A 72089-nucleotide genomic window follows, 5' to 3' on the forward strand; every position below is an offset into this window, starting at 1 on the left:
GAAACATTTTAAAGAGACACATGGAAATGCAGATGCTTGGACAACAGTTGCTTCAGAGATGACAGAGACATAGATGTTTGGAGATGCTTGGAGTGCTTGGAGAGAGAGCAGATGCCTAAACATGGGCACAGCCCAGCAGACATTACCATGTGCCTTCCCATGAGATACTAAGCAATCTAGAATCCAAAGTTGTGTCCCAGAGGAGCTAAGTAAAGACTGACCAATGCTTAGAGAGGAAACCACTGGCATCAGAAGCTGGAAGCAACAGAACTGGGGACAAGGACCAGGAGATGCCAGCCACATGCCTTCCCAGTTGACAGAGGTGTTCCAGACAGTATCAGCTTCTCTTGGGTGAAGGTAACTCTTGTTGGTGTCTTAATTTGGACATTTTCATGGCCTTAGAATTGTAAACTTGTAATGTAATAAATTCCCTTTATAAAAGCTGTTTTGGTTCTGGTTATTTGCATTCTGGCAGCTTTCGCAAACTAATACACAAGTTACAGTTCTGAGGCCATAAAAAATATCCAAATTAAGGCATCAACGGACTATAATTTCACCCTGAAGACCAGCAACTGACAATCTTCAATCTTCTGTCACATGGCCAGGCACATGGTGATGTCTGCTGGTCCTTCCCTTTTCTCTCAGGTATTGCTTCCAGCTTCAGTGGCTTCTTCTCTGTTCATCTGTATATATCCTTGTCTCTCAGCTTCTCTAGCTTTCTCTCTTTTAGCTTCTCTGTGGGTTTCTCTGTATTTCATCTCTTATCTTCTCTGGGGCCTTCTTTTCTGTGTCTTTTCTCTACCTTTTACCCTTTTATAAAGAACTCCAGCAAGAGAACTAAGATTCACCTTGAATGGTAGGTCACACCTCAGTTGAAATAACTAATCAGAAGGTGCCACCTATGATAGGTGTAAACACACAGGAATGAATTAAATTTAAGAAAATGATCTTTCTGGAGTGCATACAGCTTCAAACCATCAAAAGAATTAATCCCAATAGACTTACTCTGTGATACATACTAAACAGAATGTCAAAAGCCAAAGATAAGGGGATAGTGCAATGGTGGCCCAGTGGCAGAATTCTTGCCTGCTGTGCCAGAGACCCGGGTTTGAATCCTGGTGCCTGCCCATGTCAAAAAAAAAAAAAAAAAAAAAAAGCCAAAGGCAAAGAGACTCAAAAGCAGCACGTGAAAAGCAATTCATCACAAACAAGAGAACTGCATGGAGTTTTGTGAAAAGGTAATGATATATTTAAGGTACTGAAAGAGAAAAATTGACAGTCAAGAATTCTTATCCAGAAAAATTGTTCTTCAGAATGTGGGACAGTATAAAATATTCACAGATAAACAGAAACTGGGAAAATTCATTAACAAGAGATCTGCCCTACAAAAAATACTAAAGGGAGTTCTTTAGGCTAAAAGGAAAAAGACAGGAGAGAGAGAGGCTTGGAGAACATTGTAGAAATGAAAATTATCAGTAAGGGTAGCTAAAAGAGTAAAAAGAGAGACATATATAAGATGTGATACATAAAAACCAAAGGATAAAATGGTAGAAGTAATTATTGTCTTTACAATAATAACATTGAATGTTAATGGGTTAAATTCCTCCAGTCAATAGACACAGATTGGCAGAATGGATAAAAATATGATTCATCTATATGCTGTCTATTAGAGACTCACCTTAGACCTGAGGACACAAATAGGTTGAAGGTGAAAGGTTGGAAAAAGACAGTCCATACAAATAGTATTGAAAAAAGAGCTGAGGTAGCTATACTAATATTTGCCAAAATAGAGTTTTAATGTAAAAATGTTAGTAGAGACAAAGAAGAATACTATATATTAATAAAAGGGAAAACACACCAAGAAGAAATAACAGCCATAAATATTTATGCATCTAAACAGGATGTCCCCAAGTACATGAGGTAAACACTGGCAAAACTGAAGGGAGAAATAAATGTATCTACAATAGTTAGAGACTTCAATACACCACTTTTGATAAAACATCTAGATGGAGGATCAAAAAGGAAACAGAGAACTTAACTAAAATAATAAATGAACTAAACTTAGTAGACATATACAGAACTTTGCATCCCCAAACAGCATACATTCTTCTCAAGTGCTCATGGATCATTCTTCAGGATAGACCACATGTTGGTCACAAAACAACAATTTAAAAAGACTGAAATTATGCAAAACACTCTCTCGGATTAAGATAGAATAAGCTGAAAATCAGTAACAGGCAAAGAAATGGAAAACTCACACTATATGGATGTTAACGCACTCTTAAACAATCAGTGAGTCAAAGAAGTAAGTGTGTAAGAAATCAGTAAATATCTCAAGAGGAATGAAAACGAGAATGCAATATATCAAAACTTACGGTATGCAGCAAGGGCAGTGCTGAGAGAGAAAATTACAGCCCTAATCACCTACATTAAAAAAAGGAGAAAGAGCTAAAATCAAAGCTGTAACGACACACGTAGGGTAACTAGAAAAAGAAGAGCAAAATTATCCCAAAGCAAGCATAAGGAAAGAAATAAAGAGTAAAATAGAAATAAATGAAATTGAGAATAATAAAACAATAGAGAGAATTAACAAAACCAAAGATTGGTTCTTTGAGAGGATCAGTGAAATTGACAAATCCTTAGCTAGACTGGCAAATTAAAAAAGAGAGACAATTTACATAACTAAAATCAGAAATGAGAGGGGGGACATTACTACTGACCACACAGAAATAAGAAGGACCTTAAGAAGATACTATGAACAACTCTATGTCAACAAATTAAATAACCTAGATGAAATAGACAAATACCTAGAAACACACAAAAATCCTACAATGATTCTAGAAGAAATAGAAGAACTCAATAGATCAATTACAAATAAAGAGATTGAATCAGTCACAAAAATCTCCCAACAAAGGAAAGCCCAGGACCTGCTGGCTTCATCGCTGAATTCTAACAATCATTACAAGAAGAATTTGTACTAATCCTGCTCAAACTCTTAAAAAAAACTGAAGAGGAGGGAAAGCTACCGAACTCATTCTATGAGGCCAATATCACCCTAATACCAAAGCCAGATAAAGATATAAGAAAAGAAAATTACAGATCAAATTCTCAAATGAATATAGAAGCAAAAATCTTCAATAAAATACAAGAAAATTGAATCCAACAGCACATTAAAATAATTATACACTGTGGTCAAGTGCGTTTTTATTCCGAGTATGCAAGCATGGTTCAACACAATAAAAACAATTAATGTAATACACTACATTAAAAAATTGAAAGGGGAAAAAACCACATGATCATCTTGATTGATTGACAAAATCCAGTACACGTTCATGAAAAAAATCACTTTGAAAGACAGGAATAGAAGAAAACTTCCTCAACACGATAAAGGGCATATATGAAAAACCCACAGCTAACAATGCACTCAATGATGAAAGACTGCAAGCTTTTCCTCTAAGATCTGGAAATATAGATGCCCATTGTCACCAGTGTTCCTGAACACTGTGCTAGACGTTCTAGCCAGAGCAGTTGGGCAAGAAAAAGAAATAAAAGGCATCCAAATTAGAAAGGAAGAAGTAAAGCTTTTGCTATTTGCAGATGATGTTATCCTATATATATAAAGTCATGAAAAATCTACAACTAAGCTGTTAGAACTAATACATGAGTTCAGCAATGTGGTGGGATACATGTTCAATATGCAAAATTCAGCAGTGTTTTTATACACTAGTAATGAGCAATATGAGAAGGAAATCAAGAAAAAACCATTTACAACATAAGCTAAAAGAATCAAATATGTAGGAATAAATCTAACTAAGGATGTAAAGGACTTGTGTGCAGAAAACTACAAAACACTGGTAACAGAAATCCAAAAGATCTAAATAAATGGGAGGACATTCTGTGTTCATGGATAGGAATACTAAATAACATTAAGATGTCAATTCTACCCAAACTGATCTACAGATTCAATGCAATCCCAATAAAAATTCCAACAGTTTACATTGCTGAAATGGAAAAGTCAGTTATCAAATACATTTGGAATGATAAAGGGTTCCATATAGCTGAAAACATCTTGAAAAAGAATGAAGTTGGAGGACTCACACTTTCTGACTTTAAAGCACATCACAAAGCCATAGTATGCAAAATAGCATGGCACTAACATAAAGATAAATATATTGACTAATCAAATTGAATTGAAAGTTCAGAAATAGATCCTCACATCAATGGAAAATTGATATTTGATAAGGCTGCCAAGTTCACAAACTGGGACAGAATAATCTCTTCAATATATGGGGGCTGGGAGATCTGAATATCCATCTGCAAAAGAATGACAGAGGACCCATATCTCACACATTATATAGAAATGAATAAACAACCTAAATATAAGAGCCAGGACCATAAAACTCCTAGAAGATAATATAGGGAAGCATCTTCAAACTCTTGTGTTAGACAATGGTTTCTTGGACTTTACACTCAAAACACAAGCAAGAAGAACAACAAAATAGATATACGGGCCAACTCAAAATTAAAAACTTTTGTGCTTCAAAAGACTTTGTCAAGAAAGTGAATAGACAATCTACTCAATGGGAGAAAATATTTGGAAACCACATATCCAGTAAAGGTTTAATCGAATTGAAAGTTCAGAAATAGATCCTCACATCAATGGAAAATTGATATCTGATAAGGCTGCCAAGTTCACAAACTGGGACAGAATATATAAAGAAATCCTACAACTCAACAATAAAATGCAAAACCCAATTAAAAAATGGGCAAAATACTTGAACAGACATTTCTTCAAAGCAGAAACATAAATGGCTAAAAAGCACATGAAAAATGATCAACATCACTATTAAGGAAATGCAAATCAAAACCACAATAAAATATCATTTCACACTTACTTGAATGGCCACTATTTAAAAAATAGAAAGCTACAAGTGTTGGCGAGGATGTAGAGAAGCAGGAATACTCACTCATTGCTCGTGGGAATGTAAAACTGTGGAGGACAGTTTGGTGGTTCCTCAGGAAGTTAAGTTTGGGATTGCCATATGATCTGGCAGACCCCTAGTAGGGATATACCCAGAAGAACTGAAAGTAGAGACACGAATAGACATTTGCACACTTACGTTATTCACAACTGCCAAACAATAGAAGCAACCCAAGTGTCCATCAAATGATGAATGGATAAACAAAATGTTGTACATACATGTGATGGTATATTATTCAACTGTAAGAAGGAATGAAGTCCTGACACATGTGACAACAGGAATAAACCCTGAGGACGTCAAGTTGAGTAAAATAAGCCAGACACAAAAGGACAAATATTGCATCATCTTACTGACATGAACTAATTATAATAAGCAAATTCTTTGAGTTAGAAGCTAGAATATAGGTTACCAGTGATAGAATGGGGGTAGGGAATAGGGAGTTGATGCTTAATTTGATGCTTAATTTAGGTTGATTGTAAACATTTGGATATGGGTAGTGGTGATCAGAGCACATTATTCTGAGTGTAATTAACAGTAATGAATTATGTGTGTGAATCTGGTTGGAAGGAGAAGTTTTGGGTTGTTTATTTTGCTAGGAGGAAAGTGAGAGGAGAAAACACAGGACTGTATAACACAGCGAACCCGGCTGTGGACACTGACTGTGGTTAATCGCATAAATGCTAAGACTGCTCTTTCACGAATTACAACAAATGTATGTCACAAGGTGTTACTAATAGGATGAATATGGGAAAAATAAATCTAATGCAAACTGTGAACTGTATTAGCAGTAATATTTTAGTAGTCTTTCATCAAATACAACAAAGGTACGCACAATGCAAAGTGTCAGCATTATGGGAAAGGCATATATGAATGTATTTTTTAAATGACTTTATGTATGCCTACAACTTCTCTAATTAAAAAAGTAACTGTGATTTTTTAAAAAAACATTATTCTAAGTGAAAGAAACCAGACACAAAATACTACATATTGCATGACTCCATTTGTATGAAATGAAATATAAATAAATCTATAGGGACAGAATTAGATTAGTGGTTATGTAGGGGTATAGGTTTTTCTTTTTGGAGTAATGAAAATTCCTAAAATTGATTATGATGATGAATGTACAGCTCTGTGATTATACTAAAAGCCATTGACTGTACACTTTGGATGGATTGTATGGTATGTGAATATGTATAAAAAACTGCTCTAAAAATGTAATAAAACTACCTAAGGATATGGGACAATACTCATGATAGGCTGTTAAATAAACCAAAAAACAAATTTACAGAACAGTATGTACAGTAAACCAATTTTGTTTTAAAAATATGAATAGACATTGGAAGAAAAGGCTAAGCATCCTCATTAACAACCCTGCGAGCTAGAACAGGAAGAGGTTATTATTATTATTCCTTTGCTATTGAGAACAAACAAACAAGAACAGCAAGAACAAAATTACCTGAGACTCAGGAGAATGAAATGACTTGCCCAACATTAGACAAGTGGAAGCGGCAAAGCCTTTACTGGAACCAGATTTTAGACTCCTCATTCAGTGTTCTTCTGTGTGACCATTATAACCCACTCCTGCTCAGCCCTGTATTGTCGTCTTTGTGGCGGTGGTTATTGTTATTATCAGTTACTCTCTGGCTCCCTTATCCATCCCTCTAGTGCATATACATCTCGGAAGGGGTGTGCTACTTTGAAGTAGTCTTATTGAGGTGACCACAGAGTCATTGAGATGTCCTTAAAAAGTCCTTTTGCTCTAAGAAACAATGCAGTGATGTGCTCAACAGACTCCTCCCTGCCCCTGACTCTCGTGGGCAGTGGTGGGGGCTAGCAGCCAGGCGCTCTGTGCACGCACCCTTTGTGCATAGGCTGTGAGAGCCGGTGGGTACCTCGGGAATTGTCCAGCAGATGAAAAAAATCAAGGCGCAAAGGCAAAGCGAATTGTCCCTACCTGCAGGTGGGAATGGGCCCTCCCAAAGCAAAGGCCTCTTCCAGTTCCCATGACCTCACATTGTAGAATCTGCCCTGAAATATTGTTGGTGTCTCTTAGAGGGTAGCTCAGAGGAAAACCCAACCCCATCCTGATACTTTCTGTTAGAATTCTCAGTAATGCACCTGGGGCGGGAGGGAGGAGTGTGAATAGATGTGGATCCAGGTGAATGTGTGGAAAATGTGCTGGCTTAATGGATATAAAAGGAAGTGGGAGAAGCTGGAAGTTAAATGGACAAATAAGAAGAGTGAATAGTAGACAAAAAGGGATTTTTACTGGTGATATTCATTCATCAAATCCTCTCAACAATCTTAACAGGTATTATTACTCCTAATTACAGGATGAACTTCGTGAGACTCAGAGGGGTAAAGTGATCTGGCCAGGTCACATTGTCATACATTTTATGGAAGGAATTTAAACCTACGTCAGATTGTTCCCAAAAGACTTCCATGGTAACACTGGAGATTTTTGTTGTTACTGTTTTTTTCTGGCTGCATTGGATCACTAAAAATTCTACATCTTTAATCATTAAAGATTCATTAGTTTAGTGCTCAGTTCTCAAGATGGCATCATAAAAACTGAAGAAACAGAACCTTTTCTATTCCTTTGGGTCTGAATGTATTCTTATTTGTTGAATGAACGATTAATGTGTTCAGTACCTCTTTCGAACCTCCGTAGATCCCTACTCATTCCCATCGTGGACCATCCAGATAAAGTCGTGCTAAGGGTAGAGAGATCCTCGAGCTGGGGTAGGAAGGGGTTGGGGCCAGAAGGGAGAGGCAGCTGGAACAATGATGCAACTCATGGTTCTCCAAGGAAGAGATAAGGGGAAAAGGAAATGAATGATGGCCCTAAAGTGAACTTCCCAAAGTGTTCCTGGTCACATACATATGGAAAAGCCAGATTAAAAACAAAACAAAAAACTAAACATGTTTCCTGACTGCAGGACTTATAAAAGCTATCTTCAAGAAAAACGTAACAGAGGAGAGGTCAGAGAATTAAGAAGGCAAAAATGTCATTCTGTTAATTTTCTTGTTTTTTTTTTTCTTCTCTTCTCCTGGATCTCAAGTACAAAGTGCCCTAAGTCCTTGGCGTTCTATGATTTGGTTGGTTGATTCATCTGAGGTTAACCATGATCATCAAGGATGCTGGTGATGACTAATAATGACCAGTTTTGTTTCTTTAGAAATTTTCAGCCTGTGCTACACTGGATTCCCAATATTTTGGAAATAATAAGTACTATTGGACATTGGCTCAAGGATTATTGTTAAAAGATGCCAGCCTCTTTTGGATGCTGCTGGGTAGAATTTAGTTGGGGACTGGGACTGGCAGAAGGGCAGGAAGGAGTTGTCAGATGCAAACAAGCTCCAGGAGGAGGTGGGCGGCTGCTCTTGGTGGCTGACCCTGGAATGTATCTGTCATTAGGATGAGGTATCTCTCCTCTCTCTCTCCTTTCTTTTCCTTTGCTTTCTTTTTTAAACATTTTTTTATTGGAGTGTAACTTTCATATAACAAAGTTCACAAACCAAAAGAGTACAATGGAACAAATTTCTATGCATGTATAACACCCATGTAACCATCATCCAGATTAATACATAAAACATTTCCACGCCCCAGAAAGATCCCTCATGCCCCTCCCAGTCAGCAGAAACTATTCTGGTTTCTATTGCTTTAGATTAGTTTTTCTTGTTCTTTAACTTAGCAGAACCTCATACATGGAGAGCCTTGTCACACTGCAGATCACGACACCCTGATACAGCCATTACTCACATCCTAGCTGCCAAACGTGTTCTTTGTGGTTGACGCAACATGTTCATACACTCATGTGCATGCAGATATATACACATAGCGGCACTGAGATTGAAACGTGTCACAGGGTTTTGAATATTTTACCTTATGTGCAGAATGATGCTGAGATGGCAGAGAAAGAGAGACCAAGATCAGGAAGGCAAGTATTTTTCTGGGAGGCTACTGAAAGATCTTGCACTCAAGAGAAAACCCAGTCTACAAGGCAAGGATTCCTCTTGTATAAATCATAAACAGCTAAAGAACATTGGGATCACACAGTTTGCTTTTCTACAAATCTCGAATGTCTGAATCAGTCATCAAATGTCTCATCAACTTGGTGTCAAGATGGCATCCATCCCTTCAATCTCTAAGTGGGGGCTTTGCCATTTTAGCCTCTTCTCCTGGCCCAGTCCTGACACAGGTTTTGCACCAGTTCTCACTTCTGGCTCCAGTGAGGCAGCACTTGTACAGTCGTGGCTTAACAGATCACTCCTTTACTGAGGGCTGCCAGGCCCTGAGCTGACTCTGGGGACTCCAGTCTTGGTGACCCATGACTCTCATCCCAGTTACCCTGGTGGTGGGTTTGACTCCCTGATCCTAGGGGCTGGGTCTCCCTAATGGCAACTACCTGGTCATTTGGGCTTGTGCAATTGCAGCCCCAGCCTTGCCTGGACTCAGAAGAGGAATCAGATTTTTTTTTCCTATTGATAGGCTACATCAGCCTGCTAACCTCTACAACTGAACCATGCCACTTGTCTAGAGATCATCCAGGTCTTAAACGAGGCCAAATCCATTTCATATCTGTGCACTTGCTGATTCGCCATCATCCCTCTAGTCATTTTCTATCCCCTGAATGACTGGCTCTCCTTGCTTCCATTCTTGCTCTAAAATAATCCATTCCCACCCAACCCTACCCCCTATTTTTCACATAGTAGAGTGATCTTTCAAACTCCAATCATTTTTTTTTCTGAATTAGACTCCACACCTCACTAAGCTGCCAATTCGCCTTGCCTCTGTCTCATGTTTTTTTTTTTAATTGAGAAATCTTCACACACATGCATACTATATATGATGTACAATCCATGGCTCACAATACTGTCACATAGTTGCATATTCACTACAATGATCATTTTTTTAGAACATTTGCATCACTCAAGAAAAAGAAATAAAAAGGAAAAAAAACTTCATACATACCATACACCTCACCCCTCCCTTTTGCTGATCACTAGTATTTCCATCTACCAAATTAATTTTACCTTTTGTCCCCACTATTATTTATTTATTATCCATATATATATATATTTTACTTGTCTGCCCATACCCTGAATATAAGGAGCATCAGACACAAGGTTTTCACAATCACACAGTAACATTTTTTTTCTTTTTTTTTTAACAAGGGCAGGCACCGGGAATCGAACCCGGGTCCTCTGGCACGGCATGCAAGCATTCTTGCCTGCTGAGCCACCGTGGCCCGCCCACACAGTAACATTTTAAAAGTTATATCTTTATACAATCGTCTTCAAGAATCAAGACTACTGGAATACAGCTCAACAGTTTCAGGTACTTCCCTCCAGCCACCCCAATACACCATAAACTAAAAAGGGATATCTATATAATGCATAAGAATAACCTCCAGGATAACCTCTCAACTCTGTCTGAAATCTCTCAGCCACTGAAACTTTATTTTGTCTCATTTCTCTCTTCCCCCTTTTGGTCAAGAAGGCTTTCTCAAAATCTTTTGATGCTGGGTCCTGGCTTATTTCGGCTTTCTGTCCCACGCTGCCAAGGAGATTTACAGCCCTGGGAGTCATGTTCCATGTAGGAGGGAGGACGGTGAACTCACTTGCTGAGCTGGCTTAGAGAGAGAGGCCACAATTGAGCGAAAAAGAGGTTCTCTGGGGATGACTCTTAGGCCTAATTTCAAGTAGTCCTAGCCTATCATTTGCAAGAATAAGTTTCATAGGGATGAACCCCAAGATCGAGGGGTCAGCCTTTTGCCAATCATCTTTTTTTTTTTCTTGTACATTTTTTTTTTATTAATTAAAAAAATTAACTAACACAACAATAGAAATCAATCCATTCTACATATGCAATCAGTAATTCTTAATATCGTCACATAGGTGTATGGTCATCATTTCTCAGTACATATGCATCGATTTAGAGAAAGAAATAGCACTACAACAGAAAAAGAAATAAAGTGATAACACAGAGAGAAAACACAAATAAAAATAAAAAGTACAAAAATATATAAGAGAAAAAAAAACAAAACAAACAAACAAAAAAACTATAGATCAGATGCAGCTTCATTCAGCGTTCCAAGATAATTACATTACAATTAGGCAGTATTGTGCTGACCATTTTTTTTTTTTTTTAGACGTCATACCATTCTACATATGCAATCAGTAATTCTTAACATCATCACATAGATGCATGATCATCGTTTCTTAGTACATTTGCATCGGTTTAGAAGAACTAGCATTATAACAGAAAAAGATATAGAATGTTAATATAGAGAAAAAAAATAAAAGTAATAATAATAAGAACAAAACAAACAAAACAAAACAAAACAAAAACCTATAGCTCGGATGCAGCTTCGTTCAGTATTTTAACATGATTACTTTACAATTAGGTATTATTGTGCTGTCCATTTTTGAGTTTTTGTATCCAGTCCTATTGCACCGTCTGTATTCCATCAGCTCCGATTACCCATTATCTTACCCTGTTTCTAACTCCTGCTGAACTCTGTTACCAATGACATATTCCAAGTTTATTCTCGAGTGTCGATTCACATCATTGGGACCATACAGTATTTGTCTTTTAGCTTTTGGCTAGACTCACTCAGCATAATATTTTCTAGGTCCATCCATGTTATTACATGCTTCATAAGTTTATCCTGTCTTAACGCTGCATAATATTCCATCGTACGTATATACCACAGTTTGTTTAGCCACTCGTCTGTTGATGGACATTTTGGCTGTTTCCATCTCTTTGCAATTGTAAATAACGCTGCTATAAACATTGGTGTACAAATGTCTGTTTGAGTTTTTGCCCTTAATTCCTTTGAGTAGATTCCCAGCAATGGTATTGCTGGATCGTATGGCAATTCTATATTCAGCTTTTTGAGGAACCGCCAAACTGCTTTCCACAGTGGTTGCACCATTTGACATTCCCACCAACAGTGGATAAGTGTGCCTCTTTCTCCGCATCCTCTCCAGCACTTGTCATTTTCTGTTTTGTTGATAATGGCCATTCTGGTGGGTGTGAGATGATATTTCATTGTGGTTTTGATTTGCATTTCTCTAATGGCCAGGGACATTGAGCATCTCTTCATGTGTCTTTTGGCCATTTGTATTTCCTCCTCTGAGAGGTGTCTATTCAAGTCTTTTTCCCATTTTGTAATTGGGTTGGCTATCTTTTTGTTGTTGAGTTGAACAATCTCATTATAAATTCTGGATACTAGACCTTTATCTGATATGTCGTTTCCAAATATTGATTCCCATTGTGTAGGCTGTCTTTCTACTTTCTTGATGAAGTTCTTTGATGCACAAAAGTGTTTAATTTTGAGGAGTTCCCATTTATTTATTTCCTTCTTCAGTGCTCTTGCTTTAGGTGTAAGGTCCATAAAACCGCCTCCAATTGTAAGATTCATAAGATATCTCCCTACATTTTCCTCTAACTGTTCTATGGTCTTAGACCTAATGTTTAGATCTTTGATCCATTTTGAGTTAACTTTTGTATAGGGTGTGAGATATGGGTCTTCTTTCATTCTTTTGCATATGGATATCCAGTTCTCTAGGCACCATTTATTGAAGAGACTGTTCTGTCCCAGGTGAGTTGGCTTGACTCCCTTATCAAAGATCAAATGACCATAGATGAGAGGGTCTATATCTGAGCACTCTATTCGATTCCATTGGTCCATATATCTATCTTTATGCCAATACCATGCTGTTTTGACCACTGTGGCTTCATAATATGCCTTAAAGTCTGGCAGCGCAAGACCTCCAGCTTCGTTTTTTTTCCTCAAGATGTTTTTAGCAATTCGGGGCACCCTGCCCTTCCAGATAAATTTGCTTATTGGTTTTTCTATTTCTGAAAAATAAGTTGTTGGAATTTTGATTGGTATTGCATTGAATCTGTAAATCAATTTAGGTAGGATTGACATCTTAACTATATTTAGTCTTCCAATCCATGAACACGGTATGCCCTTCCATCTGTTTAGGTCTTCTGTGATTTCTTTTAGCAGTTTTTTGTAGTTTTCTTTGTATAGGTCTTTTGTCTCTTTAGTTAAATTTATTCCTAGGTATTTTATTCTTTTAGTTGCAATTGTAAATGGGATTCGTTTCTTGATTTCCCCCTCCGCTTGTTCATTGCTAGTGTATAGAAATGCTACAGATTTTTGAATGTTGATCTTGTAACCTGCTACTTTGCTGTACTCATTTATTAGCTCTAGTAGTTTTGTTGTGGATTTTTCCAGGTTTTCGACGTATAGTATCATATCGTCTGCAAACAGTGATAGTTTTACTTCTTCCTTTCCAATTTTGATGCCTTGTATTTCTTTTTCTTGTCTAATTGCTCTGGCTAGAACCTCCAACACAATGTTGAATAATAGTGGTGATAGTGGACATCCTTGTCTTGTTCCTGATCTTAGGGGGAACGTTTTCAATTTTTCCCCATTAAGGATGATATTAGCTGTGGGTTTTTCATATATTCCCTCTATCATTTTAAGGAAGTTCCCTTGTATTCCTATCCTTTGAAGTGTTTTCAACAGGAAAGGATGTTGAATCTTGTCAAATGCCTTCTCTGCATCAATTGAGATGATCATGTGATTTTTCTGCTTTAATTTGTTGATATGGTGTATTACATTAATTGATTTTCTTATGTTGAACCATCCTTGCATACCTGGGATGAATCCTACTTGGTCATGATGAATAATTCTTTTAATGTGTTGTTGGATACGATTTGCTAGAATTTTATTGAGGATTTTTGCATCAATATTCATTAGAGAGATCGGCCTGTAGTTTTCTTTTCTTGTAATATCTTTGCCTGGTTTTGGTATGAGGGTAATGTTGGCTTCATAGAATGAGTTAGGTAGTTTTCCCTCCACTTCGGTTTTTTTGAAGAGTTTGAGGAGAGTTGGTACTAATTCTTTCTGGAATGTTTGATAGAATTCACATGTGAAGCCGTCTGGTCCTGGACTTTTCTTTTTAGGAAGCTTTTGAATGACTGCTTCGATTTCTTTACTTGTGATTGGTTTGTTGAGATCATCTATCTCTTCTTGAGTCAAAGTTGGTTGTTCATGTCTTTCCAGGAACCCGTCCATTTCCTCTAAATTGTTGTATTTATTAGCGTAAAGTTGTTCATAGTATCCTGTTATTACCTCCTTTATTTCTGTGAGGTCAGTAGTTATGTCTCCTCTTCCATTTCTGATCTTATTTATTTGCATCCTCTCTCTTCTTCTTTTTGTCAATCTTGCTAAGGGCCCATCAATCTTATTGATTTTCTCATAGAACCAACTTCTGGCCTTATTGATTTTCTCTATTGTTTTCATGTTTTCAATTTCATTTATTTGTGCTCTAATCTTTGTTATTTCTTTCCTTTTGCTTGCTTTGGGGTTAGCTTGCTGTTCTTTCTCCAGTTCTTCCAAATGGATAGTTAATTCCTGAATTTTTGCCTTTTCTTCTTTTCTGATATAGGCATTTAGAGCAATAAATTTCCCTCTTAGCACTGCCTTTGCTGCGTCCCATAAGTTTTGATATGTTGTGTTTTCATTTTCATTCGCCTCGAGGTATTTGCTAATTTCTCTAGCAATTTCTGCTTTGACCCACTCGTTGTTTAGGAGTGTGTTGTTGAGCCTCCACGTATTTGTGAATTTTCTGGCACTCTGCCTATTATTGATTTCCAACATCATTCCTTTATGGTCCGAGAAAGTGTTGTGTAAGATTTCAATCTTTTTAAATTTGTTAAGACTTGCTTTGTGACCCAGCATATGGTCTATTTTTGAGAATGATCCATGAGCACTTGAGAAAAAGGTGTATCCTGCTGTTGTGGGATGTAATGTCCTATAAATGTCTATTAAGTCTAGTCCATTTATAGTAATATTCAGATTCTCTATTTCTTTGTTGATCTTCTGTCTAGATGTTCTGTCCCTTGATGAGAGTGGTGAGTTGAAGTCTCCAACTATTATAGTATATGAGTCTATTTCCCTTTTCAGTGTTTGCAGTGTATTCCTCACGTATTTTGGGGCATTCTGGTTCGGTGCGTAAATATTTATGATTGTTATGTCTTCTTGTTTAATTGTTCCTTTTATTAGTATATAGTGTCCTTCTTTGTCTCTTTTAACTGTTTTACATTTGAAGTCTAATTTGTTGGATATTAGTATAGCCACTCCTGCTCTTTTCTGGTTGTTATTTGCATGAAATATCTTTTCCCAACCTTTCACTTTCAACCTATGTTTATCTTTGGGTCTAAGATATGTTTCCTGTAGACAGCATATAGAAGGATCCTGTTTTTTAATCCATTCTGCCAATCTATGTCTTTTGATTGGGGAATTCAGTCCATTGACATTTAGTGTTATTACTGTTTGGATAATATTTTCCTCTAACATTTTGCCTTTTGTATTATATATATCATATCTGATTTTCCTTCTTTCTACACTCTTTTCCATATCTCTCTCTTCTGTCTTTTTGTATCTGACTCTAATGCTCCCTTTAGTATTTCTTGCAGAGCTGGTCTCTTGGTCACGAATTCTTTCAGTGACTTTTTGTCTGAGAATGTTTTAATTTCTCCCTCATTTTTGAAGGATAATTTTGCTGGATATAGGAGTCTTGGTTGGCAGTTTTTCTCTTTTAGTATTTTAAATATATCATCCCACTGTCTTCTAGCTTCCATGGTTTCTGCTGAGAAATCTACACATAGTCTTATTGGGTTTCCCTTGTATGTGATGGATTGTTTTTCTCTTGCTGCTTTCAAGATCCTCTCTTTCTCATTGACCTCTGACATTCTAACTAGTAAGTGTCTTGGAGAACGCCTATTTGGGTCTAATCTCTTTGGGGTGCGCTGCACTTCTTGGATCTGTAAATTTAGGTCTTTCATAAGAGTTGGGAAATTTTCAGTGAAAATTTCTTCCATTAGTTTTTCTCCTCCTTTTCCCTTCTCTTCTCCTTCTGGGACACCCACAACACGTATATTTGTGCGGTTCATATTGTCCTTGAGTTCCCTGATACCCTGTTCAAATTTCTCCATTCTTTTCCCTATAGTTTCTGTTTCTTTTTGGAATTCAGATGTTCCATCCTCCAAATCACTAATTCTATCTTCTGTCTCTTTAAATCTATCATTGTAACTATCCATTATTTTTTCTATGTTTGCTACTTTATCCTTCACTTCCATAAGTTCTGCGATTTGTTTTTTCAGTTTTTCTATTTCTTCTTTATGTTCAGCCCATGTCCTCTTCATGTCCTCCCTCAATTTATCGGTTTCATTTTTGAAGAGGTTTTCCATTTCTGTTCGTATATTCAGGATTAGTTGTCTCAGCTCTTGTGTCTCATTTGAGCTATTGGTTTGTTCCTTTGACTGGGCCATATTCTCAATCTTTTGAGCGTGGACAGTTATCTTCTGCTGCTGGCGTCTGGGCATTTATTCAGATTTCTCTGGGTGTTGGACCCAGCAAGGTTGTAAGATTTTTCTGTGAAATCTCTGGGATCTGTTTTTCTTATCTTGCCCAGTACGTGGCGCACGTGGCACACGTTTGTCTCAAGTGTTTGGAATGGGTCTCCCCCAGTCACCGATCTCCGTGGCCTGGGGCTTTCGGATCCAAATCTCTCCGTTGGTTCAGGGGCCGCGCGTGGTGGGGGCGTCAGCTGCTGCGGCTTGAGGGGACCCTGTGGCTGATTGCGGGCCGCAGCGGGCCTGGGGGATTCCCCACCGGACCAGGAAGCCTCCCGTGGGGGGGGGGCTTCCGCGGCTTGGATAGCCCTCCTATCTGAGACTCGTATCCGCGGACTCGAAGCAGAGACACGAAGCCGCCCGCAAAAGAGGGGTGCCACCTGCCTCGGCTTGGGAAACTTGCTTCTCCAATACTCTCAGCCGGCCCGGAAAGGGGGGAGGGAGTAGCTCGGACCACCGCAGCTGCCGCTGATCGGGAGATCGCACGCCGCTCGGGGGTCTCACTGCAGCCGAGTCTCGCAGTCAGTCTAGCCAGCCCAGACTTTGGATAGCCCTCTGATCCGGGACTCGTAGCCGCGGACTTAACGCCGAGACTCGAAGCCGCCCGCAAAAGAAGGGCGCCGCCTGCCTCGGCTTGGGGAACTTACTTCTCCGATACTCTCAGCCGACCCGGGAAGGAGGGAGGGAGGGATTAGCTCGGGCCGCCGCAGCTGCTGCCGCTCGGGGGTCTCGCCGCAGCCAAGTCTCGCAATCAGACTTGCCAGCCCAGACTTTGGATAGCCCTCTGATCCGAGACTTGTAGTCGCGGACTCGAAGCCGCCCGCAAAAGTGTGGCGCCGGCCGCCTTGGCTGGGAAGCTTGTCTCTCGGAGTCTCTCAGCCAGCCCGCAGCTGAGTTTCGCAGTCAGACTAGCCAGCCCAGACTTGGTTACGCTGTGTGTCCATTCCCTGCTGTAGCCCCGGGAGTTGTTTTGTACTGTTTCTGTTCACCTATTAGTTGATTTGGAGTCGGAGGAACTAAGACGCATGTACCTTACTAAGACGCCATCTTGGATCTCCGCCAATCATCTTTTAAACACCAAAAACACAGAGCTGCTTTCCCAAGATGAGAAAAAAAATGCAGTCTTTATAAAACCTACAAAATGATCATTTTGTACCACTCCTCTACTGCTCATTAATGTCAGCTACCTTAGACTCCTCCTTATTCTTGGAACATACCAAGCTCTTTGACCTTGCTATTCCCTATCCCTGGAATGCTCTTTCATTGGCTGTTCTCCTGGCTGCCTCCTTCTCAACCTTCAGGTCTTAGCTTGAATGTTATCTCCTTAGGCACATCCTTACTAATTACCTATTAAAAGTTGTCCTCCTCCCCGATCACTCTCTGACATCACCCTGTATATTTTTTTCAGAACACAGGTCTGCAATCACACAATCTATAACATGAAACTGCAAATTGTAAATTCAAACATGTAATTGTTTATCTGTATACTTATTTATCCCTAGCCCCAAATCTAGATCGTAACCCCTTGAAGTCAGGAACCTTTTCTGTCTCATTCACTGTTGAATCCTCAATAATTAACTGAGTATCTAGAATTTAGTAGGAATTAAAAAAATATTTGCTGAATGAATGAAGAGATTCTTGATATCTCCCCTCTTACCTATGCCCAGTTTTGTCACTAGATCCTGTAGACGTTGCCTCTTAAATAACTCTTTATTCTTTCCATTTCTTTCTGACTCCATCACTACCAGCCTAGTTCAAACTACCATCAACTCTTACTGCTTTCTGCGATGGCCTCTTAACATTGTCTCCCTGCATTCATGTTGGCTCCCGTCCGGTAAATCCTTCTCACTGGAACAGGAGTGACTCTGAATACAGAAATCTGGTCATTTCATACTCTTGCTTAAGTCCCTTCAATAGCTTTCAGTTGTTAGAGTCAAGACCAAAATTCTTTCATGGTCTCCAAGACCCTATCTGGTCAAGTCCCTCCCACTGCCACTCTTATTTTATGCCTCACAACCTCTCACTCTCACTGCTCCAGATGCAACTGCCCTTCCTTTTGACAAGCTAAGGCTTCTGTACATGTTGCTCCTTCCACCTGGAATCTGCTTCTTCTCACTCCTTGCTGCGTTAGTCCTACTCATTTTTTGGATCACAGCCCACATATCATTTCTTTAAGAAATCTTACCTGAATCCCTTCCTGCACCCTTTCTATCCATCCACACAAGTTTGCTATATAACCTCATAAAATTGTATTTTCACTTCATTGTACTTAAAACAAGTTCTGATCACATATTCATGCCTACAGTTGTTTGTCTACTGCTTGCTCCCCTCATTAATCTGTAAGCTCCAAGGGGCCAAAAACCGTATTTTTTACTTACCATGGACTCTGCAATGCATGTCACAGTATTAGCATATAATAAGCATTCAAATAAATAAATGTTGTGGGAGTGAAAACTAATGGTGAAATTACATCTGTAAATTATGTATGGGTAGCACAATAGCTCACTTTTCATGAGGCATGTGTCAAAAATGACTGAAAGCATATACACTGATATCTTTCTAACTTTAAGAGTCTATAAATTCTAATCTCTATGTTAATAATTAGAACATCAAAAATAGCATTAACATTTATTGAGACTTTTTAATACGCCAGGCACCGTGCTAAGTTCCTGAAATTTAATCCTTCCAACCACCCAATGGAGTGGTGCAGTTATTGCTTCTGTTTTGACAGATGCGATACCTATTTTTTTTTTTTTTTTTTTTTTTTTTTTTTTTTTTAAAGACAGAGAGAAGGAAGGAAGGAAGGAAGAAAGGGAAACATTTTTAAACATTTTCTTGTTTTATTGTATTCTGTTTCTCCGTTTTTGTTACATGGGCTGGGGCCGGGAATCGAACCGAGGTCCTCCGGCATAGCAGGCAAGCACTTTGCCCGCTGAGCCACCGCGGCCCGCCAATACCTATAGTTTTTAATCACCCCCCTTTATTATGCATCATGGGAACTCCTAAGAAACCTTCCAGATTTAAGATTCCCTGGTTCTGTGAGAGATAGGCTCATGAGACTTGAATGTCAAAAATACACTCAAGAAACTAATAAGTTTACCTTATTAACCTGATCAATAAGTTGATCCTTCTAAACTTCCCAAGTCCCAGACTGAAATCATCCATCACACAGGGCAGAAAAAACTAGAAAAGCCAGAGGTGGTGATTCAAACTATGTGTCCCACCAGTGATCTCTGATTGCTCCTGCCTTCACTCAGGTATCAGAAATCAGGGTAAAACAATCACCACCAGGTAGCCTGGAAGGGACAAACCTGCAGCCTGAGGCAAGCGAAAGGGAGAGCACAGCCATGCCTGCTTAGGCTTTGATGATGCGGTTTCTGTGGACTGACTGTGTCTATAGGGGGTGTGTCCAAAAAGAAACCAGATTAATTTGACAAAACATACTTAAATAATAAGCCCTTACATTTCCTAGGGCTTGACAGTTTGCAAAAGAGCTTTCGTGTTCATGACCTAATTTGATTCTTTGAACAGCTTGTGAAAAGTGGACATTATGAACATCCCATTAAAGATGAGCAAACAGAGGCTCCATGTGGTAAGGACCTGACCAAAGCCCCATAGTGGTCAAGGGGCACAACCCTGGCTCGGTTCCAAGGTTCACGGTTTTCAATGCTTCTGTCCCTTGCAGGGCAGCTCCTGTGGTGTTCAGAACATTTCCAACCTGCATGCTGCTCATGGAACCAGCTGCTGAGCTGTCCAAAAAAATCAATTTTGCCATGACTTGGCGCCAAAGTCTTGTTCCCCAGCTTACTCATTACCTTATTCTCCAGACTTAGCTGGCTCCAGGCAACTTTGACCTATTTCCAAAAAATCGAATCCTCCCTCAAAGGTGGCTGGCTGTGCATAAAATAAATCAGGTTTTCTAATGCTTCATTCATACCCCAGCAGTCTGTGCTCTTGGTTCACTCTTGGAAGCAGAGGGTTATAATCATGGGTAGGCCGGGCTTTCTTAAATATGCATGTAAAGAGTCTTTATCCATCTGCTATCCAAGGTAGAAGAGGCCGCCATGTTTAGAATAGTAGCAAAGGCAAAGATAAACCTGTTTCCCCCTTTCTTTTAGTTTCTCCCTCAGACCAGAAAACTTTGGTTTATGTTCTGTCAATGAGCGGCACAGATTAGTCTCTAGGTGATGCATTCCACACTCCCAAGGTTAATAAATGACTCTGAAGTAAAGCAAGTCATTTATCATGAGCTTTTGTGTGACCCTTAGTCCAGTCAATGAAAAAATATTGTGCTGTGGGTGCTTTCAAACAAGGAATTGGTCTTACTGCCACATTGTCACGTGTTCAGTTAGGGGACATGGCCTTTCCATAGTCACTTTCATTCCAAGGAGTCCTTCACAGCCAAGAGAGATTTTATTTGGCTAAATTCTAGCCATTAGAGTCCAGGTAAGAAGATCCTATACAGGCTAAGTACAGAGTGAATGACAACTGAGTTTACTGGAATGGTAGCATACCCTTCTCCACTGGGCCAGAGCTGGAATTCAGATGTGTTTGGCATTTGGTGTTAGGTGATTGTCATCACACTCCTCCAGCAGCTCCCTCAGGTTCACGAACATTCTAAACTAAGGGAATGTAACGTTGTCTCTATCCTCTTGTTTGAGAAATATAAGTGAGAGATTGCGCAGAATAAGTATGATGGCTCTGGACTGGGGGTGGGGAGAACTGGGCTCTCTTCCAGCTCTGTAACCACTATTTGTACTCACTTTTAAGATACCAGAAAGCCCCTGTGGCACATTTTTAAAGAAGTTCTGAAGAAAGCTTTGATTTTTTTTTAAGGTGACAACAAAAATCCGAGGTTAATGAGCAAAATGGATCTTCTCCATGAAAGAATCTGCAAATGGATACTACAGATAGAAAAAAAGAGAGCAGCTCATAAAGTAGAATCAATAAACCCTAAAGAGCAAATGACAGAATCTGGTACAGTAATCACAAGGATAAAGAAATAGGAAAATAGTGAACAACAACAACAAAAATGCAGGCACTTCTGCAAGTCATCATGGAGTTTATAAGAAAAGGGAGCTAAATGTGGGCAGATGATGCACTGATATGGGTTTAGGAAACCTGGCAGACCCTGGCCATGAGCTAAGACCATGTGGAAGAAATGAAATATGTTCAAGTGGAGGACCTGTACCTCTTAGAAGCTACAGTGGAAATAAATGAAACAGTTAACACTCTAGTTGACCTCTGGTAAGTTACGCCTACCATGTGGGCTTAGCTGGACCACTGAGGATCTCCTCTAAGTTTTCTTCCAGCTCTGATATGTTGACTAACTATTGAAGCTAGAAGTTGTTTTAAGACATGATGTCCCAGAAAGCAAAATAGCTCTTGACTGGGAGGCAGCTGTAGCAGTACAGAAGGGGAATGGAGAATTTACACCCTTTTTAAAAAATTAGTTGCTTGTGTATTTACACTGTTGACAAATAAAAACCCAATATCAAAAGCATCACTTGTAAGTCCAGTGCCACATACAGAGTCAGCTTTGGCTTTCCCTGGTACCTCTGGTGTTGCTTTCCATGCAGCAGGTTCATGGCCCCAACCTGTCTTCCATTTCTTGTCCTGTCCTACCTGGCCACCTCGCTGGCTCTGAACCCAAGTCAAAGTGTCTCTGGCAGGGATTGCAGCTCCTGAATTCTATGAACATGACCTTGAACCTTAGTCCACTCACAGAACCTCCTCTATTATCTGCTTCTTTAAAAACAAATCCAACCTATTTGCTCAATAGGAAACACATTAAATTCTTTAATTCATGGGGCTTATGGTTCTGGATTATCCGGCACTGAGTGTCTTACTTGGCAGAGGCCCATCTTAACGTGAAAAAGATCTTCATGATGTATGGTGGTTTGGAGTTGTATGCACCCCAGAAAAAAATGTTCTTAAATCTATTAAATTCCTGTGGGTGTGAATCCATTGTAAGTAGGACATTTTGATAAGGTGACTTCAGTTAAGATGTGCTCAGCCCAATCAGGATAGGTCTTGATTCTATTACTGGGGTCCTTCCTTATAAGCAAAATGAAATTCAGAAAGATAGAGAGAAAGCCACAGGAAACAAGAACTTGAATATCACTGAAACCTGGAAGAGAAGGGAGAGACCAGGAAATGCTCCATGTGTCTTGCTATGTGACAAACTAAAGACTAAGGAGTCAGCCTCAGAACACCATAGCCTTTGGGAAGAAAGCATTGCCTTGATGACACCTTGATTTGGACATTTTTCCAGCCTCAAGTCATGATTGAATATATTCCCATTGTTTAACTCAATCCATTTCATGGTATTTGCTTGAGGAGCCTAGGAAATTAAACATAAGGAATGCCCCTTAAATAGTTGTTGTCCTGCCACAGCCCCTTCTGGAAGCTGCACAAGTCTCACTCCTCATGTTTCCCTCTATGCCCCAACCAAATAATCAGCCCCATCTGATGTATTTGCTTATTTCTGGGCCCCTTCATGCTTTCCTATGAGTTCCTTCCATTGTTCTGTCTCACCCTCCCATTTTCCCCAGTGCCTTCCACTCCTTTCATTCTCCCGTGTTGGGGATGGTTCTTGTACCCTCCAGATGTGAGTACTCGTAGCAGCTGCTGTCACTCTTTATAGTCTTCCTCCCTCTTACGTGGGCACTTTAATACTTTTCTTTCCTTGTCACTGGATTGCCCTGTGGTTGGGACGTTATTAAGGAGACAGCATTAGGACAGCATTTTTCAAAATATGACATCAGGAACAGCAGCAGCAGCAGCAGCAGCGCCACCTGGGATATTCTTAGAAATGCAAATTCTCAGGCCCCACCTCTGACCTGATGAATTATAAATTTGAGGATGGGCTGGTAACATGAATTTTCACAAGCCTTCCAGATGAATCTGAAAACCCATCCCTGTATGATAACTACTGCATTATGAGGTGTTTCTTCGTTGGGGCCTTAGATTGTTCAAATACGGCTGTCAAGATTTTGTAGTCAAATGTATGTACAGAGAATATTAGCTGGGGTTTTGGCTCTGTTTTGATTCTCCAGTGCTGAAGCAAATACCATGCAATGCATTGCTTTAAACAATGGGAGTTTATTGTCTTATTTTTGAGGCTAAGAGAAGTCCAAACAAGGCATCACCAAGGTGATGCTTTCTTCCCAAAGAACTGGCATTCTGAGGTTGGCTGCCAGGGATACTTGGTCCTGGGTTCCTCTATCACCTGGCAATGCACACGGTGGCTCCTCAGCTTCTGCCTGCTCCCTTTGTCTTTCTTATCATCTGTCTGAATTTCATTTCATTTAGAAAAGTCTCCAGTAATAGAATTAAGACCCATCCTGATTGAGGTGGGCCACACCTTAACTGAAATAACCTTATCATAAGATACTACTTACAAAAGGCTCAAACTCACAGGAATGGAATTGGTTTAAGAACATGTTTTTCTGGGGTACATAGCTCAAAACCACCAGAGTCGACCTTCTGGACACCCCAAAAACATGTTCTTTCTACATGCAAAATACATTCATTCTAACACAACACCCCAAAAGCCTTAAGTCATTTTAGAAATAATGCTTAATACAAAGTCCCATCAAAATCAGTTATAAAGGGCAGGCCACAGTGGCTTAGCAGGCAGAGTTCTCACCTGCCATGCTGAAGACCTGGGTTCGATTCACGGTATCTGCCCATGCAAAAGAAAAAAAAAATGAGGAAAAAATTTCAGTTACAGATGTGGTCTTTCTTGGGGCACAGTTTCCCTCTTTCTTTGGATCTGTGAAATCCAGAAAACAAGTTACTTGCTTACAATGTACTACGGAGGGACAGGCATAGGATAGATAGTACCACTCCAGAAGGGAGAAATTGGAAGGAAAGCAGGGGTCACAGATCTTGAACAATTCTAAAACCCAAAAGAGCAAACTCCATCAGATTTCAAGGTCTGAGAGTCATCTATGGCTTAATGGTTTGCCCCTCAAGCTTGATGGAGCAGCAGCCCCACCCTTTCCAAGTGCTTGCACAGTGGCCAGGCTTTCTGCAAACCCCACCCTCTCCAAGCATCGGGTTGGCAGCATTCTTCCTGAACAATGGGGTACAAGCCCCAACCCCTGCAAGCCCTGAAACAGAAGACCTGCCCCCTCCAAGTGCTGGGGTCAGTACTGCCCTTTCTGTACACTGCTCTTGTGGCCCAAAGAGATCTCTTTGGTCCAGACCTTGGCTTCCATGTTTCTTGCCCTTGAAGCCATTTTTCCTTCAATTCATCCCTCTTCTGTCCCTTCCACTCCAGGATGGCAATGGTACTGCTCATACAAATTGTGCAAAACCGTTGTTGGCCTTGACATGAGTTTACAGTTGGGGTCTAAACCATCAGGCCTAAGAATTTTGCACAGATCTTTCCTGCATAACTTCATATTCAATCCTGACTTGCATTGAAATGGCTGATGGGATCATGTTAAATTAAACCTCACATGGAGCCTTGTCTAGTAGGGACTCACTTCCAGAAATCTCAGGGACATCCCTGATAGAGCTGCTTCTGGCCCTCTTCTTAGAGCAGACTATTTGGATAAACTCAGAATTTTCCAAACAATCAAATTCTGGTTTCTTTGTGTTTAACAATTCAGTTTTCAGCTTATTCCTTTCCTCTCACATTTTACTATAAGCTGAAACCAGGCTGCACCTTTTCACACTTAACTTGTAGCTAAATATCCAAGTTCATTGTTTTCAAATTTTGCCTGCCGTATGACATCAGAACTCAATTTCTCCAAGTTCTCTGCAACTTTAAAACAAGATCATTCTTCCTCCAGTTTCCAATAACACATTCATTATTTCCTTCTAGGGCCTCATTGGAAGTACCTTTAGCGTTCATGTTTCTACTAATAATCTCTTCAAACAATCTAGGCTTTTTCTATCAAGCACCTCACGATTCTTCCAGCCTCTACCCATTATGCAATTCCAAAGTTGTCCCCACATTTTTAGGTATTTGCCATAACAGTAACCCATTCCTGGTGTCAAAATCTTGTTTTGGTTTCCTCATTGCTAAAGCAAATACCATGCAATGGGTCAGCTTAAACAGTGGGAATTTATTGGCTCACTGTTTTGAGGCTAGGAGAAGTCCAAGCAAGGTATCATCCAAGTGATGCTTTCTTCTTGAAGGCTGGCTGGCATTTGGGGGCTGGCAGCAGGGAATCCTTGGTCCTGCGGTCCTTTGTCACATGGCAGTGCATGCCACATGGCCTATCCTTGCCTCTCTTCTAGGTGGAGATGACTTTCAGCTTCGGGATGCTCCCTCTTTCTTTCTATCTGTTTGAATTTCATTCTGCTTATCAAGGATTCCCGTAATAGGATTAAGACCCATCATGACTGAGGTGGGCCACACCTTAGCTGAAGTCACCTCATCAAAAGGTCCTACCCATGAATTCACACCATAGCAATGGATTAAGTTTAAGAATGTTTTTCTGTAGTCGAGAGCTACAAACCACTAACAGCTCCAATGCTAAACGCAAGGGTAGACTACAGAGAGAATACTTTTTCTCTGCTAAAGGTTAGCTTAAGTACCCTGGATCTATTGCATATAACCTTGCTCCACTCCCTATGCTAAACTTGAGAAAGTTGTGTTCTACCTTTTGAGCACAGCTCTTGTAGCCCACAGGAGAAGAAGCAGGAGAACATGCTTTCTACCCACTGCAAAGCTACAAAGGCCAAGTTAGTGATTCTGGGTGCTTGCTGTCATGTGGGTGAAAAAAATATTTGTTTAAATTCCATATCCATTCACTGTAAGAACTTAGCAAACTGGGAGTATAAGGAACTTTCTTACTATAGGGGAACTTTCTTACTATAAAGCTGGATACCTATAAAAAACCCAAACACCAAACTTAGCGAAATGTCTTCCCTTTAACATCAGCACAACACAATAATTCCCCATCACCTGTTCTCCTTAAAATTTTCTTAATGTTTATAGCCAGTTTAGTAACATAACAAAAAGATATCAAATGTGTAAATTTTGGAAAATAAAAATAAAATTATCCCTCATAGCAGATAATCTTATTTTTTTTCTTTTTTTTTACATTTTTTTTTTTTACATGGGCAGGCACCGGGAATCAAATCCAGGTCCTCGGGCATGGCAGGCAAGCATTCTTACCTGCTGAGCCACTGTGGGCCGCTTGTAGCAGATAATCTTAGAGAACATACATACAAATAATTAGAATTGCTAAGAGTTTGAGTGGCCAGATATGCTGGTTTGAAAGGATGTATCGACCCTAGAAAAGTCGTGTTTTAATCAAAATCCCATTTTGTAAAGGCAGAATAATCCCTATTCAATGCTGCATGTTTGAATCTGTAATTAGATCATCTCCCTGGAGGTGTAACCCAATCAAAAGTGGTTGTTAAACTGGATTAGGTGACGACATGTCTCCACCCATTTGGGTGGGTCTTGATAAGTTTCTGGACTCCTATAAAAGAGGAAACGTTTTGGAGAATGAAGGAGATTCAGAGAACGATTTAGAGAGAGCAGAGCAAAACGACATAGCCACGAGAAGTGGAGTCCACCAGCCAGCGACCTTTGGAGATGAAGAAGGAAAATGCCTCCCAGGGTGCTTCATGAAACAGGAAGCCAGGAGAAGAAGCTAGCAGATTACACCATGCTTGCCATGTGCCTTTCCAGATGAGAGAGAAAGTGTGACTGTGTTTGCCATGTGCCCTTCCATTTGAGAGAGAAACCCTGAACTTCATAGGCCTTCTTGAACCAAGGTATCTTTCCCTGGATGCCTTAGATTGGACATTTCTATAGACTTGTTTAATTGGGACATTTTCTCGGCCTTAGAACTGTAAACTAGTAACTTAATAAATTCCCCTTTTAAAAGCCATTCCATTTCCAGTATATTGCATTCTGGCAGCTAGCAAACTAGAACACCAGATATATATTATGAAAAAGCCAACTGCATTTCTCTTCATCAATATCAGAAATACATATTTCATAAAAAGATAGTATTTATAATAGTACAAAAAATGAGTTTTTTATTACTTTTTAATTTTTTTAAAAAATAAAACAACAAACACAAATGTTCTTAACTTATGATCATTCCATTCTACATATATAATCAGTAATACACAATATCATCACATAGTTGCATGTTCATCATCATGATCATTTCTTAGAACATTTGCATCAATTCAGAAAAAGAAATAAAAAGACAACAGAAAAAATTCACATATATTATATCCCTTACCCCTTCCTTTCATTGATCACTAGCATTTCAATCTAAATTTATTTTAACTTTTGTTCCCCCTATTATTTATTTATTTTTAATCCATATGTTTTACTCATCTGCCGATAAGGTAGATAAAGGGAGCATCAGACACTAGGTTTTCACAATCACACAGTCACATTGTGAAAGCTTTATCATTATACAATCATCTTCAAGAAACATGGCTACTGGAACACAGCTCTACGTTTTCAGGCAGTTCCCTCCAGCCTCTCCATTACACCTTAACTAACAAGGTGATATCTATTTAATGTGTCATAATAAACTCCAGGATAACCTCTGGACTTTGTTTGGAATCTCTCAGCCATTGACACTTTATTTTGTCTCATTTTGCTCTTCCCCCTTTTGGTTGAGAAGGTTTTTTCAATCTCTTGATGCTGAGTCCCAGCTCATTCTAGGATTTCTGTCCCACATTGCCAGGAAGGTCCACACCCCTAGGAGTCATGTCCCATGTAGACAGGGAAAGGGCGGTGAGTTTGCTTGTCATGTTGGCTGGAGAGAGAGGCCACATCTGAGCAACAAAAGGGGTTCTTTATCCTTTGTGGGGTTAAGTTTCATATGAAAAAACCCCCAAGATTGGGGGCTTAGCATATTGCTTTGGTTGTCCCCACCGCTTGTGAGAATATCAAGAATTTTCCACTGGGAAAGTTGAATTTCCCCCCTTACCATTCCCCCAAGGGGACTTTGCAAATACTTTTTTACTCACTGTTCAAATCACTCTGGGATTTATTGGGGCATCACTCTGAACAAACCTACAAAATCTTATGCCCTACTCAAGAGTCCATGTACTTATGGTGTTCAATTAAGCTGTCCATATAAGTTATATTAGGAAATGCACTAGTCAAAATACAAATTTTGTACCAATTAAACATTTTTTGCTTTAGTCTCACACATTTGTTAAAATTTTGAAATATTAACTATCATCTGTTTTCAACACCCAGCAGTAATGACATTCCTTTGTTCTTCCTCATGCAAAAACATTTTTAAATTTGAACATTGAGTCACTATCATTATATACTCTAGGCATTCCTAGATTATACCATCTCAGTCTTTATCGTCTTTCTTTCTGAAAAATGAGTTTCTTAAGAATAAATTGAACCAAAGGTGTGCAAAACTTTGTGGAGAAAATTTCAAACATTATTGAAAGGCATTATAGAAAATTGAAATAGAGACCTTTACTATGTTCATGGATAGGAGAATTTAATATCACTAAGACATACGGTCAATCAAAATTGGCCTATAGATACATTGAAATTCAAATAAAAATCCAAACAGTGTGTGCATGTCCATTTTTGTGTGTGTAACTTGACAAGTTGATTCTAAAAAATAGTCAATACTCTTGAAGAAGAAGAACACAGAAGCAGGACTCACCCTCCCAACTTTCAAAGTTCAATATTGTGCTGGAATAATTAAGACAGTGATAATGACAGGGATAGATAGATGCACTATTGGTGGAAGTGTAAATTTGTAAAATCAGCTTGGAAAACCAATCGGTATTATCTAGTAAATGTAAAGAGGTGCACACTCTAAGCCTAGCAATTTTACCCCTAGGTATAAATGCCCTGGAGACTTTGGTACATGTGTCCAGGAGTTGTGTACAAAAACGTTCCTCATAACACTTTTCTTCTTAACAGCAGGAAACTGCACATACCAATTGTACATTGACAGGGAAATAAATTTTGGTACACTCACACTCGCACAATGAAATTCTATACAGCAGCGAAAATGAACGAACTACAGCCAGAGTCACCAACATGGATGACCTCACAGATAGAATATTAAGGGGAAAAAAGTACATTGCAGAAGAATGTAAAGAGCAAGAGCCATTTGATAAAGTTCAAAACAAGGCAGCACTAAACAATGCATTATTTAGGGATAAAATTGTTTTGGTATCATGTAATATAGATATTTCAGAAAAAACTCCCATCCTATAAAACCATGCACTAAAATTAACAGAGAGGCTATAGAAAAAAATCCTACATAACTTTGTAATCTGAATATTAATAAAGTTCGTAAAGCCAATAACAAGTCTAATCAAATATTAAGATAATTAAAAGACATATTACATTCTAAATAAAATAATACTGCAAATATGAGAGTTAATTTTATTAAAAAGGAAGATAGATTCTTGACAGAAAGTTTAAAGAAGGGTTGAGGATACCGAGTTAGGGTAAAATGCCTGAAGATCAGGAAGAATTGCGTAACAAGCACTTCCAAAACAGTGCAAAACCAACAGAGCCAAGGAGTACATGTTGGAGTGAATGAGCCTCATGTACTGAAATTCACAACCTGCTGCATTCAGCTGTGGTGGTGTAGAACAATTATGTGCTGGGAAAAATCTTGAACAAGCAATGTAACTTCCATGTATACTGACACAATTCCCTTATTAACTGATTGCATATGAGCTGATGTACATTTTAGTAATAGAAGTTGTAGCATAAATGAACTAAATACATATGTACATGTGAAATACAGAAGCATTATCAAAAGTTATAAAGAAAGAATAAAAAGAAAATTAAAAATCACCCCAAAACAAAGTGGTAATGGTGATAGGGATGGAGGTTATGCGTGGGCTCAGCAACATGGAATTCTACTCACCAAGGTTGACTTGGCTACAGCCACTGCTGAGTGCCCAATCTGCCAGCTGCAGAGACCTACACTCAGCCCCTGATATGGCACCATTTCCTGAGGTGACCAGCCAGCTACATGGTGGCAGGTTGATTACATTGGACCACTCCCTTCATGGAAGGGGCAGCCATTTGTTCTAACTGGAATAGACACATACTCTGGATATGGGTTTGCTTTCCCTGCACACAATGCTTCTGCCAAAACTGCCATCCATGGGCTCACAGAATGCCTTATCCATCGTCATGGTATTCCACAGGGCACTGCTTCTGATTAAGGAACACACTTGGCAGCAAATGAAGTGTGGGAATGGGCACATGCTCATGGAATTCTCTGGTCTTACCATGTTCCCCATCATCTAGAAGCAGCTGGATTGATATAACAGTGGAATGGCCTTTTGAAAACTCTGTTACGGTGCTATCTAGGTGGCACCTTGAAAGACTGGGGTAATGTTCTCCAGGAAGATGTATATGCTCTGAATCAGGGTCTGCTGTATGGTGCTGTTTCTCCCATAACCAGGATCTATGGGTTCAGGAACCAAGGGGTGGAAATGGGAATGGCACCACCCACTATTACCCCCAGTGATCCACTAGGAAAATTTTTGCTTCCTGTTCCTGTGACCCTGAGCTCTGCTGCTTTACAGGTTTTAGTTACAAAAGGGGGAGTACTTCCACTAGGAGAAACAACAATGATTACAGTTCACTGGAATCTAAGACTGCTACCTGGTCACTTTGTGCTACTCGTACCCCTGGATCAACAAGCCAAGAAGGGGATTGCATTATTGTCTGGGGTGATTGACCCTGACTATCAGGGGGAAATAGGACTGCAACTATACAATGGAGGTAGAGAAGAGTTTTCTTAGAATATAGGAGATCCCCTAGGGCATCATTTAGTACTCCCATGCCCTGGAAAATCAATGGAAAGCTGCAACAGCCCAATCCAGGCAGGACTACCAATGGGTCTGAAACTTCAGGAGTGAAGGTTTGGGTAATCCCACTGGGCAAAGAACCACGACCAGCTGAAGTGCTTGCTGAGGGTAAAGGGAACATGGAATGGGTAGTGAAAGAAGGTAGTGACAAATATGAACTTCAACCACGTGATCAGTTACAGCAATGAGGATTGTGATGCTGTTTTGTTCCTGTTATATTATTTAAGTTGTAAGATATCAAGTTTAAGAATGAATATTACCCAAGGACTTGCACCCTATTCTGGAGAGAATTTCCAGTTATATGCAGGACAGTTGAGTATTGTAAAGTGAAAGGAAAAAAATGTGTGTTTTAATGTTTTTTATTTAGAAATTAGGTATGGTTTAAGGTGATATATATAGCTGCCAAGTTGACAAGGGGTGGACTGTCATCGTCAGCTTCATGTGTCAACTTGGCCAAGTGGTGGTGCCTGTTTGTCTGGTTGGGCAAGTGCTGGCCTGTTTGTTGCAATGAGGACATTTCATAGAATTAGATCATGATCACGTCAGTCGCATCTACAGCTGATTCCATTTGTAATGAGCCAAGCAGAGTGTCTTCTGCAATAAGTGCTGCTCAATCTACTCACTGGAAGCCTTTCAAGGAGGATTCAGAAAAGACAGGCTCTTCCTGCTTCGGTCAGCCAGCCTCTCCTGTGGAGTTAGTCCAGACTCTCCATCGGAATTGTCGGCTTCACAGCCTGCCTTGCGGATTTTGGACTCTGCGTTCCCGCAGTCATGTGAGACACTTTCATAAATTTTACATTTGCAAGTGTTCCTTGTTGTTTCTGTTTCTCTAGAGAACCCTAACTAATACACATCCTATACCGCTTACCCCTCCCTCTCATTGTTCACTAGTATTTCCATTTGCCCCATTTTTTTAAACCTTTGTTCTCCCTATTATTTGTCTATTTTTTTAACCACATTTTTTACTCGTCTGTCCACACCCTAGATAAAGGGAGCATCAGACACAAGGTTTTCACAATCACACAGTCACAATGTAACATCTATATCATTACAAAATCATCTTCAAGAAACAAGGCTACTGGAACACAGGTCAACAGTTTCAGGTACTTCCCTCCAGCCATTCAAATACACCAGAAACTGAAAAGGGATATCTATATAATGCATAATAATAACCTCCAAGATAACCTCTCAACTCTGTTTGAAATATTCCAGCCATGGACACTCTATTTTTTCTCATTTTTCTCTTCCCTCTTTCAGTCAAGAAGGTTTTCTCAATCCCTTGAAATTGGGTCCCAGCTCATCCTGGGATTTCTGTCCCACATTGCCAGGGAGATTTATACCCCTGGGAGTCATGTCCCACATTGGCGGGAAGGACAATGGGTTCACGTGCCATGTTGACTTAGAGAGAGAGGCTACATCTGAGCAACAAAAGAAGTTCTCTGGGGGTGACTCTTAGGCCTAATTTTAAGTAGGCTTAGCTTATCCTTTGCAGTAATAAGTTTCATAGGGGCAAACCCAAGATAAAAAGCTTGGCCTATTGATTTGGTTGTCCCCACTGCTTGCGAAAGTATCAGAAATTTTCCAAATGGGGAAGTTGAACCTTTTATTCTTTCTCCCAATTCCCCTAAGGGAACTTCGCAAATACATCTTTATTCACTGTCTAAATCACTCTGGGATTTATTGGGGCATCACACTAACTTGGACAAACCAACAAAATCTCATGCCCTATTCAAGATTCCCTGTATCTATGGTGCTCAACTAAACTGACCACACAAGGTAAATTAGGAAATGCACTACCCAAAATATAAATTTTGCACCAAATAAACATCTCTCCCTTTAGTATTACACAGAAGTTAAAGTTTTAAAGATATGGACGATATCTTCCTTTACCCTGTATTCTGATTTACCTTAGTCCTATCCAGATCAGCTTCATTCATATCTCTACTTGTTGTCTGATTACTTTTTTAATTTTTTAAACAGTTCCTGTATAGGGTACTGCTGACTTTCATAGCTGCAGAGCTCTGACTCTGAGTCTCAGGTGTCACATAAATGCAAGAAGTTTCTGGGAAAGACCATGTTATGTACAAACAGCTCAGTATCTCAGAATTTAGAATTAACAGTTGCACCTCCTGGATATATGTGACTGCTGTAAGTTGCTCTTTTTTTTTTTTTTAACCAACATTTTATTTTTATATAGGGAATACTAATGATGTTTTGTTTTGGTACTTCATCTTCTGAGGTTAAACTGTTCATTCTATACTTGAAAAAGTTATGAGTTGGAAAGCTCTGCAGGATTCATAATCCTCTCAGGATTCATAAAAGGATGAGACTTTTTTTGTTTGTTTGTTGGGGGTGGGGGAGGTGTATGGTCTGGGAAATGAAAAGGCTTGTTTTTAAAAAAAGATCTGAAAAAACAAAAACACTTCAGGGAAGGTACAAATCACAGGCTTTAATGATTTGATGACGAATTGCCAGTTGAAGCAGTCAACGGAGAATATAAATAGATGAGAGACAGACAGGTGGAAGCTGTAGAAATAGAAACGGGAATGAAAAAGGGTCAATGAAGGAAGCCAGCAGAGAGATGATGAAAGGAATGCGAAAAGTTGAAGAAAACATGAAAGTACTTGCAAGGACACCTTGAGGCCTGATAGGAGGAGGGCAAGATGAGTTGCACAGGAGATTGATATGATATGCATAAGGCTGTTGGGATGTGACCTGGCTAGGAAACCAAAACACACTGGGTGAAAGAGAAGAAGCTAATGAAAAGCTGCCTTTGAAAAAGAAAGTTATTAAAGAAACTGAGGAGGTAGAATTCAGTGTCTGTGGAAATGCTCATTTAGTTGGGGAAATTATAAATATAAAATGGGAGCTCTAGAAAATATGAACGATGGTCATAGACCTTCGAGTAATAATAATAATTTAAAAACCTGTGGAATTTCTTTTTTAGTGTGAATGGTGGTAAAGAAAGATGGCTTCTACTTGGAAGGAAAACATAAGGGCTGTTGGAGTTCACAAGACGAGGGAGTAGAAGGAGGTGGAGAAGACATCAGACAAACTATGAATTTCCCACTGGAACCACACAAGGTACATGATGCCAGACCAGAACTCAGTTTAATGCATAAATTTCCAACACATATAATCAGCTCTTTCCAAGCTCAGCCTGGCAGATAGGTGGGCAAAACAACAACAACAACAAAACAACCAGAGAAGGTGCCAGTTTAAAACAGAGGAAATGACCAGGATGGGCTTCTAAAGATTTCTAAAGACTTTATATGTTAAATTATAACAAGCAACACAGAAATATTTTTCTAATTAAAAAAAAACTAAGAACAAAAAGTTTAAGAAAACCAAATGTCAATTAAAAAAAGTAACTACTACTGCATAGAAGAAAAAGATAAAACAGAAAGTCAAAATTCTACCCCTTTAATCCCACAATTCTGCCCACTTAAAAAATATATGTCTCAAAAACTTTTTTCCCAGACTACGTAACTTATGTCTCCAGCTCTACCTTTCTCTTTAAATCTAGTTTGTAGTATCTCCTTTCACAAAAATGGGTTTAGTCTGGAATCCTATGGTAAGTTATTACACTATGAGCACATTTCTATGTCTTCAAATGTTTTTTCCCCACATAATTTATAATTACTACTTTGGATTTCCTTGTCTCTGTATCATATTTTATTTAGCCAATTTACTTCTGTTGAATACTGAATCTGTCTTACATTTTTCATGATATGATTGTGCCTGCTCTGAACTTCCTTATGGTTACATCTTTGCACATATCCATGGTTATTTCCCATAAACTCAAGCATGGGAATTGTTAGATTAAAGGATAAGAATGTTTTAAAAGCTCTTAATATGCCAATCTGCCCTCCAGAAGGGTGTTCCCATTTATAGCCTCACAATAGTGTATGAGAACGCTTTTCCCAAGTTTTTGCTAAAATCATGACATATTTGAAAGATAGATAAAAAAAAAAAAAAAAAAAAAACAACTCCTAGAAACTAGAGCTTGACTGTGGGCTTTGGAATTATTTGACCTTGGTTCGAATCCAGGCTGATGCACTTACTGGCTATGAGACCTCAGGCAAGTAACCTAACTTCACCAAGCCTTAGTTTCCACGTTTGTAAGTGGGTCATACCTGACAAAAGCTTGATAGGATTAAATTTAAGGTATATTTAAAATGCTTAGCACAATGCCTGATATTGTTAATTCTAAATAAATGGAAAATGGTACTCCTCACAATGATTTCTTTCTAGGATTTACCTATGGAAACTACCATAAAAGCACATGGAGTGAGGCACCAAAGAATGAGTTCAGCCCACCGGTGACAGAAGGAAAACATCAGGACCACCACAACTGGCTCATAAATACGGGCCAGGAAAAAGCCTTTGAACAGGAAAACAAATTGGATCTGAAATCACATAATAGTGGTTGAGCCCATTTAGCAGTGTGAACTGCGGTGTATACCTTTGTCTTCCATTATATGAGGCTGTAACGCAAATACAGCAAGCATTTTCATACTTAATGGGCACGGAGGAAATGAAAGCTCCATGAGGACTCTTGGCCCTTTGCCATGAGGCTCAGCTGCTCTGAGGACAAGAAGATAATGTCAACTTTGCGAAAAATTACAAAAGAAAGATTAACAGCCTTGGGATGGGTGAGTCGGGTGCTGACATAGTGAACTGATAACACCATCCAAGCAATAAGAGGAGGACGTGTACTTAAAATATCTTAGGAAGAGAGAAAGCGAGAAGGACAAAGATGGAAAGAGAGAGAGAATAATAAAATAATCAAAATGAACAGACCAAATAAAGTCCTATGTGTCCCACCATGCTGGTCCCACCCAGTAGATTTTATGTTGGGGGAGGGTAGGAGCTGCATGTGGCTATGCAAGCTGGGAATGGGCAGGTGAGAATTCTTGGTATATACAGGGAAGCAGAGTGCTGCTGGGAAGTACAATAATGGACGTGGAATTTGAGCAAACATGGAAGGAGGGGAGGAAGAGCTTGGAAAACCTCCAAAAGAACCAAGGGTTCCATTTAGGGCAGTTCTCTTCCCAAAGCAGGGCCTCATGGCTGTGTGGGACAACAGGGCAAGTGCTGGCAAACCACAAACAGCTGTGATGCAGGGAAGGGGATTAAGAAGGGTTAAATCCAGCCTTTTTTTTTTGCCTTCTTGGTGTGGCTTGATTTCAACAAGGTAAGAAAGGACAAGTGGTAGGAGGAAGCCATCAGTCCTCCACTACGGCTGTTCCATGGGGGACCCAAAGACTCACGAGGTGGGCCCTGTCTTCAAGAAGTTCCAAATCCAGTTACAAAGACAAAATCTCTCGGTATGAACAAAAACAAACATAAAATAAATGCTTAACTAGGAACAACTAGGACGTAGTGGGAGTGGGATGCAGGCACACTGGGAAAGCTTCCTGGAGTAAAAGTCCAGGACAGGCTCTGGAGAGCTGATGAGGAGAGAGAGTTTCAGATTGGAGACCTGGCAGGGGCTAAGCTGAGGCAGGCTGAGAAGGCATAAGAACAGGACCTCGAGTGGTCATGTACCACCACTTTGAAAGGCACAGAGCAGTTCAAGGGAAAGAGCTAGGGCTTTAGGGCCACGAAGACTTGTTTCACTCCTTATGAACTGTGAGGGCTAGGACCTCAGTTTTCTGACCTGTAAAAGGAGGATAATAATATCCTTCTCTCAGGGTTATTGAAAGTATGAAAAAAGAAGATGTATAAAGTACTAACACCATTATTGACACATGATAAATTGTTCAAAAAGTGGTAAATAATTTTATTACGACACTACCCTTAAAAATATGAGCTGAGACTCAGCATCAAGGGATTGAGAAAACCTTCTTGACCAAAAGGGGGAAGAGTGAAATGAGACAAAGTGTCAATGGCTCAGAAATTCCAAACAGAGTCCAGAGGTTATCCTGGAAGTTATTCTTACGCATTAAGTAGATATCACCTTGTTATTCAAGATGTAATGGAAAGGCTGGAGGGAACTGCCTGAAAATGTAGAACTGTGATCCAGTAGCCATGTTTCTTGATGATGATTGAGTAATGATATAGCTTTCACAATGTGACTGTGTGATTGTGAAAACCTTGTGCCTGATGCTCCTTTTATCTACCTTATCAATAGACGAGTAGAACAAACGGAATAAAAATAAATAATAGGGGGAACAAATGTTAATATTTGATTGAAATGCTAGTGATCAATGAAAGGAAGGGGTAAGGGGTATGGTATGTATATATATATATTTTTTTCTGTTTTTGTTTTATTTCTTTTTCTGTTGTCTTTTTATTTCTTTTTCTGAGTTGAGGCAAATGTTCTAAGAAATGATCATGATGATGAATATGCAACTGTGTGATGATATTGTGAACTACTGATTATGTATGTAGAATGGAATGATCAATATAGGAATGTTTGCGTTTATTTGTTGTTTTTTTGTATTTAAAAAAAATAAGAGCACTGCATAGATATGAGAGGGTAGGAGAATAGTAAATATATATATATATATATATAAAAGTTGAAGATTTCCAGCAATGAAATGGTTCAAATAAATAAATATACAATGTAAGGGGTCATGATGAAAGAAGCGGGTGGATTAGAGCAACGCTCCCTAAAATAGGGTCCGTGGATTAGCAACCCCAGTATCATCTGGGAATTTGTAAGAACTATAGCCATTCTGCCCCACCCAGACCTACTTAATCAGAATCTCTGGGGTGAAGCCCAGCAATCTATTTGTTAATAATACTTCCCACCTTAAAGCTTGAATGACCTGGACTGGAGGAGTTGGAAATATTTCTTGGCAAAGAAATTAGTTCAAAATATATACACCTGCTCTCCAGTTAGCCTTGACCTCAAAATTATTTTATTTTACATATGCACGAGGGTTATTAATTTATAAAGAGAATCTTAGAGATTTTGCAAGGAACGTGGAACTACTGAAAGGATTGAGATTGATAATAGCCACAAAAAGAAACGCCGAAATGCACAGAAATAGGAAAGAGTTAAGGAAATAATCAGAAGGGTAAAGAATATACTGAAAAAAATAGGAAGCAAGCAAGAAAGGGAAAATCTCAGGCTACAAAATAAATTAGATGCAGAGTGGAAGGGAAATGTTCCTACAGACAAAATGGAGATTTTCGAGGAACTTCTTAAAAAACCTTTGCCTACTAAGTAAACTTGTAACTGAAAACAAAAGAATTTAGGTAACATTAGGTTGGCTATTTCAAGATATTTCATGTGTAATCATCTACAAAGCATTTTCTTAAAAAGCCACACATGAAGTTCTTTTGTAAATAAACAAACAAATAAGAATTCGCTGAAGATCTTTGCTGTCTCTTCCCATTGATAATCTGACTGAGAACTGACTTTTGGGTTTTAAACTATATTCTGCAGGGATTCAGATCATCTTCTTGCAGAGAGCTGTCAGTCACTGCAGTGGAAACAGAGAGCAGGAAAAGCAAAGGAATGAGAAGGGAGCTCACAGTCCGTCCTGGTGCTTTTCATATATTGTCTCAACTATTCCTCAGAATAACCCTGTGAAGTAGGTACTGAGCTATTAGTACCACTCTATAGTCTGGTGAACGGAGGGAGACTAAACGCTTTCAGTAGCTCACCCAGTACGGTGGAGAATGGGTCGGAACTAGGGGATGATTCTGCCGCAGACACATCAACAGAACCAATTTACCCCAACTCTTTGCTGGCATATATTTCCCCTCTTCCTATAAACTTAGTATTTTAAAATATATATATTTTTTCATATCTTTGTGGGTTGGAAGCCAGAATGCAAAAATGTAAAATTGTTCCTAATCCCTTTCAAAAGATAACCTCTTTTTTAATATATTGTTGTATTTCATTCTAGCCTTTACCTGTATATGTGTATGTGTGCATGTGTGTGTATGTACGTGTAAAACGATGTGGAAATAGATGTGTATGTGCATGTGTTTGGTAGATCACCAAATGCATACACTATTTAATTTCATTTATTGAACAACACTTATATAGTGCTTACTGTATACTAGGCACTGTTCTAAGTTTTTCACAATACCATCTACAATCCCTTATCCCAATCCAAGAATTCTGGTTTTCTTTTGATGTACTGTACCACCTCAGTGGGTTCTGGAGCAACATCCCATCATTAACTCGTTAATATTTCTGTGGCAGAATACAGCCATAGTAAGTGGGATGAAGACATTGAAGGCTTATGCCAGTTTATTCCAATTCTGCTGCTAAATGACAAAACCCTTTAGGTTTCTTGAACTTTGAGGATTTTGGAATTGTAGAGCTATATGGATTCAAATACAACACAAACCTATCTTATGCAGTGAGCACTCTTTTCATCCTCATTGTATAGATGAGGACCGTGAGGCGTGGAGAGATTGCCAAGGTAACACGTCATAAATGACAGAGTCAGGATTTGAATCCAGGTGGTGATATTCCAGAATCCATGCCTTTAGCTGCTAGCCTATCTATGCTGCTTCATCCTTATCATAATTTATTTAACCATTCCTTCATTACTGGACACACAGGTTGTTTCTCGTGTTTTACTTTCCTGAATAAAACCTGTGAAAAACATCTTTGGGCATAAGTCTTTATCTGTATTTTTGACAATTTCTTCAGGATAGAGTTCCAGAATCGAATTCCTTGGTCAAAGGCTATGACACAACAGTCTTAAGGCAATCAATTTTCACATAAGTTATTATGAGTACTAATTTTATCCCACTTTACTAGTATTATCCTCAAGATATTGGTATTTTGATAAACAAACTGGTATATCCTTGAAAAATGTTTATTTCTTCTAAAGTTAAATATTTTAATATGTTCACCAACCATGTGCTTTTCCTCATTCAGAAACCATTATATCTTTTGCCCAAGCTTTTGAAATATAGTCTTAATGTTCTTCCTATTAAGTTCTATGAGTTCTTTATATATTGCGAATTGTAACCTTTTAGGACGTTTGCTGCAAATTTTTAAAGTTTATTTTTCTTTGTATTTAATCATGACTTTTATATACAAATATTTTGAATGTCTATGTAATAAAATCTGTCAATATTTTCTTTCATGAGTCCGTGCTACTATCACGCTTATAAAAAAACTCCCTCCTTCTCATAAAATACCCAATGCTTTAAAAAACAAAAGGAAATACTCCCCAAACTTCAATTTTTCACTTTAAGTTACAATTTAACTAAGTGTATTTACCATGAAACAGAGAGTTGAATAAGTTATGTGTGTTCATTTTTCGCTGGTGGATAACCTTTGAGTCCCATGAAACATTCATAAGACCGAGAGACAGCCAGAGAGCGGGAAAAGCAGAATGCTAGCAGTAAACAGAATCAAGAACATAAACCAGGTCTGTCATTCATAGCTGCACTTTCTTTTGCAAGCCAGGCAACTTTCAGCGCCCTGTTTTCCTCATTTATGAAATGGAGTTGGTCAAATCTGTCCTGGCCATCTCCTGAGACGTTTTGAGGATCAAACGAATTAAAGATGAGAAAGTGCTTTGCCAATAACTGCCTGCTCTATCAGTCTATGTACTGAGATTTTTTCATTCATTAATTCATTTATTCATTCACTCATTCATTGATGGATTTATTTAGCTCTTCTAGCGTACTGGGCTTTACACTGGATTCTGGGGTTTCAACATTAAATGAGACGTACTGTCTGTCTTTGATGAGTTTGAACAACATATACTAGCTCATATAAACCCCCTTTTTTAAACTTTTTAATTGTATAGTATAACATATATACAAAGCAAAGAAATAAAAAAGCAATAGTTTTCAAAGCACTCTTCAACAAGCAGTTGCAGGACAGATCCCAGAGTTTGTCATGGGCTACCATACAATCCTCTCAGATTTTTCCTTCTTGCTACTTCAGAATATAGGAGGCTAGAAGGCTTAAATATTTTTTTATCACCACAATCAAATTTTTTCTTTTTTTTTGTGAAAAATAACATATATACAAAAAAGCAATAAATTTCAAAACCCAGCATCACAATTAGTTGTAGAACATATTTCAGAGTTTGACATGGATTACAATTCCACAATTTTACGTTTTTACTTCTAGCTGCTCTAAGATACTGGAGACTGAAAGAGATATCAATTTAATGATTCAGTAATCATATTCATTTGTTAAATCCTATCTTCTCTGTATAACTCCACCATCACCTTTTAGCTTTCTGTCCTTCTCTTTAGGGGTGTTTGGGCTATGGCCATTCTACCTTTTTAATGCTGGAAGGGCATGTTGCTAATATGGGGTAGGGAGATGGAGCTGTTTGATTTTCTGGAGAGGCTGGGCCCTCTAGGTTTCAGGGCTTATCTGGTCCAGGGATAGCTCATATAAGCCTTTTAACAACCAACAAGATAGGTAATATTAATAACCCTGGACTACGGATCAGGAAACTGGAGCGTGAGTGGTTACAAAACTTGCCAAGGTCACACAGCTGGAATGTTCTGGAGCTGGGATATAGGCTCAGGCAGTGTAACTACAGAGCTCAGGCTTTTAACCAGTAGCCATCCTAGACCTGGAACCTGACTTGAAGGAGCTCCTGATGTGGTGGAGTTGGAGTACACTGCGGGGGGGAGCATAGGTTCGAAGGACACCCCCCTCCACTTTCCACACTCTCCCATCTGTCTTGCCCCTGGCTGCCTCAGACCAGCCGACTTCCAGAGGGAAGCCACAGGTGGCAACTTCCCCTTCCTACCAGCCCTCTTTGACAAGGGCTTACCAGGGTGGAGAGCTTGAGTGCCGTGGCTGGCATCTCTGAGTCCCCAGTGACAACACAATGCCTGACACAGAGTTCACTTGATGCTTGTTGAACTAATTAGGGAACAGCAGAATACTTAGAAAGACCCGTGGAGAAAGTGCTAATTCTTTCAATCATCAACTTCTATTAAGAGGGAAAAAAACAAAACCTTTTTCTTGAGGACAAACAGCTCTCAGTTACTGGGGGAAGAATTACAGCCACGTTTGAAACAGTTTCTATTTTAAAAACAACAAATAAACAAGCAAGAAACATGCAACTCCACTAATACAGAATATAGGAGAAAGAAGTCAACTCATTTCGTTTTCTATTTGTTAGTAATTTTGCTTGTGTGCGTATAACTTGCTGAAAGAAAAAGGGCTAAAATTAGACTCCTCTCTGCAGGTATCACATTACCTTTGCCCTCATCATCACTGATAAGCACCCACTGAGGGTGAAGGAAAACAGGTTCTACCCTGGTTTCCAGAGGGAAAAAAATCAATTATAGATGAGAAACACATAAAAGCCGATTAATTCGGGTTATTTAACCCAAGAAATCCTCATTCTTCCTGTTTTTTAAATAAAAGGAAAGATCTCCAGGACTAGCTGAGCCAAAGGCCATGACCACTTAAATACCTGGTATATTGTGTTAAGCGCTTTCCTTATGCAGCTCATTTAAATCTCACAACCACCCATTGAAGGAGACATTAGATCAGTTTTACAGACATCAAAGGAATATCCACCAGCAAAAAAGTGAAGTACTTTGCCCAAGGTCACAAAGATAGAAATCCCATTTTTAACCAAACTCTAGACCGGCCATTGCAGAGGCAGATCTCATTTTCCCTCATTTCACATTCTGCCACCTCACTCATTTGGTCCTGCCGAATACTATCTGTTCACTTCAGTGACTTCAAGCAACTGAGCCTATAGTACACATCAATCAGCATTCTCCAGGATCCACATTTGGTGACGAAATAGGAATAAAACCCCTGGCAACTTTTCAACAAATACCATAATATATGTCTGGGCTATTTTCTGACTTATGAGTAGATAATGGGATTACCAAGACTGCACTGCACTGTAAAATAGAGACCACCTCTTAACTCGAAGTCCCACCAACTTTAATGAAGTTCATGAGGCACTTCGACACGTGCTTATTGGATTAGGGGAAGACTTTTGAGAGAAAAAGAGAAAAACATCCATCAGGCTAGCGTCAGGTATGGGTAAAGATGAACTGTGCCACTTCAGGACAATGGCAAAAATGGGTGAAATTCCTTGTTTATTCACCCTGAACCAACAGCTTCCTAGAAATGAGAACAAGAGCGAGAGACATGGGGCAGAAAAGAGAGACAGGTGGGGGTGGGGGAAAAGGAAGGAGGGAGGGAGGAGGGAGAGAGAGAAAGAGAGAGAATGAGAATACATTTGCTATGGATCAGCCTGTTTTATTTCATGACAAAGAAGTTGTCAAGGGGTCTTCTGAATACAGTTTCTTTTTGGTACCAACCACTAAGTCCTACGAACTTCCGCATTTCCCAGATTTCTGATCCCCAGATCTCTAGGATAGTGATGGACGCCCAGCTTTCTTTCATTTAACCTAAGGTCATTTGGATCACAGAGCCAAAGCATGACAGATGAGAATCCAAGACCTCATTCCTCCCCATCTTCTTCCTCACTGCCCACATTGAACATGTAGCTGAGTTGCTGAGTTCTGTGGCTCCTACCCTGGAGACATCTCAAATATCTGGCTCCTTCTTTCCATGGCCACTGACGTGGACGTACTGGTTCAGGCCATCAGTACACTCTCTGAATGGTTATATCTTTAAGTGACTTCTTCGCTCCAAACTTAATCCCCTTCAACCCACCATCCAAGGGCTCTAAACAAAAATACTCACTAATTTACTTTTCTATTTAAAACATTTGAAAGACTTCCTTTTGCCCTAGGATAAACTGAGCATAGTAGCTAACAATTACTGAGTGTATAATGTGTGATAGGTGTTGGGATGGGCTTCTGTATGCCTTATCTCAATCTTTGCAGCAACTCTATGAAAGAGGTACCATCTTCGTTACTTCATTACCATTACTTACTCAAGCTAAGCTACTTGACTGAAGTCTGACAGCTACCAAGAGGCAGAACCATGACTCAACTGTTGGTCTGTATGATCCAGATTCATACTTTAACCACCACGTGTTCACAGGCTGGTACCTAGACTCTCTGTGATCTGGCCTGCCCACCTCCCCAGCCACATTTCTAAATACTCCTTATGCTTCAGCTCTTCCCACCACTTGAAGGTCCCAAACTTGACATGGTATTGCACACCTCGATTTTTGTTTTTTGTTGTTGTTGTTTTGTATTTTGTGTGTATTTTTTTTGTACATTAATCTATCTCCTGTAATATCCCCTCTCCATTGTCTATCTGTTGGAATGTCTCATCTTTCAAGATTCAACTCAAACGTTACCTCCTCTATGAACCTTTTCCTGACCACTCCTCCCTTTGGTAGAATTGAACACTCACTTCCCTTATGCATGTACCCTGATTATGCTTCCATTATAGCAACCATAAGACTTTATTATCCTTTCATGCATGAGCATAACTCCCTTTCTTAGACTTCTATGGGTTCTTTAAATACTTCATGAGTTCCTTAGACTGTGTCTTACCAACCCATTTTGCTGTAGCAGGTAGTACAGTGCTGGGCATAGAGAAGGTTTACTGTCAATATTGCTATATGAATGAAAATATTTGTTTGCTAATGAAATATGGTGCTGTGAGATTTATTTTACTATTACTTACAACATCGATGCAATTAGTAAAGTTTTTCTTTCTTTACCTATGGGCTGTACATAACACTAAAGAGGAGCATACATCATTAGGGTAACTAAACATTTTGACACTTTCCCAAGTAGAGTAGGGGATGGGAGGGAGAGGATACTACAGTCCACCTGCTGCACCTGCTTTCACCTGGGAAATTACTCAGTGATAAAATGATGAAAGGAAACTGTTACTGTACAAGCCAAATTTGGTACTAAGATAACACACATATCTACTTTGGCAATGGTAATATGGATGATTCAGCGGTGAACTGCAATGCATGCATTTTATTGTGCACAATAATATAAACTGATAAGAATAAAGTTGACCTAAATATTTAATTTAAAAAGCAAGAATAACAGCAATGGAATACCATGATGAACTTAAGACAATACAAAGCATGCTGTCTATGATGACAACACATCCTTTCCCAAAGTGCCAGAAATGCCAAATCTGTGCGAGTGCAGACTTAATACGGCAAATGCTATGTGGCAGCAAGGCTTCTTGATTACTTGCAGCCAAATGAGAATCCCAATGAAAGGTTCTGGTCCTACCTCAATATATATCCCCTCATTCCCACCTACCCGTGAATTTCAGCTCAAACAAATCTTAAGGAAGCCTTCTCTGGTCTTGTTGTTCAGGCTCTACACATCCTCTAGGAACTCTGTTTCTTTCCTTTAGAGACCATATCTTTGTTTGCAATTACATAGTCAATATTTAGCTATTTTATGGACATCTGCATTCCCAAAATATCTGTAAGCTCCAGGAGAGCAGGGACCTTGTCTGGTTTTATTCACCACTTTGTCTCCAATGTCTGGCATAGCAAGGCACTATAAACATTTTGAATAAATGAATGAATGAATGTTGAATCATGCATGATTGTTTCGCCTCTTACTCATTGCCCTGTTTTCTAAAGAATTATACTCAACTCCTTACCAGTCTCAAACTTATACTCAACTCTTTCCTCTTATCCCCCAACCCTATCACAAGAGTAAGTTCTTATTTTCTAATTTGCCCGCACCCGCAACTCCAAAAGGCTTCTTAGAGGTGCCAGCTTCTAAACAGCCTGAACTTTCTGACATGTCTAGACTTCAGAGCATGGTCATGCAACATGAAAAAAATGGACAAAATAAAGGAAAACACAGTGACTGGAGTAGCCACCAGGTCATTTTAAAAAGGTTTCACAAAAAAATAAAAAATAAAAATGAAAAAAAGTCTTCACAATTCCAAAAGAAACTGTTAATTCAGTAACAATAATTTAAATAGCCTCTATGGTACTATATAGACTAAAAATGCATTGATTTGCTGATTTTTCCCCCACTCCTAAACTGGTTCTGGCCTTGCATACACAATGCCTTGAGAACCAGTTGATTGTGCTGACCGTTAGCAAGAAGTAAGCCACATACGTGGCCTCTGAGTAAAACTTTCAAGGGGATGTCACCAAATGAAAGCTCTCCCAGGGCCTTCACCTCCTAAACTCTTCTCCATTCACAGGTCTCTACACATCTCCTTCTACCTCCCTGTTGGACTCTAACTCCCTCTTCTCATCCTACCAAACCCCCACCCTCGTCTACCACAAAGCTATGCCACTAGGCTCCTTCACAGGGCTGTGGGGAGGCAGATAGAAAAGGTCCACCTTCCTAGGTTCCTACAGAGGGAAAATACCTACTGCATGCCACTCTGTTGGTCCTGGGGGTGGGGGTGGGGTGGGGTGGGGGGAGAGGGCAATGGAAAGGGTATAACTGGCAAAGGGATAGGATCTAGCAAAATTTTGATTTCTAGAAATAGGTAGCATTTCAGGAAATATCTTCTGCTAATTTCCCTCAGTGCCCAGCTCTACTCAAACTGCACTTTGAAAGTCCATTTAAGAGAAAGAACAAGTGGGTACAGACTTGACAGACCCTTCCTCAGAGCCCTCTACTTTGAATCACTGGGAAAGTTAAGGCAAAATAATGGAATGTCTTATCACTGGGCTCGCTAGCCCAAGAGCCATGGCAGTGACGGACATTTGAGGAGAGCAGAGACGGTATGAGCAGAAACACTGGAGATTAAGGAATACAGGTAGCAGTAGTGAGGTAATCTTTTTTTGGTACTTTCCTGAGGCAGGAGGTGGGATAAAGAATCAAAAGAAGGGGACAGAACAACTACAGTAGCCAAGATTTGGGTTAAAACAAAAAAAGCACTAAGCACCCCAAAGGTACAAATAGACAGAAATGCTAATATAGACATTATCTCTAGAAGGTAAACTTTTGTATTATCTGATTTTTAAAATTCATGTGCATGTATTATCTATTGAAAATTATAATTTAAAAAAACAATAAAAAGATTGCATCAATCTGATACTCTCTCCTCCCTCCGCCAAGGACTGCGGAGGCGGGAGACACGGCCTGGGGACTAACACCATAATTTGGTGTCACTGAGGCAAGGTCCCAAAGACATTTTGGACCAGGGATCCTGCAAGAGGATTCAGGGCCCAGTAGGATGGCTACTGACTTTGCAGCCCCCCATTCCATAGGCATAAACGCTAGAAAGCTACCTGCTCCCCTGTTAGCACATGGAAAGGGAGTTTTTTTCTGACCGTGTCACCGGCAGAAATGCGCAGAGGCGGCACAAGACCCTACCCACAGGCCGGGTTTTGGTCCGCACTCCCGTTCATCCGCTAGAAGCTGCCCACCGCCTCTTCTGGGACTAACAGTGAACAGCCAAAGTCCAGTAACTGGGGCCCTCCGACTCCCGCACATACTTCCAAGTTCAAGCTGCCCCAAACCCTGCCACGAGAGACGCTTCCCGTCCGTCCTCCTGGCATCCCTCGGTCCTACCTGGCGCCCTGGCCGGGACTCCCACGTCCAGGAGCAGCGCCGATTTCTCGGCTCTGGGTCTCAGCGAGGATGGGTTAGGACTGAGCTCAGGACGGCGCGCGGGAACGAGCTCCCTAATGCCAAAATCACGTCCCGAAGAGGCGCGCTCAGTTCCCGGGCGCTCCGGGCGCCTACCCTCGGGTCGGACCAGCGCAGCCCCAGCAGACCCTCTGCGCGGCGGTCGAGGCTCGGGTCTGGAGCTCCGCCCTTCTACTGCACCCCGCCCGCCTGCCCCCTGGGGACCCCTAATGCAGAGCCCATCTCGCCTCGGAGCCCACTCGCGGGCTGCGCTCCCAATACCGACTGCTGGTTCTCTCACCGCCTCCCAGCCCGGATCGAGCTGAGGTGACTCCTGCACAGCGGGCGCGGGGGGTGTGCCTTCCGTCCCCCCAGGACAAGGCTTTCTCGCGCTTTGTCCTGGGGAGACCGCGGGCTCTGCGCTCAAGGAAACGCCTGCACTTTTCGGTGCGGTTGTGCGTGTTCCCAGATCCCCAGATTCTGCTCCTGCGCTCGGTGGAGACCTCCTCTTCCCTTCTCCTTGGAAATGAATGGAAAGAAACTTACGACGTTGGAGGCTTGCGACGTTGTCAACGCTCGCTGTGCCAAGAGTGGGAAACTTTTTTTCTGATAAAAGGCCAGAAAATCACAGTAATATTAATATAGATCTCGTGCCAAAACTCTTACTCATTCTGCAAGATTCAGGCCAACCGTTGCCTACGCGGCGGGACCTTCCCAGTGCTTGCAAACAGCTCCCTTCCTTCCACTTTTCCCAAAAGGGCGCAGGGTTCTCCTCGGCTCGGCACAGACGCCTGTTGCGTGTACTCTCCTCTTTCCCACCCAGCCGTGCGCTCCTTGAAGGCTCGGAGCCGGCCTTGCTCATCCTTGGCACGGTGTCTGCCACAGATCACGCGCTCGAATATTTTAATAAAGTGGAAAATTAATTTTTTGGTAGCAAACCAGTTTCTGCTTTTTATCTTCAAAGCATAGTCCTTTGTTTGGGTGGGCAATTTGCAAATCTCCATAAAGAGCCATAAAAAGTATTATCCCCTTTGATCCAGTAATTCCACTCTTGGGGAAATTTCCATAACAAAATAATGCTCTTGTGCAGATAAATGTTCACAGCAGGATCATTTATTACCTAAACTAATGATTAAAAAAAAACACAAAAAGCAAACAAACAAAGTGAAACTGTCAACAATAGGAAATCAGTTAAATAAATTATGGTCGAATAATTTAATGGGATATTATACAATCTTTAAAATGATAAATAACAAAACAGAAGCAACTCAAATTCTTTTTAGAACAGGAGGAAATATTTATAAAGAAAAAATATGAAGCGATGTGATAAAGTGTTTACAAAATAATATTAAGCAAAAAGGTAGAAAATGGCATAGTTACCATGCTTAACTGCTATATAAGAATGCAGTTGTCATGTTGGTAAAATAGGGATGACATCTACCTTAAGCGATTCTTAGATAAATGAGATACTCAAGAACCATTCCTGATACACAGTGGATACTCAGCAAAAAGTTTCCATTCCTGTCTCAAAAGGCATACAAACTCGCATCTGCAGTCTGAAATACATCCTGGTCATAGCCCAGTTCTGCCCATTTGGCTTCCCTTGCCTGGTTATGCAGGGTAGGAAAAGGAATTGAGCAAATCTTCAAGCACCAGGTTAAAATAAAGGGGGGAGAGAGGGGCAGGGAGACCTAGTTAATAAGAACAAATGCATAAAATAAACCATAGATAAATTTGATTTCATTAAAATTTAAAATTTTTTCTGCATCTGGACATCATCAAGAAAATGGAAAAACAACCTGTGTAATGGGAGAAAATACTTTCAAATCATATATTAGCTAAGGGTTTAATATACAGAATATATAAAGAACTTTTATAATGCAACAACAAAAAGACAAACAACCAAGGACAAACAATTCAAGATGAAGGACTTGAATAGAAATTTTTCCAAAGATGATATACAAATGGCCAGCAAATCCATGAAAAGATGCTCAACATCATTAGCCACTAGGGAAATGCAAATTAAAAACCATTATGAGATACTGCCTTATACCCCTAAGGATGGCTATTATTTAAAAAATGGAAAATGAGTGTTAAAGAAGATGCAGAAAAATTGGAACTCTGGTGCATGGTTGGTGGAATATAAAGTGCAGCCACTGTGGAAAACAATCTGGGGGTCCCTCAAAAAGTTCAATACAGAATTATTATTTGATCCAGAAACATCACATCAAGTTTTATACCCAAAGAGAGTGAAAACAGGGTTGCAAACAGATGTTTGAACACCAATATTTACTTATAGTAGTACTACTCATAATAGCCTAAAGTTTGAAACAACCCAATTGTCCATCAACAAATGAATGAATAAAAAATGTAGTACACACACACCATGGAACATTATTCAGCTATATGAAGAATGGAAGTTATGAAACATATTGAAGCATGGGAAAGCCTTTAAAGCATTATGCTCAGTAAATAAGAAAGGCACACAGGACAAAAATTGTATGATATAACTTATAAGAGATTACTAGATAGCAATTTGCAGAGATAGAAAGCAGATTAGAGGTTATGGGGATGGGAAAAGGGAGAAAGGTGGAGTGCTTGTTAAAAAACAACACACACAGATAAAAATGACCTGATGATTAATCTCCATCTGCAGGTCAATGGTAATTGTATACTCTACGTCACATAGCATTGTAATAAGCAGGTAATAGGCATTTATTTCTTGTCTTCTTTGATTATTATAAGAAGACTATAAATTAGAAATTCATAACAAGCTACATATAATGTCTTAAGGGGAAATCATTGAATACTTTCTCATATACAAGCATTTTTAAAAGATACTTGGAAATTCATGTTTTATATGTGCTAATCTCTTGTTTTTAATAAAGAGAAAGCCTATCTCAGGCTCAGAATCTTTGCTAGGCAACGGTTTTAAGCAGGGTTTAATACCATCACTTTCTCTTCCTTGAAAATATATATGCTGTTACTTTCTAATTATGGCAATTAATATGTTTTCCACATACAAAGTGATATAGTTTTAAAGTAAAATTATCTGTGAGAAATTGGGTAATTTGAAATAAAGATATTAAGGAACTGATAGGACTAGTTTATTTGGATATGGCAAAAATAGTGAAATCATAGAGTTAGAACACAGATGCTTGAAATTTGGAAAATAACTGACTCAAACTCTACTATGACCAGTGAGTGGGAGGTGTGTTGAAGTAAGTTTCAATTCAAAATGAATGAGAACTTTCTAATAATAAGAGCCATCTGGGAAGAGGTTGAAGGGCTGCCTTGGGGGAATGTCAACCCCTTTACATGGGGGTTGAGGTAGAGGTTAGATGCCTGCTGACTGTCAAAAATGAGGCGCAGGGTGTCAAACACCAGGTAGGCTAGAACCTTCTAAAGTTCTTGACAACTGGGAGGACCTGAGATTCTTGGTAGCTGAACTTCCTAAGAGTCTGCCTACAGGAGAGCCTGAGACAGTTCTGGAGTCATTTACACTAATTCTCTGTGAGGACAAACACCAATGGAGAGTTCCAAGCAAGCGTTGAGCATTAGCAACAACACACTGTGTACAGTTCATAAGCACTAGCAGTTCCCCCCCAAGGGAATTACTTTGAAGGAGACAATGTTTTGGAGATTAAAAATGTCAGGGTGCTTGTTTATAATTTATTCTTTACTTTCTCATTACGCATTCTGGTGTAGCTCTATTCATAGAGGTCCCTCAGGCTGCCCCTCTTTCCTTTCACATATTGGCCTTCTCCATCCCCAGGAGGTGTCTTGTGTGGCTTTTGTTTCTGCTCCAGCAGCTGTTCATTTTAACCTGTTTTGACCAGTGTAAAAACGCACATGTAATGGGAAAGATAGATGGAGACACTGGAAGTGAAAAGTTACTGTGGTGTAAGAAGTTTACTTTGCAACTGTATTTGTGCCTGCCAATTCAATTCCATTAAGTCTGAAATTCATGGATCATAGTCTGATTTTCTTATGGTTCAAGAATGTTTGGTACGTGAGATATCTTAGAGGTCGTCTGGGCTCGTCTCGTCTTAAGGCAGAAGTCCCCTTAGGAGCTTGTTTGGCAGGTCAGCTAGAAGCAGAAGAGCATATTCAGACGGAAGGACGTAAATTCAAAAGTCTTGTGTAAGGAAAAGCTATCTCCCTTGGAAGGACTGCCTCACGGGGAAACTCATTCAATGATCTGACAGCCCTTTGGGTTAGAAAGTTCTTTCCTGAGGCATCCCTAATGCCTCTCTTTCCCTCACATCCTATGTCCAAAATCTCCCCAAACTTTCAAAATACACCCAGGGTCAACATCTCCTCATCTCCACCACCCCAGTAGAAGCCAGCATCATCTTTCTCTTAAAAAACAAGCCTCTTGACTGTTCTCCCTGTGCCCATTCCTGACTTTCTTCTTTCCATTCTTTCCACAGCAGCTAGAGTGATCCATTGACTGGGACTATGTCATGTCTCTGCTCAGAACATGTCTATGATGGCTTCTTGTCTCACTCAGAGAAAAAGCCAATAAAACCCATAGCCCATAGAGGCCACTGTCCTCTGACTTCTCTGTTCTCTGATTTCATTGCCTACAATCTTTCTTTGCTCCAGACATGCTGGTTTCCTCATTGGTCCTTGAATTTGCCTAGCCCATCCTGCCTCAGAGTGTTTGCATCTACTCCTATTGGTCTGCAACATTGTTCTCCCTCTTTGCTTTTGCCCTTTACCCTTTGGGTATCTCCAATAGCATGGCTGCTTGCTCCCTTTATCCCGTCACTATTTACTACTATTTTGGGGGTGTTGTAAACTTTATTTGGGAGCAATAAAGTTGGGGTGTGTATGGGGTCACTGAGAGGTAAGAACAAAGCACAACACACAAACAACTTTAAAATGAATATTAAATTCTCCTAAGTTAAAAAAAAAAAAAGAAAACACTTAAGAAACCCAGCTATCAAGAAATTCTTATTGGTTGTTTTTCTTTCTGGGAACCGAGTCTCCCATCTCTTTACTGTAGGGCTGTCCCACACTCTCACTTATACTCGATGCCCTCTCTTCATTCAATCCCCTTTCAGGATATTCTAAGAAATTCAAAATTCTTACTTAACTATGGCCTCGAGCCTCTCTTTTTTGTTTGTTTTGTTTTAATCACTCCATTTTGTTGAAGTATAAGATACATTTAGAAATATGCACAACTTGACCAACATTGCAGAAGCCTGCTCATGCCCTCTTCCATTCTGTAAACACCCCCTGCAGAGAACGATCATTTTCTTGACTTACAAAACCATAGATTCTTTATATTTATATAAATGGATCCATTAAGTAAAGTTCATTTCTGGATCTAGCTTCTTTCACTCAACAATGTCGAGAGTGATAATATATTTGGTATAGCAATTGTTTCTTTTCATTGTTGTATAATATTCCCTTGTATGACTGTATCACAACTTATTGATCATTTTTACCACTAATGAAGATTGCTGTTACTTCCAGTTTTGAGTTATTGTGAATAATGCTTCTGTGAATATTCTTGCGTAGTTTCTTGGAGTTCATGTGCTTGCATTTTGGGGGGAGAAATGTAGGAGTGGAATTGCTAGGTCTAAATGTATGTATATGTTAGCTGTTGAAGATATTGCCAGAAAATTTTCCAAAGTGATTGTATCAATTTGTATTTCAACCAGCAGTGAATAAGAATCCTTGTTTTTTAATCTTCTCACCAACATTTGGTATAATGTGTTTTCTTTTAATTATTTTCTACCCTGGTGGGTGTGAAGTGGTTTTTCATTGTAGTTTTGTTTTCCATGATGACCATTGAGGTTGAATACTTTTAAAAATATATTTTTTAGCTATTTGGATAATCTCTGTAGTGAAATGCCTGTCTTTACATGCTCTTCCCCTCTTTTAAAATAGGGTGGTCTGTCTTTTTCCTATCAATATATGTGCTCTTTTAAAAATATTATAAGTATAGTTTCTTTTAAAACTTAGATACTGCAAATATCTTTTCCCATTCTGTGGTCTACCTTTTCACTCTCTTAATATTACCCTAATATAATCCAATTTATCAACCATTGCCTTAGGGAAAGCTACAAGTTAGAAAATCTGATAAAGGTGAAGTTGAATTCCCCAGAAGTTATCTGGCTGAAGTAGAGACAGAAATTCTTTTTTCTTACTTCTGAAATCTTAATCGGGCTTTTAAGATCTTCAAATGATTGGACAAGGAGATGCCTCTCATCACCAAAGGCACTCTCCTTTGTTAATTGTAAATCAGCTGTAATCAGTTGTAAATGCAATCAACTGATTATGGATTTAAATCCATCTACACATACCTTTTTCCCAATAACAATTCAGCTAGTACTTACCTGACCAAACAACTGGACACATAAAACTAGCCAAGTTGTGCTCATCTTTTGCCAAATTTCTTTTAGGCATTTGATGGTTTTTGATAAATAGATTTTATCTGTAGTAATTGGGTTTAGGTATCCATTTGACCAGGTGATGGTGCCCAGTTGTTCTATTGCTGTGGACTTAAATCATCAGCATGGGAATGTCATCTACAGCTGGTTATATCTGTGGTCAGCTAAGGGAAGAGTGACTTCCCTAATAAATGACTTTTTTTAATGCATGGGCAGGCACCATGCATTCTTCAGCTGTCTTCCAACAGTTGTCCCTTCCCAAGGCCAAGAGGGCCAGTTCTTTCAGCAGTTTCTCGTAAGACAAGTTTTAGACACTCTTTTAGTAGGTGCTCTGGTTTGTCACTGTTCCCTTTCAATCAGGGATCCAAGACTGAACCTTACTCTCAATGTGATTTTACCAATACACGTGGTAAAACTAGAAGAAACTAGCTCTCTCTCTCTCTCTCACTCTCTCTCTCTCTTTTTTTGTGCATGGTCCAGGAACCAAACCCGGACTCCTGCATGGAAGGTGAGCATTCTACCACCCATGCACCCCAGGAACCAGCTCATTTTTATTTGCTATATCACCATGTTGATGCACAGTAAAATTGTGGTCAAACAAAATCCCTCAGATTTTTTTTAAAAAATGTTTTTATTGACAAATCTTCACACACATACAGTCCATACATGATGTACAATCAGTGGCTCACAATATCATCACATAGTGTATATTCATCACCATGATCAATTTTAGAACATTTATATCATCCAGAAAAAGAAAAAAAAAACTCATACATACCATACCCTTTACCCTTCCCTCTCATTGACCACTAGTATTTCCATCTACCCAATTTATTTTACTCCTTATCCTCCCAATTATTAATTTATTTTGTCTATATATTTTTACTCCTCTGTCCACACCCTGGATAAAAGGAGCATCAGACACAAGTTTTCACAATCACACAGTCAGACTCTGTAAAAGTTATATCATTATAGAATCATCTTCAAAAATCAAGGCTGCTGGAACACAGCTTAACAGTTTTAGGTACTTCCCTCCAGACACTCCAATTCACCATAAACTAAAAAAGAGATATCTATATAATGAATAAGAATAACCTCCAGGATGACCTCTCAATTATGTTTGAAATCGCGCAGCTACTGAAACTTTATTTTGTTTCATTTCTCTCTTCTCCCTTTTGGTCAAGAAGATTTTCTCAATCCCATGATGCCAGGTTCCAGAAAGTCCTGGGAGTTCTGTCCCACGTTGCCAGTGAGGTTTACACCCCAGGGAGTCATGTCCCACATCTGCGAGAGGGAAGTGAGACACCTGCCAATTTGGCTTATAGAGAGAGGCCACATCTATGCAACAAAATAGGTTCGCTGGGAGTGACTCTTAAGCATAATTATAAGTAGGCTTAGCCTTTTATTTGCAGGAATAAGTTTCATAGGGGCAAACCTCAAGATCGAGGGCTCAGTCTATTGATTTGGTTGTCTCCATTGCTTGTGAGAATATCAGGAATTCTTCAAATGGGGAAGTTGAATATCTTCTCTTTTCTCCCCAGCCCCCGAGAGGACTTTGCAAATACTTCTTTATTCACTGCCCAAATTACTCTGGTACATACCAGACATCACACTATCCTGGACAAACCAACAAGATCTCACGCCCCATTCAGATTCCATGTACTTATGGTGTTCTACTAAAATTGACCATACAGGTTAAATTAGGTAATGTGCTACCCAAAACATAAATTTTGCACCAAATAAACATTTCTCCCTTTGGTCTCATAAAGATGCTGAAATTTTAAAATATGGATGATATCATCCTTTACCTTGTATTCTGATCTACCTTAGTCCTATCCAGATCAGCTTCATTCATATGTCCAGTCGGAGCACAGATTTTTTTTTTTTTTTTTTGCATGGGCAGGCTCTAGGAATTGAACCCAAGTCTCTGGCATGGCAAGTGAGAATTCTGCCGCTGAGCCGTCTTTGCACTGCCCTCAGACTCTTTTTTTAACACAAGTCTATCAAACCAGCTTCTCCACTTTTTTTTTTGCTTGGGCAGGCACCGGGAATCGAACCAGGGTCTCCAGCACTGCAGGCGAGAACTCTACCACTGTGTCACCATTGCCCGCCCTATTTTTTTAATAAAGTTTAATTGTTTATACTTATATATTAAATTATATTATATTTATATATAATTATATTATATTTAATTATACATCCAGAATTTTTATCATAAGCAGCTACACTCTGAAGCTAATCAAGTTTCAAGGTCACTGGAAATGGCTCTTGTGAATGCTGGGAGAAGCTGGGAGTTGTAGTGTATTCTAGGGACAGGGAGAGGAAGCCAGGTTATACTTGAGAAATATTTCTAAGTAAGCTTTTCTCAATAAAAGGGCCTAACTCCAAGAGTGGGCCACGGTGGCTCAGCAGGCAAGAATGCTTGCCTGCCATACCAGAGGACCCGGGTTTGATTCCCGGTGCCTGCCCATGTGAAAAAAAACGGCCTAACTCCAAGGTTGAGTGATATCTTTCTCAGACTACTAAACATACAAAGTGATTTTTTTTTAATATTCAAAACATTTCATCCTTTTTGTTAAAGAGGTTCCCCCAAATTGTATAGGCTTCAGGTCCCAGAAAACCTGGATCTGCCCCTGCTAAATTTTCATCTAGCACTTAGTTTGTTTACGACCATCTTGAGTCTTGATGCTGCTATCATATTATAATTCCTCATATGTCTGAGAAATTTGATAAGCAGACCCATTTTAATATTACCCAAGTCACCTAAAATCTACAGACCTAAAAGGCTAATGACCAGGCCCCGCCACCCCTCACTGAGTAGGTACCGATCCCTTCACCAACCCTCCTTAAGTACTCCTGTCCAACCCTCAGGAAAATCCCCGAACTTGCTGTCATCTAGTTCTTACTCAGCCATCTAAGTAACAATACTAATCTCATCTGAGCAACGTTACTAACATTACCCCATGAGCTGAACTCAAGGGATCTGAGGTATATTGCACTCATCCTATTGTCTCCAGAATTCTTATTTAAAAATAAAAAGAAAGAAATGACATTAGTATGGCTTAACTAGTTAGCAGTGAACTTAATATGACTCTTCATTCTAAATGCTAAAAGAAAAATTGTTTAAGTTATTTGTTTTGGAATTTTGTCTGAAATCAACACTTAGCTTATTTGTCTCTTGTGTCCAGAGTCTACTCATTGTCCCTTATTTGAAAATAAGGAACACGTTTGCCTTATTTATTCATTCTTCACGGTTTCTCAAACTGTATATAGGGGTTCTTAAGTCATACCCTTAAGATTTTCTTTAGAATGAGATTCCCTGTGATCTGAAAACTCAACCCCCTTTACAGGGGTTAGGTGTTTTATTATCTTTCAATCTACTTTAGGATTTTATGCTGTTAGTTCTCCCCTTTAAAGTTGAAAAGTTATTTTGCTTAATTAAGAAGATAAAAGTTAAATAGATCTAGAAAAGTTTTGCCTTCTCTTTGTTACCCATAAATAACTGCCTAGCTATTTGGGTAGAGGAAATTGCATTCCTCGCTTTACTCCAATCCCAACAGAGGATCTTCCCTGAAACACAATCCCTTAGGTTTGCTAAACTCTTTCATATTGACCAGGCTCACAGTGGCCTAATGCAATGCCTTACTCCAGTCTCTTATGATTCAGCATGGTTAGTCTTGTTATAAATTAGTTTCGAAGGACCTAGTCCATTCCTCTCCCATATTGGGTTTCAATCTCACTGGGAAAAAAAGAGACCATACTTTAAAAGTTATCATAGAGTAAGAAAACATGCAATGAAGTCCCATGTTTTGTAAAACTGGTGAAAACTCTAGGACAGACATATACCACTCCTAAAAAGGGCATAATTTATAGGTTCAGGCACCTCTCTGAAGCCAAGTTGTTGACCACTACTCTCTCCAGCTTCCATACTCATAAGAAGATTCCTGTACCTTCTGAACTCCAAGTATCAGTTACGACATCACATGTAAAATATAAGCCCTTCATAGGCCAGCGGTAGGTGCACCGAAAAGAACAGACATCCTTTCCTAATCTCTGCTTCTTTTTCTTTCCTCTGACTCTGTCTTTGCTTTCATGTACTTTCTCATACCACCTTCTTTTCCAGCTTGTAGGAGAAGGAGGAGGAGTTGGGGGAGCTCCCAGCTGCTGCAGAGGAGTTGGAGCTAAATCAAAGTAACAATTTGTAAGTCTTCTTCATCCAATTATATGGTGGTAACAAAGGAAAGCTAAGTAATGATCGCCTAAAAACCACTAGAGAAAAAAAAAATTAGCAAAGAAAACTTGAGCAAACAGCAAAAAGAAGGAAATAGGAAAACAAGCCCCAACAAGAAACCATAGTAAATAGAGAACATCAAAGATCGTGACTGGAAGAGATCCAACATATCATTAATCACTATAAATTATTAAAAGGAAGATAATCTCAAATGTGCTTTTAAAGAAGTCCAGCTATATGTTGTTTCAAGAGTAACACCAAAATTAAAATGACACAGGTCATTTTAAATTGCTTACAATTTAAAAACGTTTACAAAGGAGAAATATTAATTATAGATAAGCTGAATTCAAGGGTAAAAGTATTAATGGGAAAAATATTTGTATTTATAGAAGGTGCAATACATCAAGAAGATATGACAGTCTTTGATTTTTGTGAATCTATCAAGTTAACTTTCTAAAATGCTTTTTTTTGTGAAATATAACATATATTCAAAAAAGCAATAATTTCCAAGTACATTTTAACAAGTAGTTATAGAACAGATTTTAAAATTTGGTATGGGTTACAGTTCCATGATTTTTCATTTTTTCTTTTAGCTGCTCCAAGACACTGGAGACCAAAAGAAATATCAATATAGTGATACAGCAGTCATACTCATTTGTTAAATCCTACCTCCTCTGTTACACTCCTCTTTTTTTTTGTGAAGAATTACACATGTACAAAAAAGCAATGAATTTCAAAGCACATTGCAACAATTAGTTGTAGAACAGATTTCAGAGTCCAGCTAACTTTTAAATCGGTCTTGTGGCTCTTTCTTACAAACTCAGGTGTAAAAACTAAAATGTAACTTTAAACATTTCTCTATAAATGAACTTGTTTTGTTTCAAGCTTCTAAGCTGCCAGATGGCAGAAATGTAATTTCATTCAATTCAGAGTAATCTCAGTTAATTCAGATTTTCCACATTTAATTCATGCCACCTGCCAAATTCTGAAGCTGGATTTGTGTTCCAGGAGGCACATAGTGCAAAGGTGGCATCGTTTTTTGTCCAATCTGGCAGCTTGTGGGATGCTTGTTCCTGACTAGTGTACAATTGCTCATTCACCCATGCGAATCACTGAGGCAACATCTTCTTGTCCTCATTTTGAGGTCTCTCCAGGTCCAACCTTCTCTTTTACTTCTATGTCCCCCTTGGGCATAGTCGGAAAACTCTATAACGCTACATCAAATATTTGTCTAGTCAGTCCATGAAGCCACTCTCCTGCTCCATCACATTTTTGCGTTGGAGAATTCGGGGTATCTGCCACTTCCCCCAAGCTTCACCCAACAGGTAGCATGTAGGACCCCTCTGATTTTGAATCTTTCAGACTTTTTCTGGAGTTATTATGTTCCCTAATCATGGTGAGTTATGCTAGGGTGGGAGGAGGTGAGAGAACTGATCAGTTTTCCAAGAAGACAGGCTGGTGTCCACCTCTCTTAATTCCTTCCTAATCTCTTGATCTCTTAATCTCTTCCTAATCTCTTGAGGGGATGTTCATAATATTTACCTAGCCTAGGTGATAAAAAATGGCCATTATATCATGAGGAATTATTGAAAACCTATTGTTTTTGGTCTTGGGCCCCTAATTCTTCATAATTTAGACTTTTGAAACCTCAGCATTTGCGATTCAAAAGCTTTGGATTTTGATACTGGACTTTCTCTAGTTCTGTTTTTCTGTAGCAGCCTTTCTCCCTTAAGGCAATGAATGACCCAATGTCTAGTTTGAATGGGGAAGAAACATTGGAGAAAAAGAAAACATTACCAAGAACAAAAAGCATAACGTTTAATGTGCCAAAATATTATTTTGAAACATAGAAAATGTAATAGAGGTACAAAGATAATTGTCATACTGATATTCATAGAGGGAGAATTGATACCTTTTAAAGAAACAAGGAAAAAAATCAAACAAATTTAAGGATAAATAAGGATATAGAATATATGAATAACATAATTAAGATGGATTAAATACACATATATGTGTATAAACTTGCTATTCAACAGAGAATACTCATTCTTTTTTAACACCTCTAGAATATATTTTAAAAATTTGGCCATGTATCAGAGCACAAGAAAACTCCTGACAAATTCCCTGAAGTAGAGACTCATGGAGCCACATTTCCTAATTACAGTAAAATAACTAACTAGAAACACCTGCACAGACACATACATAATGTAAAATCTTTACACTTGGATATTAATAAGAAACCATTCTATATGACTCTTGGGCTAAAGAAAAAATCAAAACTAATCTTGTAGATTAAGAAATGACCATAAGGTAATTACCAGGTACCAAAACCTGCTGAATGTAGCCAAAGCATTATTCAGAGAAAAATTTATAGTCTTAAATTTTCTCCTTTGAAAAAAATGGCAAAGCATTAAACAACTAAAATTTAACTCAATGAAGATGACAACAAATAGGGTGCTGAAAATACAAACCAGGAATTAATAGAAGTTTGAGACAGAAATTAACAAAACACACACACACAGAGTCCAGCTTGCCAATCAGATGATTTTGTTAATGAAAACAGGAATGAAATAGATAAAATTTGCCAAATTAAAAATACCAAAAAGAGATAAATCACAAATATCTTAGAAACAAAAAAACATATAAGTACTATGATAAAGGAGATGCAATAAACTGTATAAAACATTTGAAAATATTGATGACATGAGTAAAGAGACAGAAAGTAGACTAGTTGTAGTTCCCAGGGGCTAAGAGGAGGGGAATATGAGTATTTCCTAATGGGAGTAGGGTTTATATTTGGGCATGATGAAAATTTTCTGGAATTACATGGTGATGATCCATGCACAACCTTGTGAAGTACCAAAAACAACTAAACTGTATATTTTAAAAGGTGAACTTCATGGTATATATACTGCATCACAATAAAGCTGTTATTAAAATTTAATCAAGACAAAGGTGAAAAATTTAAAGATATCCATAAAAATGGAAGAAATAGAAAAGTAGTTTAGTATTAAATAAATGGAGAGTAATGCCATTTCCTGCATAGATATATTTTATAATATTATAAAAGTATAATTTCTCCCAAGTTAATATATAAATGTAGTGAAGCCTCAATAAAAAATTTAATTGCTTTAATAGAAAATAACCTTCTTTAAGATGATGATAAAGCTCATCTGGAAAAGTAAATGCACAAGAATAATCAGTAAATTCTTTTTCAAAAAAAGTAACAAGGAGTGACTTGATCCACCGTATCAAAGTCTATTTTGAAGTTAATTAGAGATTATAAATCTAGATTTAAGAAGATTATGAGTTTAGTTACTGATAAATGAACATATTTTAATTTTTGGGCGGAAAAAAAATAAAGTTAGACTTACCCCAGAACACACACACAACTAAACTCTAGATAGATTGGAAAACTAAATATGAAAAACAAAATGATTAAAATAAAATTTAGAAGACTATTTTTATAATCTTGGGGTGGACAAAACCATCCTAACCTATATAAAAGATACCAAAAGAGAAAGACGGATGAATCTGACTATACACAAATTTATAATTTCTGTACAATAAAAAATATTATAAACAGAAGTTAGAAGAGGGGGAGGAAATATTTACAATACACACAACAGGCAATATATATTGATGATATTTAGAAGATTCTACAAATCAGTAAGTAAAATATGAATAATCTGACAGCTTATGGGGAAAGGATATAAGTAGAAAATTCACAGATAGAAAAATACAAGTAGATAGTAATCATAGGAAAGGATGAATCAGGAAATGTGAATTTAAATTATGATAATATATTCTGACCATCAAATTGACAAAAAATGTTATTTTAAGCTTGATGATATTCATGGTTAGAAAGAGCATGGGGGAATGAGTATTTTCACACATGGTTAATAGAAAGTTAAGTCATATAGACTCTTTGAGAAGAAAGTTGGCATTTTGTCTACTAAAAGTTCAAATACACATGTTTTTTTGACTTAGCAATTGTACCTCTAAGCATATAGGCCTTAACGATACCTGCCAATCTGAAGGACATCTCCCTCTGGAGAAAAAGTGCCAAGGAACTGGGACTCCCATCACTTCTGATGGATGTGGAAACCACCGATCCATAGTGATCAAAAGTCTTAAATGTGTCGTACCATCTGGCCCAGTAAATTCCACTGCTAGCAATATCATGAAGAAATTAATTTAATTATGATAAGAACGTTATGCCTGAAGATGTTCATAGCATCATTATCCTTATCAGGTAAAATTTTGAGTTTATTTAAATGCTGAAATAGGGAAATGGTTAAATAAATCAAATTTACCCAATAGACTGTTATATAACCATCCCAACTATATTTATGAAGATAAGGTATTAATTAACATAAAAAGTGCTTTGAAGATTGTGTTTTGTGATAGTCAAGGTACTAGATTATAAATAGATGATCATCACAGATGTAATGAAGAAACGCATGTTGAACCCTGACGGCCACCGTTTGTATGGAAGCCCCTCTTCCACATGACAGCACCCAGGCCCTCCACGCCCATCTCCTCTTTTCCCATTCCCAGTCCCGTGAACAGTAGACCTTCCCCCTGTGTCTGCCTCTCTCCGAGTCTGCACACACTGCTGCCTGCCTCGCTACTCTTTCTTGGTTTCTATCGTTTTTTTCTCAGCATCTCCAGCTCCCCACGCTTCATTCCACACAGGCACCATCATTCTTCCTTTATTCCTCAAAGCTTCAGTAATACGCAGTGGTTCTCTATACTTTTTTTTTTTTTACTGAAAATGGCACTGAAAAGAGCATCAAATCGAATGAACAGCATTGCTGCTGCTAGAATTAATTTTTCTCTTTCTTCTGTGGAATTCTGGGGCTAGCTGCTAAAAATTGTAATGTGCTTGCCCTTCCCATTGAAAAAATAATATGCATTTTGAACCGAGGAAATACATGTTGGTTTTAATCACATGTGCCTACTCTGGGTGTCTGGGCTGCCAAGAGCTCTATATTCTGAGGTTGGGCCCAGTTCAGTGAGAAGGATGAGCACTGTCTGCTGTGGCCCAGGAAAGGCCTGGAGACTGCTCCCTCATCCAGGTTACTGTTAACATTCTGTGATTAAATACAGCTATATGCCGAGCTCCATTTCCACAGGCAAGGAAGGAAATTGACCTCCCTAGTCTCCGAATAAAGACAGCTTGTGCTGTCCCAGAATCACATTAGACCAAATTGTGTTTTTCTCCGAATTGCTGCTGTCCTCATATCCATGTGCCGGAGAAAGACAAGCTGCGTAGCTTTGTGCCCTGGCCGGCCATGTCCACAGGCTGCAGCCAGCAGTCAAGGGCAGGTCAGGAAATGACCTTGAGCTGCCTACCACAGTTTGCTACTGCAAAGGAAAGCAGCCAGTGTCGTCAGGATATGTAAAGGGGGGCTGCAATCTTATTAAGCTCCTGTTAATAAGCACAACTTCCTTATTTATCAGGATAATGGGGCCTGGGATTAGAGAGAGAGGGCCTAGTCTTTAGCTTTCAGGAAATAACCTATTTTTTTCTGTCTTACCCCACAGCTGTGAGCCCAGCATTAACCATTTTCCCGTCGCAGCGTTGATCCTCACTGTGCTGCATCAGGTTCATATCTGAGTGTTTACTTCTAGCTCAGAGCTTGATTTTTTAAAATTGTCACTAGTTGATTACTAGCAAACCATAAATGGTGAGCATCAAGCTTCCTTCCCAAATTGTGGCCCAGTTTACTCTTGAGAAGGAGAAAATCTGACCTTATTTTTCTTTATGGTAGAAAGCAAATCTCCTTGAGCTTTATAAGATCTATTGATTGGGTCTATCAAATTTTCAGTCTTTTTTAGGGTGAACCTTATTCTTTCAGATAGAGGCCTGCAGAATGTCTCTCTCCTCTTCCCTTCGAATCCCTTCTTAGGCCTACATCACAGACTGGTTTGGAACTGAGTGAAGCTCTGGGTGAGCTCCTTTCAGTCCCTGGTGCCAAGCCCCATGAGCAGAATTCAACTTCAGAGCAGAAGCTACCCAGAGAAGTAGCCAGAGGTGGAGGCCCTGCAGACTGGCCCCACCCCATCACGTGACAGCTCATGTCTTGGCATTTAGGGGCAGGGGAGGTGGAGCAGATGACAGAAGGAGGTAGTTTCTGCTGCTCCATTGGGAGAGTAAAAACATGAAAGCTGGCTCAAGACCAATGGGGTATAGAAAACAGAGCTCCAAATCCAGAAGAGGGGCCGGGAGCTGGGTCAGTGTGCTGCTGGGTAAAGTTAATGCCACATGGCTTCTTGTGTTGAACAGTAGGTTGGCAAAGCCTCATTGGCCGGCTTGAATTTTCCTTTTAGCTAATCTTGACTAAGGAAGTTCGAAAGCATTGCCGGGTCCTTTGTGTTTATTTTTTAATCAAGAATATCCAAATTACCCTGAGCCTCTGTGACTTTATCTGCCTAGGAAGGTGGAAGATAAGTAGGTCCAGCACGACACTTGGGAGAGGCAAATGAGGGAACTCCTGTCTTTTCCATGCTTGGAGGCCTTAGCCGGACTTGACTCTTTCAAGTGCCTCCAGTTTCTAGGCTGTTGTTTTCAGAACCTGCCAACAGGCCTCTGAGAGCCTATCTGGAGCTGCAGAGACTACGCACCCATTTCTCTTGGGGTTGCATCCTCACCATTTGAAGGAGGCTCTAGTAGTCATAGCATGGCTAATAAAATGTTTAGTGGGAACCTGCTATGTACAAAGCACTGAGCTGGTGCTGAAAAAAAGATAAATGTGTGCTTGCCCTGTATTGAGTATTCAAACAACCCTAGGAAGCCTGGTGCAATTCACATTGTACCCATGAGGAAACGGGCAGACTGAGTGGGGTTAAACAACCTGCCAAGATGGGGCAGCTACTGCGGCAGAGACAACTGCAGATGCCAGGTCCTGAGCTCAAGGAAGACCTCAGGAGGCTCTTCCCTGCCAACTTAAGGCTTCTCCTAAGATTCTGAAACCCAAGGGTGTAAAGACTTATTTCCAGTCTCTGGTGATATTGACAGGGGAAAGACGCATTAATTGACGCTGTGTTCTGTTTTGTCTTTTTCACAGTCCAAATATTTAGTTTGGTTTTGTCATAAAAATCTCTACTCTTACTGTAAGGGACTCTGGCAAGGTTGTGGAGGCATTTGTGTGCCACTGTTTCAAACAGTGCTCAAAATATACTTTTATTTACTTCACTATCTATTTGTTCATCTAAGCACAGCGTATTTTATCTGAATCAGGTTCATCTGACAACTCCAGAGTGATTTTTCCACCCCTACATGCTCCAAATCCCTTACACTAGGAGTTTTCTTTCTCTGTCACCTGTTTGTTGGCTCAGTTTTCTCAGAACTTGGTATCTTAGAGCAAGAGTGACGCACACCGTGCTGAGTCAGCAGGCAGCCCAGAGTGGAGGGAGCATAGTTAAACCTGGAGTCTATCCCTGTGAGGGGTGGAGGCTCTGTGAGCAACAGTGTCGGATAAAAGGTGTAGAGTTAGAAGCCATAGGGATCAGACAATAAGAACACAGCCTGGTGAGAGCTGTGTGGAGGAAGCAGGCAGAGTGAAAGCTCCACCACCCGTTCTTTCTAACATTTCTCTCTTGTTTTTCATCATACTCACTACAATTTGTAATGAGGGTGCATTTCTATTTTCATGTTTAATGTATGGTCTCTCTATTAGACTGTGAGCTCCCCTGAGGGCAGGGTCTTGTTTGCCTTACTCTCCACTGTATATCCAAGACTTAGTATTGTGTAGCACATGGTAAATACTAGGTAAGGATTAATGGAATGAATGAATAAATGGATGGCAGCCAATCCATCTGTGAAGGACCAGGGATTGCATCTCACAGGAGATGTGCTGAATGTTGAGAGATGAACAGTGATGATCTGAAGGGGAAAGACTCAGGAAGGGCTTATAGGCAAAGGGATCCCAAGTGAATTCTGATTTCTGTATAATAAGTTTATATTTACTAAGAAAGACCTTCTTCAATAAACTATCAAAAGTGGTATACAGGAAAAGATGGGTAAATCTGACTATATAAAATTGCAAACCTCAGTATATAAAATGGTGCTATAAACAACGTTAAAAGACTAACAACAAATAGGGAGAAAATAATGACAATATGTGTAATAGACAGTATCATACACATAGGTATAAAAATAAATTTTCCAAATTGTAGGTAAAAGACAAATGGCTCACTGGAAAAATGGGCAGAAGAGATATCATCACGAGTCACTGACATTGGGGACTACCAATTTAATAGGTGAAGCCCTTGATCTGGGGCTTGCCCTTATGAAACTTATCCCTTCAAAGAGAAGCTGAGCCTACTTATCATTAGGCCTAAAAGTCCCCCCAGAGAACCTTTTTTTGTTGCTCAAATGTGGCCTGTCTCTCTACACCAACTGTGCAGGTGAACTCACTGCCCTCCCCCTTACATTGGACATGACCCCCAGGGGTGTAAATCTCCCTGGCAATGTGGGACAGGACTCTTGGGGATGAGCCTGGTCTGGCATCATGGGAGTAAGAAAGTCTTCTTGACTAAAAGGAGGAAGAGAAATGAAAAGAAATAAAGTTTCAGTGGCTGAGAGATTTCAAATAGGATCGAGAGGTCATTCTGGGAGCTATTCTTAAGCATTGTATAGATATCCTCTTTCAGGTTTTGTCTATTGGAGTAGCTAGAGGGAAATGCCTAAAACTGTTCAACTGTAATCCATAGCCTTGATTCTTGAAAATGAATACATGACTATATACTTTTACAGTGTGACCTGTGATTGTGAAAACCTTGTGACTGACACTCTCTTCATTCAGTGAACAGACAGAGGAGTTAAAAAATACAGACAAAAATAAATAAATAATAGGGGCTATGGGGTATGTTAAGTGACATATAGAATTCCCCCACTAAATTCTGATTAAGTTGCCAAATATTAAAATATAACCAAAGTACAGGATTAATAAAAAAAAAGTCACTGAGAATAGAAAAAGAAAAAGCTCCTCTACACTAATACTCTGGGCACTACAAATGTAAACAGCAATGTGATACTAATTTCACCCTATGGATTTATAAAATGTTAAGATATTGATAATGATCAACATTGCTGAAGGTATGGGGAAACAAGTACTGTTGTGCACTGCCTGGAGAAGTGTAACTGGTAAAACCACTTTGAAGAACAATTCGACAGCATCCATTTAAAAATTTAAAAGTGCCATTCAGCAATTCCATATTTCAATATAACAGTAGAGAAACACTTGCACCTGTTCATAAGGAAGCATACACAAAGACAGCTATTGTGTCAGTGTTTGGACTAATAAATAATTGGAAACAACCTAAATTTCATCAGTAAGGGATTAAAGTAGATTTATATGTGCTGACATGCTCAGAATCCAAGATACATTGTTGTGTGGGGAAAAAAAGAAGTGACAAATGGAAATAAGCAGTATGCTATTCTTATGTAAAACAGTTTGAACAAAACAGTTTGAATACTGTATACCATGTACTCTGCATACACGCATACATGCATACATGCAAATGCAAAAAAAGTACTGAGAGGATGCTCAACTAAATTGCTAACTGTGAGTATGTGCAGAGAAGAGGACAGAGGACCAGGGTTGAGGATGACAGTCAGAGATGTTTCCTTTCTCTATAATGTTTCAGCTTTTCTTTTAAGAAAAATTTTCCTCCATGACTTAGGTTGCAAGTAATTTAATATACATATTTCTCTCCCATAGCAATGCATTGGTTCATACTCAAGTGGAGGTGGCATATCGCTGGATTAAAGCAAGAGTTTTGACCAGTGTTTTTTAGTCAAAATTTGACCAATTTTTTTTTTTTAAGAGGATGCCAACCTTCTTCTTTAGCTGAACATCAGAACTCATTCTAGGTTCCTGTGAAGAAATAGAATCTTGAGTTCTTCATGGTCCAATTCTTATTGCAAATTTAATTCTGAGAAATAATATTCATGGAATATTGAACAGGAAACATGCAAGCCATCTATTTTTCAGATGACTTTTATTTTACCTTTAGTTTTAGTTAGACTATTAGAGCAATTAATTCCTGGATCATATTGTGTTTTCCTATGCAAAATTGTTTCAATGTGTGCCATAGTCGCTATTCAGGCCACAGAATCATGATTGCATTTACCACTGGAATGTTGTTGAGGCTATAATCCAATATACCTGATGATATCTCCCCTTTTTAGAACCTTGGGGAAATTTTTCTCACATCTCACCACTAAAAACAGTTTATGCTATTAAACCTTACCATCAGGGAATCCCTTGATACTGATTTAGGGACACCCAAATCAATAGGCCATGCCCTCAATCATGAAGCTTACTCTTGTGAAGCTTATATAGGCAGCATAGAAGCTTTTGACTACCTATAGGCATGCCTAAGAGTTACTTCTGGAAGACCTCTGTTGTTGCTTAGATGTGGCCTCACTCTCTCTAAGCCCAACTCTACAAGTGAAATCCTTAAGAACACCTAGGGCAATTTATGAGATTCCACAAAAGTTCCAGGCACTAGGGTAACTTGCCAGAAACCTACAACCTCCAGATGGGTCACTGGTCCAGATAAGTCCTGAAACCTAGCCCAGCCTCTCCAGAATATCAGATAGTTCCACGTCCCTACCTCATATTAGTGACAGACCCTCCCAATATCAAAAATTTAGAATTGCCATAGCCCAAACGACCTCAATGAGAGGTATGGAAAGATCAAAGGTGATGGTAGAATTTTACATAGAAGATAGGACTTAATAAATGAATCATTAAATTGATATCTCTTTTAGTCTTCAATATTTTAAGCAGCTAGAAGTAAAAACTTAAAATTGTGAAATTGTAGCCCATGCCAAAGTCTGAAATATGTTCTACATCTAATTGTGGTGCTGTGCTTGGAAATTTATAGCTTTTTTGTCTATATGTTATTTTTCACCAAAAAAAGAAGGAAAAAAAGTTGATTGTGATGATAAAAAAGTATTTAAGCCCTCTAGCTTTCTATATTTTGGAGCAGCTATAAAGCAAAATATGAGAGGCTCATATGGTAGCCCATGACAAACTCTGGGTTCTATCCTGAAACCACTTTTTGAAGAGTGCTTTAAAAACTATTGCTTTTTAATATCTTTGCTTTGTATTATGTTATACTATGCAAAAAAAAGTTAAAAAAAAAACAAACAAAGCAAAACAGTTTATGCTTCCCCAAAGGAGTTGATTTATACATCCTGTAGATCTTTTACCTGATTGTGGTTCGGACTTTGCTTTACCAGCTAGGGAGCTCAGATGCAAACTGCAGTGCTCCTTTAGCACCCAAACCAATTATAATTTGCATTCACTTTGTGAATTCTTCTTACTTTTGATTTCATTTTATTTTGCAAGCCTCTACTTTCTTCTCATTCCAGTTTCCACATGTATTAGACAGGGTTCTCTAGAGAAATAGAATCAACAGGAGATATCTGTAAATACAAGATTTATGAAAGTGTCTCATGCATCTGTGGGAATGCAAGAGTCCCAAATCCATAGGTCAGGCTACAAGGCTGCCAACTCCGATGAAGAGACTGGACAAACTTCATAGGAAGGCTCGTGGCTGAAGAAACAATGAAAATTCTCTCTTCTCTCTTAAAGGTCTTCAACTGATTGGATCAAATCGAACTGTTTGGATTATCTTGTTTGCAGGAGTTGATCACAGATGTAATCAGCCACAGCTGCAATCAACTGAATGACAATTTAATAAACCAGCCTTCTGGTTTATCAACCAGTCTCAAAGTAATCTTGCAGTAATGGTTATGCCAGTGCTTGCCTGACCAGACAACTGGGGACCATCATCTGGCCAAGTTGGCACCAGATCCTGACCATCACAGTCCACCCCTTGTCAACTTGGCAGCTATACACATCACCTTAAAACATCCTTAATCTCTAAACCGAACACAATGACAGAAATATGTTTGCCCAACAATACTCAAAGGTCTTGCATACAGACAGAAACACACTAAATCTTTCCAGAATAGGGTGCAAGTCCTTAGGTAACATTCACTCTTAAACTTGATATCATATAACTTAAATACTATAACATGAACATGCAAATTATGTTATATGATAAGAAGAAAAGAAGATATTTTCCTTATGAGCAAGTACGAACATAATCATAACAAAACAAGGAGGAAATATTCATACCTCCACAGTTCCTTGTTTCTGTAATGGTCATGCGGTCATAGTTCATATTTATTATACCTTCTTCTACAACCCATTCCATGTTCTCTTTACCCTCAACAAGCATTGGAGCTGGCCATGGTTCTTTTCCTGGTGGGGTGACCCAAATCTTCATTCCTGAAGATTCTGGGCCATTGGTAGCCCTGCTTGGATTTGGTTGTTGCAGTTTTCCATTGACTTAATCACGGGGCATGGTGGTACTAAGAGACAGCCTAGGGGATCTCCTGTATTCCAGGTTTGCTGGTTTGGAAGGAAGTATGCCCCCTAAGAAAAGCCATGTTTTAATATAAATCCCATTTCATAAAGGTAGAATAATCTCTATTCAATACTGTATGTTTGAAACTATGATTGGATCATCTCCCTGGATGATGTAATTTAGTCAAGAGTGGTTGTTAAACTGGATTAAGGGATGATATGTCTCCACCCATTTGGATGGGTCTTGATTGGTTTACTGGAGTCCTATAAAAGAGGAAACATTTTGGAGAATGAGCAATTCAGAGAGAGCAGAGAATGCTGCAGCACCACGAAGCAGAGAGTCCACCAGCCAGTGACCTTTGGAGATGAAGAAGGAAAACGCCTCCCGGGGAGCTTCATGAAACGGGAAGCCAGGAGAAGATGCTAGCAGATGACGTCGTGTTTGCCATGTGCCCTTCCAGCTGAGAGAGAAGCTCTGACTGTGTTCGCCATGTGCCTTCTCACTTGAGAGAGAAATCCTGAACTTCATTGGCCTTCTTGAACCAAGCTATCTTGCCCTGGATGCATTTTATTGGTCATTTCTATAGACCTGTTTTAACTGGGACATTTTCTCGGCCTTAGAACTATAAACTTGCAACTCATTAAATTCCCCTTGTAAAAAGCCATTCCGTTTCTGGCAGCTAGCAAACTAGAACACCAGGAAAACTCTTGTTTATCTCCATTGTGTAGTTGCCATCCTATTTCCCCTTGATAATCAGGATCAATCACCCCAGCCAGTACAGTAATCCCCTTCCTTGCCTGTTGATTCAGAGGTATAAGAAGCCCAAAATGGCCAGATGGCAGTCTTAACTTCCTGTTCAATGGTATCATTGTTGTGTTTCCTATTAGGAGCACGTCTCCTTTTGGAATTAAGTCCTGTAAACTAGCAGAGCTTAAGGTTTCAGGGACAGGAAGTAAAAATTGTCCTAGTGGATCACTAGGGGTGATAGTGAGTGGTGCCACTCCCATTTCCATCCCTGATTCCTGGACCCATGAATCCTGGCCAAGGGAGAAACAGCACCATTCAGTGGATGCAGATTAAGAACATATGCAGCCTCTTGGAGAACACTGCCCCAGCTGTGTAAGGTATTGTCACCTACTTGGCACTGGAATTGGGTCTTCAAAAGGCTATTCCATTGTTCTATCCACCCAGCTGCCCCTGGATGATGGGAAACATGATAAGACCAGAGAATTCCATGAGCATGTGCCAGTTACTGCATTTTATTTGCTGTGAAGTGGGTTCCTTGATAAGAAGCAATGCTGTGTGGAATACCATGCTGGTGGACAAGGCATTCCATAAGTTCATGGATGATAGTTTTGGTGGAACCATTGCATGTAGGGAAGGCAAACCCATAT

The sequence above is a fragment of the Tamandua tetradactyla genome, chromosome 10, assembly GCF_023851605.1.
Source record: "Tamandua tetradactyla isolate mTamTet1 chromosome 10, mTamTet1.pri, whole genome shotgun sequence".
In the NCBI taxonomy this organism is placed as follows: Eukaryota; Metazoa; Chordata; class Mammalia; order Pilosa; family Myrmecophagidae; genus Tamandua; species Tamandua tetradactyla.